General features: G+C 43.0%; 1 protein-coding gene across 1 annotated transcript; it reads left to right on the top strand.

Annotated features, from left to right (window-relative positions):
* Nucleotides 1–26,115: 26,115 nt before the first annotated feature.
* On the top strand, nucleotides 26,116–67,479 carry WDR11 (WD repeat domain 11). The gene is made up of 29 exons (XM_054071106.1): nucleotides 26,116–26,307; nucleotides 28,888–28,999; nucleotides 32,215–32,368; nucleotides 34,580–34,753; nucleotides 35,894–36,080; nucleotides 36,284–36,449; nucleotides 37,103–37,217; nucleotides 38,170–38,365; nucleotides 40,202–40,305; nucleotides 40,914–41,090; nucleotides 42,263–42,347; nucleotides 43,249–43,355; nucleotides 49,382–49,457; nucleotides 50,924–51,032; nucleotides 51,332–51,456; nucleotides 51,878–52,025; nucleotides 53,193–53,299; nucleotides 53,776–53,890; nucleotides 54,489–54,660; nucleotides 57,612–57,720; nucleotides 58,455–58,517; nucleotides 59,756–59,821; nucleotides 60,263–60,434; nucleotides 60,693–60,788; nucleotides 61,220–61,385; nucleotides 62,281–62,378; nucleotides 63,718–63,863; nucleotides 64,873–64,955; nucleotides 65,538–67,479. Exons 1-29 carry the CDS (start codon nucleotides 26,222–26,224, stop codon nucleotides 65,690–65,692), a joined length of 3,669 nt encoding a protein of 1,222 aa, XP_053927081.1. The 5' UTR covers nucleotides 26,116–26,221; the 3' UTR covers nucleotides 65,693–67,479.
* Nucleotides 67,480–71,525: the final 4,046 nt, after the last annotated feature.

The raw sequence follows: 71,525 nt of genomic DNA, 5'->3' as shown, positions 1-71,525 counted from the left end.
GAAAATTAAAAAGTCCCAGAGGCAGACAGTCAGAGGAAAATTGAATCAGATAGCAGTGGCTGAGAGGAGATATTTGTTGAATACAAAAGCCTTTCTGAGATGCTGTGGCTGTGCCCGGGAGGAGCACTCATGCTCGTGTAAAGCACACGGGTTGTGCGTGTGACAACAGGCCTGGGAGGTTTTTTATGGAGATGAAAGTTTTACCGTGTTCAGCACAAGGTCCTCTAGACAGTTCATTTCAAAATCAGTTTCACTTAATCCCAGACTCAGTTCTTTGGAGACGAATTGGTGCATCGCGGCCCATATTTCTATCAGTGAGCGCCTGCCGCCTCGGGGTGTCATTAAATAAAGAGCCACAAAGACGGCTGTGAGAGCACTGCCCTTTTACACCACCCTTGACAGCTGATAGTAACTAAACCAAATCCAGGTTGTTGGGTTGGGTTGAGTTGTTGTGTTTGTGGGGATTTGGGGGTGGATACTTTGGATTTTGGTTTTGTGGGGTTTTTTTTTCTCCTGAGCTTTCTGCAGTTTCTTTGCCATTGCATTCTTTACTGTGTTGGGATAGGGAGAAATAGTCATAGCTGATTCATTCATCCACCTTCACCCCTCCCCGGGCCTTCTGTAGCTTAAAAACTGTAAAGAAAACCCACTACAAGAATCATGATGGACACGCACGGAGCGGGCACGGCATGAGCAGAGCTTCATTGCTTCTTCTTACACTGAGGCAGAGGGAGGACTCTGCTGTCCCTTGTGGGGTCCCTCGAGGGGGACCAGTGTCTGGGAGGATGGCTGAGGATCCAAGCTGCTCATGGCAGAGGCCACTCGGCCACAGTGGGGCAAATAAGTACCTGGTCTTCCAGGTGTCGCGCTCAGTGTTACGTACCCCAAAATGCATGTGTTTCTTTTGGATGTGCCAGTTGGTGTAATAAAACTTATTGTTTTCCTACAAACTGCACTTTGCTACACATTCGAAGGACATCTGAAGAGGGAAATAATATAAAAGGTTGGCTCCTTATGTCTTTAATTAATGTGTATCTTCAGGCACTGCAGCAAGAAATCCAGCCGCCTCTTGCTTTATTCTTGATATGCCTATTTGAATAGAAATTATTGTAATTACCTCCAGATTTCAAAATATCAACGTGTGGAAGTGTTTGTTTACCCTCTAAATGAGTGTTGCTGGAAGAACGCAGGCATTACAGGATGCTGAGATAATTCCCATTCAGTAGGCAAAGGGAAATATTAAGGAACTGAAAATAGATGGAAAACTAGATCTGTAAAATTACCTTAGATGGGGGAAATCTTAAAGTAAAATGAAAACATTAAGCTGAACTGTTTGTGTTTCAGTATAATGGGGAGAGCCTTATTTAATTAAACAAGAAGGCAAGCCCTGTTGTTCACTATTGCCCATGCTGTTATGGTGGCACTGGGGGTACCAACCTTGACTACAGGCTAAATCCCTCCAGGGATGGGGCAGCCACCACTGCTCGGGGCACCCTGGGCCAGGGCCTCCCCACCCTCACAGCAAAACATTTCTTCCCAAGATCCCATCTCAATCTCCCCTCTTTTGGCTTAAACCCATTCCCCCTCGTCCTATCCCTGCACTCCCTGATCAAGAGCCCCTCCCCAACTTTCCTGGCACTGCATTGCATGGAGAAGTACATGTGAGAAAGGGTATTGGTTTTCAGCTGAAAGAGGAGAGATTGAGATGAGAATGTAGGAAGAAATGTTCTCCTATGTAGTGGTTAAGGCCCTGGCCCAGGGTGCCCAGAGCAGTGGGGGCTGCCCCATCCCTGGAGGGGTTCCAGGCCAGGTTGGATGGGGCTTGGAGCCCCTGAGCCAGTGGGAAGTGTCAGTTGGAAGTGGATGGGCTTTGAGGTCTCTTCCAACCCAAACCATTCTATGTTTGTTTAATTGAAAGTATTAAGCACACAAGAGAATAAATACACTTACTGCATGATCAATTTTATACCTTTACAAGAAATAGAGAAGAGTTTTACTGTTCCATCTTCCATTTGCAGCAGCTCTTCCCTGTCAATAGAGCAGCTTTCAGCAGGACTGGCTGCGAGTCATTAGATTCCCGTAAATCCTCCAGGTAACCCTGGTATGGAGCGAGTGATGGCATCTCTGCAAATCTTGCTCCCAAGCTGAGAACCAAGAAGATGAGACATGGTTCCATGAAAATGTTTATATGATTTGCCTGGCTTAACCTGGGAACTCTGCAGCAGAGGCACTTGGTGGAACATGAAAATGGAACAAGTTGGGGGGAAAAAGCCCTAATTCTTCATGACTTGTTTAAACCTTTCCCGTAGTGTTCATCATGGAAAGTTACTCTAAATGCAGAGGGGAAAATGCTGTTTTTCTATCCATCTTAAACAGATTAAGGTTTAGGGGATGAAAATGCAGACCAAACACTTCTAGCCTCATAAATGAAGCTGTGCTAACATGATTTTTCAGAGGCGAGGGGTTTGTATACCGTCTGCCCAGCCACTGTCAACAGTGTTCTACGTGTATCAGGAAAGAACAGAGTGTTAAAGCGTGAGGTTTACTCTGGGTAATCCTGTTTGAACTCCTTTTGAAGTTTTATTGTTCAATTCAAATGCATAGGTTGGGGAAAACTTCAGCGTTTTAACATCCACCCAAACTGAAAGGATCCTTAGAAAGAAAGACGCAGAAGCGTTTTGTTTACAGCTCCACGTCTAAGCTTAATAATTATCAGACAGCTCAGAAAAGTCGATTTCTTCGGTGGTTTTCTGCACTGCTGTAGGTGTTGCAGATGCTCAACAGACCATCTACAAGTCATGGTCTAAGTTGGCCAACTGCTTTTGGGAATGTTGGCCCGAGCGGACGGCTCAAGGGCACATAAAACGCTGATGGCAGAGGAGCAAAATGAGCACAGATTTCTAAGCACTTTGCCTCCTGCTTTCAGGATAGAGAATCCTCCTCATCCAATAAAAAATGAGTGGTTTGTACCCAAACTATTCATATCCTTTCTAGTTGCAGCCAAGCTTTGGTCAGTGTTTTTTCACCAGCTGTTTTTATCTAAGCCGTTTTACCCTACCTTATTCTTCGTTTTAATGTCAAATTTTTCTTCTATCCTTTTCCACTGTGCCAAAACCTCTCCTTTAGGTTTCAGCCAAGCACTTTGTCTGCCGTTGTCTCATACTCATCTCTCCAGTTAAAACTCTGGACTCTCCTATTATCCATGTTCTCCAATGGCTGTTCCAATCTTTTATTCTTCCATGCCAGCTCCTCTCTAAATTCAGTATTAATTTTCTAAATCTCTGGTATTTATCACTAGAGCTCGAAGCGGACAAGCTTTAATTCCGCCTGCTGCTGCTCGCCTCAATTAAATTTCATTTTCAGTGATGAAGAGGAAAGATGCCAAGTTTTATGGTAATTCATGTCAGCGATTAATTTAAACCTGTCGGTATGGCACCACATGTTGACATAGCTGTACCCCTGGGAAAACCTTTGTCTGCTTATGTACTGAGGACAAGAGATGACAAACAATAAACGAAATGTATATTGTTGGCAAGAGCAGTCATGGAAGATAATCTGTTCATTGTTCCCTTCTAGTACCTTCTGGAAAGCAGTTTATTTTTTTGCCAGAAAAAACATCTACTTCTAATTGTCTGCTGGATGGAAACAGAAAGTACAGAAACATCCGTACAGAAAGACCGATTGGGAACTTCGATAGTCATATATACGTATATTAAGGACAAACAAGTGAATAGAAAGTGCAAAGAACTATAAAGGAAAAAAAGGCCAAGACAGTGGGGAGGCCGTGGCCCAGGGTGCCCAGAGCAGTGGTGGCTGCCCCATCCCTGGAGGGGTTCCAGGCCAGGTTGGATGGGGCTTGGAGCCCCTGAGCCAGTGGGAGGTGTCCCTGCTCGTTGCAGGGGGTGGGACTGGATGGGCTTTGAGATCCCTTCTGACCCAAACCATTCTATGGTTCTGTTCCGGTTTTGGACCTCTTCAACTGGCCAAAAGGTTTCTTCTGTTGCCTTTTCCAATGACTTTGCCGAAGTTATCTCCTGCCACAGCTTACGGCTATAGGCAGGCAAGGCAAAAGCAGGGAATGCCCACCAGCTTTCCTTCTCCCGCAGTACAATGGCAATCGGGAGTAAGTGTTCAGCAACTACAAATGTTCAGAGCAGCTATAGAGAAAAAGCTATAAAATACCCGACTGTAGAGAGCTGCAACAAAGGTTTCCCTTTCAATCAGAATAATTAGTAGCAAAACAAAAGCCCCAAACCCTCGGAGCACAATGTTTTTCATCTGCCTTAATTACTTTCCATAGGGAAGACATTAAAAATCCAAACGGTCCTTGTCAGGGGGTTACAAAATGATGGCACAAGAGCCCGAGGCAGCGATATGTGAATGGTTATTCAAATACAGACTGATACAGTGAGATGGAGCTTTTCGGTTTGAGCAGCTTCCCTTTTTTGTCACTGTAGGTAGGTGCGTGCTGTTGGATCTCATCCATGTGCAGCCTCAGCATTTGCTTTGTGTAAGAGGAACACATGGCATCGATACCTAAGAACTGAAACTCTCGCTTTGTTTAAGGTGAAAGCCCAGCATCATTAACAGAAACTGGAGAGAAAATGAGCCACACGAATACATATTCTGATGAGGAGCAATCAAACAACGTGCAGCCCATTTCCAGGGTGGTTATGAACATTGTGTATGAAATGGAATTTGGCTTGCTCGGTGCTGTTCAAAAAAGGAAAAGCTCTTTGTCAGGAATTCCCAGCGATCCAGGCAAACACGCCTTTTTCTGAGGAGCGCATTTTGCAAATGCCATTGGGATGGTTTCACTGCCACAGTCAGAGTACACTGGAGGGGAAACCTTCCAAATGTCAATTCAAATATCAAAGTTACTCAGAGTGAGTTTATAGCTTTCCAGATCCGAGCATCTGGGGGACAGCAGGGATGGGGTAGGATGAAACTTTGCTGTGTTACATGTAAAGTGCAGGACTGTGGCTGTGGGATGCGGAGGAGGGCGATGAAGAGGGTGGGCTCGTAAGGCACGAGCAGCTCTATCACAAAAAGGAGTTTTACGTGGACCTTGAAAGACGTCTGTGATGGTGCCCATCGCATGGGGCTACCTGAGAGTGAAGCAAAGGTGAGACATCACCCTTGTGCTCCCACCCTGGATATTTCCATGGTGCACTGATGCACTTCAGCATTTTTGGTAGTTACTCTTCTGTGTCAGCGTTGGAGGATTACCTTTCATATTACCTTGGCACTCTTCTTTAATATTCATACCCCTATGATATCTGCTCGTCAAGACTTCTGGCAGAAAGCTAAGCTTGTAGTTAGATGAACATGAGCCAGCAGTGTGCCCAGGTGGCCAAGAAAGCCAACAGCATCTTGGCCTGTTTCAGAAATGGTGTGGCCAGCAGGACCAGAGGGGTGGTTCTGTCCCCGGACTCAGCACTGGGGAGGCTACACCTTGAATCCTGGGTTCAGGTTTGGGCCCCTCATGACAAGTCGGACATTGAGGTCCTGGAGCACATCCAGAGAAGAGCAACAGAGCTGGCAAGGGGGCTGAGAACAAGTCTTACCAGGAGCAGCTGAGGGCCCTGGCGTTGTTTAGCCTGGAGAAGAGGAGGCTGAGGGGAGACCTTATTGCTCTCTACAACTGCCTGAAAGGAGGTTGGAGCGAGCTGGGTGTTGGTCTCATCTCCCAGGTGACAGGGGACAGGACAAGAGTGAATGGCCTCAGGCTACGTCTGGAGAAGTTTAGATTGGATATTAGGAAAAATTTCTTCACAGAAAGGGCTCTCGGGCACTGGCAGAGGCTGCCCAGGGAGGCATTTAAAAGGTGGGCAGATGAAGTGCTTGGGGATATGATTTAGTCGTGAAGAGGTACGGTTTGAGTTGATGATCTCAAAGGTCTTTTCCAACCTAATGATTCTATGATTATTCTCACTTTCTTAAAGGGAAAGAAAATAAAGATTTGATCAGTGCTGATTTCTCCAAGGTCAGGGAGAAGGGGAGTTTAGGGGGGTGAGGAAACACTTATGAGATTTAACACCAAAAAAAAAAGATCCCTACAGCTGTGTTGGATTGTCCTGTTAAAATTACAGCCCTGCAGCATCACTCATGCCATTCAGCCACGAGGAAAAAGGCCACTCATGGTATCACTCACTGCGAGCTGACAGTTACCCTTTGAGGCTGACCTTTTGTTAAACCAATCCTCCCTGACTCAAATTGCAATGCATCAAATTTCCCATTTCAGAGAGGCTGATGTAGAGTAAATAGTCCAGAAAATTGGTAACAGTGGAAGCATTTCAGCCAGCAAAAGGCAAACTTCCTCTAGTTGCTGCTCATTTTTTCTATAGGCAGATCAACATTAGGATTTTAGTTCAGGTGAGGGGTGAGCTTTTGGAGTGACTCAAACTTATCCCTCCTTGTCTCTTTTAAGTTTGTGTTGTGGAGTGGTCTTGGAATTCACAGTTGAATCCTTTTGGAAGAAACTAAATCGGAAGATGCAGTTCTACCACTAACGGGTGCCCAGTCCATTGGACCAGACCAGTCCAAAACGTGTAGTGATGTACATAGAGTGAGTACATCAGCTCTTCGGACCAAATGTTGTGCTCTGGTGATTGCCTTCCACTTTGTGATGCTACTTGCTAATGCAAACACAGACTGTGCAAAAAGAAAGCACCCAACCTGAATCAGATCCTGAGACACTCATAGCTTGGGCTTGGTGTCTCCATACTGTATCAAGAAGTCATCTTAGGACATCTATTAGGCACAAAGCTTCATACCTGTTCTTCATTTGGCCTGTCCAGGGGGCATTAAAGAGTGTGGAGCTGCCCCAAGAGACAGTAAGTAGTGTTTGGCTTAGGAAAGGGCTCAAACTTCCATTTAAATGACTGCAGATGTTCTCTTCCTAAAGACTCACGGGTGAAGCCATTGACTGAAGTTGCAATGCGATAAATATTTTAATGCAAAGAAGACTGAAAAAGAAAACCCTGCAGGTATGATTTTGACGCTTCTATCATAGAATCATTGAGGTTGGAAAGGACCTGCAAGATCATCCAGTCCAACCATCAGCCCAACTCCACTGTGCCTACTAAACCATGTCATAAAGTGCCACGGTTTTTTAACACCTTGAGGAATGGAAGTGCATAATTTAGTATTATTTGTCCTTTGGGCTGTATCTTTGGAAAACTGGTCTGATGTGTCTCCAGGAGTTAGGTGAGGAAGGACCAGCGGCGGCATCTGCTTGCCCTTCCACAGCAAACTACAACAGTCTTCCCCACGGGGCCTCTTGCATCTTTGAGCTCTGCTGCTCAAATTGGTCAGAATTGGGAATTGGTCAGAGCTTTGTGGCCCTGACCACAGTGCCACCACACACGGGGCTCTGATGGAGTGAATAGGTTGGTACCTTTAAGTTCTCACCACAGTTGTTCTGGAGTTTTAGGAGTTATTACCTGAAAAAGCCATTCTGCCTGGAAACTGCTTTACAGCTACATAATCCCCCGTGAATCTGTAATTCAAGGGATCATTATGAAATCTAGTATTTTTATGATGAAATAAGAAGCTTAAGTAATAAATTCCTGTGGGTAACCTGTTTTACATTCCGTACGGCAAAGCACAGAATATTGACAAATGCCTTGTGTGCTGTTGGGAATTGCATAAATAATAACAATAATGGGGATTAAGGGAAACTATAGTCATAAAGGTCACGTGTGTCTGAAATTACAAGGTAATCCATAAGCCTGCGGAGCAAGACGATGTTTTAAGGTTGAAACAATACATTGTTTTAAGCAAATTGCCCTGGAGGAAATGACAAAAATATATCATTTATGAATAACAGTTGATATTTGTAATAAATCTTGTATGTAAGAGCGTTGTAGCATGTTAAAATATTACAACAATCACAAAGTTTGGATCTGGCTTGAGACTGATGGAGTAAGGATGTTTGTAGCCACAATTCTATTGTGTGGATCCTGATGTCTGGATGCAGGTGTCTATTTCTGGGGTTTTTTTCCTGTTTACTAAATAAAGGCTTTGCAGCTCTTTATGTATAGTTACCAGCTGATCTGAAGCACTCCAGAGTCAATAGAAGTGTTCAGCAGACATCAGATGAGACTCATCAGCTGAGCAACCATCTCAAGTATCTTTTAAGAGTGAAAGTCTAATACTTTGGGGTGCTTGATTCTTGGTGGTGCTTACTTTGCAAGCCAGGTTCACGAAATCAGCCTTATGTCACCCTCAACTGAGACTTGAATGTCCAACGCTGTATGTTTGCCTGGTGTGAGGAGGGTAGCCACAAGATGAGTTTTGCTGCCCGTACAGGCGCCAAGGCTGACTCCCGGCGTGGTGGATCGCTGTTCGCGCATTCTGTACGGGCTCCCAAGTGCTCACACGTCAGCATCCGAATAGGCTTTTAGTTCTTGGGCACTGCTGGTGAAGGGGCTGGAGGACAACTCTTATGAGGAGCGGCTGAGGGAACTGGGGTTGTTTAGCCTGGAGAAAAGGAGGCTGAGGGGAGACCTCATCACTCTCTATGACGCCCTGAAAGGAGGTTGTAGTGAGATGGGTGTTGGTATCTCCCAAGTAACAAGTGATAGGAGGAGGTAAAATGTCCTCAAGTTGCAGAGTTTTACCCCAAAGCTGCCACAGACCTTCTGACCTGCACCAAGGTCAGTGTAGCAAAATTAATGATACCATCGCTACACAGATAAAGCAAAGTTGACCTTGTAGGGGCTTGAGCTGTGCCAGCTAACCAAGGCCTAATTTCTGACCCTTCGTTATTACACATGGACACAGACAAAAGAAACCTGGAGCGATCACCAGAGAGAGCCCAGGGCTGGAAGCAGAATTCCTTGCCCATCTTATGTCATCCCTTTACGTGACAGCTGAGGTGTATCGGAGGATAAAAGGGATGGGTTGCACTGTTAGTGGCTGTTGGTAGTTGCCTTATGGCTGGCAAATTCAAAGCCACAGCCCTTCATTAGTGACACCTCTGTGTAGTTACTCATTAATACAAGAGATCTTCTGGAGAACTGAGATCAGTACTAATCTCAGAGTAATTTCCTGCATGAATGACTGTGTAGTTTATTATAGTCACATGGATATTGCTAAGAACTGTTTAGGATCTTCAGAAGTTTTACTTCTCTGTATTAAATGCTTTCATACCGAGGAGTGAGCATTGATTTTTGGCATAACATCTCATTTGGGAATGTTCATCAGATTACAAAATGTAATAGCATGCTTATCAGAACTCCTTACCCTATAATTTTCGCTGTCCTGGTCTATTTTATCATTCCTTTTAATGTTTTTATATTACTGTTTCACAGTCTATGCGTACTCAGAAAAATACACGTCTGAAGTTATATTTTTCAATCTGTCAAGCATAGAAAGTTGATTAAAAAAATTGTATTTATCACAGTCCAAAAAAGTCATATCAATGATTTAATCTTTCCATATTCATGTATTTTACCATGAAATCAAGAGTTCAAGCTATAAAAGCATAACTCTATTAAATTGGAGGCTACAATTCTTGTGGAAAAAGTTATGAAAAAAATTTATTATGGAATCTAAAAAGGTACCAATTTCTGTGTGTAGCTAGAAATGCAGATTTTCAGATTGCATAAAAAGGTAATCAGTTTGGAAACATTAAAAAAGCTGCAGCGAAGGGCACACACCAGAGGTGCCCAGGAGGCCCTGTAGGCACCATGGTCAGCTTTGCTGCGCTGCTCTGCGGTGGGTTTGTCTCTGGGTATGACATTCCTCCTGCTCAGGGGAGGGAGAAGAGACATCCGCTGGGGGTTCCATAAATTGGGAGAGGACAGAGTGACAAAGCATGTGGATATGCACATGGATTTTCCACTAAAGTAGTGAAAGAGGTCACCAGCTTTCTCTTTTCCCAAAGCTGTCTCATTTTCTTCACGCAATTCACTCTCCTTTTCAGATTGGCCAGGAAAGCTTCCACCTTCTCCTGATACCTCAAATACCTTCCTGTGCTCCCCAATATCCTGGGTTCCCTCCCTTCTCTGAGACCGGCTTGCTTGGCTGGTTTAGAATTGGACCTTTGCCCAGCTACCTCCGTGCCTCCTGGGACAGATGAAGGCTGATCTTCACCTTCCTTATCTCTGCGGGTCTCCAATAAGGTCTCTGCTCTCCCAGGTTGCTGGATTTCCTGCCACTTCTCCTGGCATCCATGCAGACTGGAATTCCCTCTTCCCTGGTTGCAAGCAACAGGAAGGACAACTGACCAAGATGCATCAGCTGGCTTGGGGGGGGTGTCTTGGCTTTTTCTGGACAGAGAGGCCTAAAGATGAGAAAATTCACCCTCTGAAACTCAGGGTTTTTTAACTAACATAAGGCTGGACGATCGGAAATGTCGTTAGTGATTTGGAGAGGTTGGCTGTGGTTCCTCTCCTGAGTCCTTGCAGTCGTCAATGAACACCACTATGTTCTGGCTTTTTCTGGGCTGGGAAAGTAAAAGTGATGCTGCCTCTGTGCCTCACAGATGTGCAAGTCTTCTGCGCATTACCAGCTCTCCAACCCTTCTTCTGTGGCTACTGTTGCTCCAAGAGGTTCTCCTGCTTCTCCAAGTCTTTCTCAACTCTTCTGTACGTCTTTTCCTCGTGGCACTTCATTTCCTCCACAATTCTTCTCTTGACTTTGTTCTTTGTCATCTGTAGAAACAAGAAGCAAAAGACCATTGATGGAACATAGTTGTGAGAGGTTTAAGGACCCGGCTTCCTGCCATAGCTGGATAGCATTGAAGAAGGGCTATTTAGAACAAACATCCATGCAGCACGGGCTCATAGTTAGTGTTGCTCACAGCAAAGAAAAGCTAGTGTTTAATGTAATGTGTGATTTCGGCTACTTAGGTTATTTTCTGTCATCCTGTCCTGCAGTGCATTTTTGTTTGGTTGAGATATTTATTCTGTACTCCAGCATGGTCACACCTAACAATGCACATCTTTTATTCCACTCTGCTCTTTGCAGTTTCAGTTTTAATTCTGAGAATTTGGCTTATAAGCTTCAAGACATACGAAGAAGAGTCGCTGAGATCAAAGAGGTGGTAGCAGATGAAAGAAAACTGGAGAATCCCTTTAGGGATTAACAAGAAGTCTTGAGGAAAAGGCACCAAAGATCCAGTCAGTCACAACCAAACTGTGGAGAAAATCCTTCTCTGTGAAAAAAACCAGAATTTTAAGGAAGGATGATTGCTGTTATTTAGCCAAAAGCTGGATTTCTGATGGTAATGTGTGAGAGAGAATGCATAGGAAGAAAAATGGTTTTGCCATCATCCTCGAGTGGAAAACAGAAATAGCAGTGGCCCTGTGCTAGAGGATTCATTATTTATAACTCTCGTGAGACCACATATGAAATAGTTTATGCTCTTTCTTTACCCCTGTGACTGGAAGCACAGGGAATAAGCTTCCTTTTCTAATATGTTCAGGCTGTGCTAAAAGCTGATGTTTCTGTAAGAAATCAGTAGAGTTGAAGGATCATATGTTTCGCTTAAGTATGGAAGTGACAAACCATGCTGTAAATACAAAACAAGAAGCAAATGCTGACCTGCAATAAATCATCTTTCCAAACAGTACATTTAGATAATGAGCATATGAAAATCCTAATGTGGAGCCTATTACTTAATGGCAATTCTTCCTGGTGAGTTTAGTTAGCTTCTGTACAGGCTAGGGAAGAGGAATAAATATCTGCTATAAAATTCTAGGTCATGTTTACATCTTTCTCTGACATATAATTAGAGAAACTACCCACAGGAGTCAACGGCAATATCCTGTTCTGCTTTGTTGGGAACGTGGAGCCCAACAGCTCTGCCGTGTGGCAGCCGAGAGCATCCTATGGCTCCCTGAACAGACTGAGTCAATAAAAGCTGAGCATGAGCTAAAATTGGCCTATATTGCGTGAATTACTTTGTCTTAAACCATTTATGTTTATGTTCGTTCTCTTCTTGAACAATCCCAGCATTTTCACGTCTGGATTACTTGGTTATTTTTAAAATATAAGGTAGTTCATGCAACTAAGGACTCTTCAGATACTCATCCCACCTAAAAATGCAGCTGCTGTTTTTAGCTGTTCTTAATCATCTGCACCATTCAGTATCCTGTGACCCTTGTGAAAGGTGTATGAGTAATTTATTGTGGCATATGCCCTGAATCATGGAACATATTTCACTGGTTTTGTTCTGTCCAGCTCTAATAACTGTGGTCTGCAGCTCACAGCCAGGACATCCCAGGCTGGGAGCTCTACCACCCTGTCTTCCTAACACTTTGTCTAGTTTGATAAGGAAGGGATGGCAGAGAACTCTTGGATTTGGAAGATCAGGCAGATACTATAAAGAGGTTGGCAGCTGGTGGACTTGCAGACACTGAAGAAGAGGTTGGCTACTCCTTTTCCAGCTGTAAGTTTGGAGGAGATTTGGGGAAATGGCCCTCGGTCCTTGTGGCTAAGGTTGCTTCTCTTCTTGGCTCTCAACTTCAGAATGAATCACAGAATGGTTTGGGCTGGAAGGGACCTTAAAGCCCATCCAGTCCCACCTTGTGCCATGGGCAGGGACACCTCCCACTGGCTCAGGGGCTCCAAGTCCCATCCAACCTGGCCTGGAACCCCTCCAGGGATGGGGCAGCCCCCACTGCTCTGGGCACCCTGGGCCAGGGCCTCCCCACCCTCACAGCAAAACATTTCTCCCTAAGATCTCATCTCAATCTCCCCTCTTTCAGCAAAAAAATACTTCCTCTCATCCCATCCCTGCACTCCCTGATCCAGAGCCCCTCCCCAGCTTTCCTGGAGCCCCTTTCAGCGCTGGAAGCTGCTCTAAGGTCTCTCAGAGCCTTCTCCTCTCCAGGCTGAACAGCCCCAATGAAACAGGAAAGACTTCAGCTGAGCGTCAGTGGGGCACACACAGGTTCTGGAAAGGCTGAGGGAAGCTAAGGGCTATGGTAGGGTGAATTTCTCATGTTTCTGGAGTGCACTAGGACTTCTCCATACCTACCCACGCTCCTGGGGTGCTGTAAAAGCTTTCTGGTGCGTTTCTTTAAACCCTGCAGAAACTGCTGACACCCAGCGACTCACAGGGTCCAGTTTGCCTGTAGCTTCTAAAGTCCACACGTAACTGGTGTGCGAAGGTCCCTGTAAGCCTCAAGTTCTTGAGAAATGGACGTGGTTTACCACCATAAATGTCATTGCAAGCAGCTATTCATCAAAGCACAGTGCACTGCACACTGCAAAGTCAACATGTCACGGTATTTGCTTTCCCTGGACATTCTGGGAGAAGAAAACAGCCCAGCAAAACTCAAAACAGGTTTAGAAATTATTTAAAGGAAATAAGGGTATATTTTGGATCACTTTGCTCTTCGGTTATTAAATTACAGTAAGAACATTAGTTCTGCACAGATCATTATTTTACCATTAGCTTAATGCCATCAGTTAATGAAGGCTTTCAAGGAACGCTCATGCAGCTATCAAAGATGGTTTGTTGGGTTACATCCACCTGTGGACGATGGACGCAATTAAAATGCTGCCAAAGTAATCATCTTTGAAGTAAAGCTTTCCCGGTCTGTCAGCAGTGGGTGCTTGTTTTAGTGGTAGGAAATAGCTTTAATGTTACCCATACAGATGTTGGTTTGCTAGTAAACTAATTTGCCTGTAAGATCAAGATAAGTCTTCGTGGTAAATTGATTTACTGTTCTTGCAATCCCACCGCCTCCTCCTTCCTCATCTCAGGAAGGTGTACGCTCAGCATATGTCACTGATATGGGCAAAAGGAAATGCTAAGAAAAGGAATAAGCGTCTAAATCATAGAATCATGGAATGGTTTGGGTTGGAAGGGACCTCAAAGCCCATCCAGTTCCACCCCCTGCCATGGGCAGGGACACCTCCCACTGGCTCAGGGGCTCCAAGCCCCATCCAACCTGGCCTGGAACCCCTCCAGGGATGGAGCAGCCACCACTGCTCTGGGCACCCTGGGCCAGGGCCTTAACCCCTCAGCACGAAGAATTTCTTCCTAATGTCTGATCTAAATCTCCTCTCTTCCAATTTAAAGCCACTCCCCTCATCCCATCACTCCAGGCCCTTGGAAAAAGCCCCTCTCCAGCGTTCCTGGAGCCCCTTTCAGCACTGGAAGCTGCTCTGAGGTCTCCCCGCAGCCTTCTCTTCTCCAGGCTGAACCCCCCCAGCTCTCTCAGCCCATCCTCACAGCAGAGGGGCCGCAGCCCTCTGAAGTAGGAGAGCATCATTTTACACTATTTAAGCATCAGTTCACCAAACTCCCACTGACTGAGGAGATTTATTACACATTATTATTCTAACAGTAATATAAATAAAGAAATTGCAGGGTAGTGTTACAGCGAGTTGCAAGTTTTTTCCTCTGCCTGATCATTTTAGGGGAAAGACGAGTCTTTTTTTCCTACAATTTCATTTCTTCCCCCTTTAGGCTCTGTAGAATTAAGGCATTTTCTTTTACTGGCAGTAAGAATAAGCATGTTCTCTATTTTTTTCCATAACAGTCCTATGATAAGTCATATGTTTTCCTCACTCTCCACAAAACGCAATGTGTTTTATTAGTGACAGAACGAAGCTAGCTGGAAAAACTCTGGAATTTGCCATACTATACCATAGATCTTCTCTATGACTTGAAAGATTGATCGCCCTTTGGTTGCTTAACCCTATCAATTACAGCTTTCTGTTGTTGTTCAGTTTAGATGCGTGTGCCATCCCCACGGTATCCTCCATGAATTCTGTCTCAGGAATTCATGAGCTGCTGGTGGGAATCCTACCCAGTCTATGAATGGGCCAAGAAATGAAGGCATGTTTGCTGCACTGTGGATCAGGACCCTAAGCTCCTCTGTCCCTGACATCCATACGGGTGCTTGAGATCCACCTTAGATCATTGATGATGTTCCATTAGAAATGAGGAAGTCACATTTTGGTTATTACTTTTCATGCAAACGGATACATGAATATATAATATTGATAATAAATATATAAATCATATAAAAATATATGATATATTTATATATCAGCCTGATCTAGCGGTAAGTGTCCCTGCCCATGGCGGGGGGGGTTGGAATTAGATGATCTTTAAGTTCCCTTCCAATTCAAATTATTCTATGATATATAAATATATTTGTATATAAATCATATGAAATCATGCTAAGGCAAAAGAACATAAAGTTATGCCTCATGTCAATTGCATCTTCAGCTTGACCTGAATTTTTTGTTGAACCTAGTGCTTTTGCACATATCTCAGCTAAAATATTAATTGTCAAACTTAGAATTTACTGGCATAACTTCTGATTTTTGCAAAACGTGGTAATGAGCTGTTAATTGAAAATTATGGTTTTTTTTCGGTGAGAATGAAATGGTGAAATTGGTTCAAATTAATCAAAGATGCACTTTAATCCAGAGGGGAGACTTTAGCTAGTGCTCTGGGTGACGGTAGGATGAGACTTTCTAAAACAGTTTGTACCCTGAAGGCTCTCCCGGCTGCTCTTCCATCAGTTTAAAGAAAGCTCTGCTGAGGTGCTGAGAAGAGAGATGTTTAGTCTGCATTCAAAGTCTGGAGCCTCCTCCAGTCTGACTTGTGATTACCCAGCCTTTAGCTTGAGGGCTAAGAAGTCCGGTGGCTTGAAAGTGGGACTAAGCGGATCCTCTTTCTCTCATGGACCTCAAACATTCACCAGGCAGAGGAGGAATTTGGAGATTCCGCCACTTGCCCTTTTAAAAAGCAACTATTTCAAAGACCAACAAAGTTACGTATGGAACACGGGACATGAAATAAAAATCATAAATATAAAATTAACATTTTGCAGCAGGTATTGCAAAATACATAGACAGAATATATATTTAAACTCAATAAAAAGAAAAGACTTCTAACTTAGAGTTAAAAAATTTTATATGCTATGATTTTATAGCAATCACTGCTGTTAAAAAATTTAACTCTAAGTTAGAAGTCTTTTCTTTTTATTGATTTTCTTTTAAATTTTTTAACTCTAAGGTACTTGGGAACCGTAACAGATGGCCAGTCCACAGCCCAGGACTTGGACCCAAATGATTTACGCTGATTACGCAGAAATATAGTCACCCATTTGCTGACTTTATGGGTAAAATACAGCAGGGGAAAACAACCAACATATTGGACTTTGCTTTATAGAAACCTTTGATTTATCACTCCTCGATGTGACTGAAATCTCATTCTCTAGTCCTTTCTCTATTCTTTTTCTTTCTGCTTTTACTTCTACTTTGCTTCAAATTTTCTGGTATTTCTTTGCCTTTTGGAAAAGCTCTTCTGTATAAAAACATGAGAGCGACAAAGCAGAACAAAACCCAAGCCAAGCTAATTTTGAAATCTGTTTTTTTCTCAGCCACGAACTTGTGGGGATACATTTTTAATATACTCCAAGCCATTTGTTAATTAGAAGTTGTCGTTGCCTTTGAGGACTCCAGGTGGTACAATCAAAATTCCAAAAGCCTTTGCACACAGCTTTGAAAACTTATCCCTACAGCGATGCAGTCAATCAAAATATGTACAAATGGAAAACCTACAAGGGGGTTCAATTGTTTAATCAAAGAGATGGGTAGGAATTGCAGATGTATGAGGAACTGCCTTTGGGAGAGGCTGCAGTAACTATGGCAGAGGAGACAAAATCAGCTCTCCTGTAGGCGAGTCGAAGACCCAGGTCATCTCACTGGTGTAATCCGTTATCTTTATAACAGCTGTACGTTGATTTTTTCCTTATATTGTTCTTTGCCAAAATTAAATCTACATTTTTAAGTTGTAATGCATGCCTTCCTAAATAATAAATTCCAGCATCAATCTCTGCCAGTCACCGCTGCCATAATTTTTGTTAATTTAAACCAGTCACAGCAAGGGAAAATTAAAAATGTAAATATCTTAAGTTTTATAGCAATCGCTGCTGTGGAAATTTGGAAGCTTTGAAAATGCAAGGTTTTTGACTGAAACAATAAATCTGCTGCAGTTGTACTCTTTCAGCAGAATACCATGGCTGAGGTTATTTAATATAATTATTAGCGTGGAGGCTGCATTTGGGTAAGCCATGAGCAAGTGAATCAAATGCTGTTTCCAAGCAGCATCCATTTTCCTAAGAGAGTGATTGGCCAAACGTGTGTGACAAGGGGGTCCACACCCCGCTCTGTGTGCAGCACCGCCGCCGCTTACATGGTCTGTGAGAAAAAACAAAGTCATAGAACCTTAGAATGGTTTGGGTTGGAAGGGACCTCAAAGCCGATGCGGTTCCAACCCCTGCCATGGGCAGGAACACCTCCCACTGGATCAGGGTGATCAAAGCCCCATCCAACCTCCAGGGATGGGGCAGCCACCACTTCTCTGGGCAACCTGGGCCAGGGCTTCCCCAGCCTCAGAGGAAAACATTTCTTCCTAAGATCTCATCTGAATCTCCCCTGAAAGCAGGTTGAAAGAGGTGGGTGTTGGTCTCTTCTCCCAAGTAGCAAGTGATAGGATGAGAAGAAATGGCCTCAAGTTGCACCAGGGGAGGTTTAGATTGGATATTAAGAAAAATTACTTCACTGACAGTGTGGTGAATCGCCAGCAGAGGCTGCCCAGGGCAGTGGTGGAGCCTCCATCCCTGGAGGGGTTCAAAAAGTGTGTGGATGTGGCACTTCAGGACATGGCTTAGTAGGGATTGTGTTGTTGGGCTAATGGTTGGCCTTGACAATCTTAGACGTCTTTTCCAATATCTTGATTCTATTTCCACTCTTGATTCTATTCTTATTTCAATTATAAGAAAATAACCCTTTTCTTTTTAAAGCAGATGCCCATTGTCAATCCCTTCCTAGGAATGCCTTTGCCAGACCGCTAACACCAATGGATAACAGCAAACACCTAACAGGGCTCATTGCCTCTGCAGTTACCGCTTCATATCACACGTGGAACCACAATTAACCAAAGGCAGACTTTTTGATGCCGAGGGTACTGCTGGGCTTTGACCAGTACAAACAAATCCATTGTGTTCCCACCACACGTTTGCTGGTATTTCGTGACCTGTCTGCAATCTGACAGTGTCGCCTATTACTAAACCTTGTAGTACGCTGAGGTGTCTCAGTGACTCACTCAACTGAACGGAACAGATATTGAAAAACTGCAAATCAGGTTGTTTTCAACCTAATCAGCGATGCAAGAACTCCTTTTGCCCAGGAGCCCTTCTGAGGACCGAGGAGATCTACATGAAAATTGGAAAATAAAAGGTTGCTGACTGCTAAGAAGAATGCAGGTGTTCTTTGCATTGAGTGTTGTAATGAAATGAGGAATGTGCTTAATTACACGGTCCCAATGGTAATATCTGAAATAATCAAGTTTCCATTTGGTTCCTTTATTATTCCTACCTGCTCTCATCCTTGTGCAATTTCTAATCTTGCCATAATAATTGTTAAATTATTGTCTGACATTTAATGCATAAATAAGGATATGACGAGGGTTAGAACAATGTAAATATTCACAGCACCAGCGTAATTAGTCTCGTCTGTTGCAAAAATACTTTATTGAATCACATAACAAATCCTTCCATGTTTTCAAACCTTGAAAATAAAACAAAAATTGAATAAATGTGGTATTGTTTAGAGGGGAAAAAATGTCTAAGGTGGCTTTGTGGTTTTTTTCCTCTGTAAACAAGCAATTATCCCTTAGCAAATTGTAGCACAATGGATTAGACATGCTTGACAATACCATGTAAAAATCAAGCCGTTGAGATGATTTGTGACTTTGAAATTGCTTTTCAAAGGACTACAACATACAAGGTTATGTTTCAAAGCTGGTTTTCTTCCTTAAAATTGTGCAAGAAATCATGACTGTTGGCCATGTGAATCACCTTCACCTATCTAGTTTGTTGATTTTCACATCCCAATTGGCATTTCTACACCCTGAAATTCAGAGGACTTAGAATCTGCAATTTAAGACTTCATACTTAAAACACTTTTGCCAGACACAAACCCTTAGGGATGTGTCTCTGCCTAAATTCTGTAGAACGGTTAAGTGCTCAACAATATTGCAGGTAGCGTGCATGGAAGGTCAAATAAGAGGAGGATTAATTTGTGGCTCTAAGACACTTTCTGGAAGGTTTCTCCTCCTTCCCTGGAGATGGAAGGCAACCTGCCTTGGCTGCCTTTCCTTTTGTGGAGAGAAAGCAACTCTTGCTTTCCTAAAGAGATGATGGACCAAATGATCTTTGCACCTGAGCTCTTTGAAGCAGAAACCTCAGCACCCACTGGTTGGTAAGTAATTCTTGGGAGGTTGGTTGCTGCGGACAGGAGGACTGCGGCAACCATGAGACTGGAAATGACTCTCTAAGGACTATCACTATTTGACACAATAAAACAGGTTTGTTATTAGAAAGTCTTAAAAAGTCAGAATACTCATATTTATGAAGAAAGATAAATGTAAATGTAAAATATGCTTTTAACCTGTCCAAATGTAAGTCAGAGGTTTTGAGCAGTACAAATTCAAAGTTCAGAGATGCATTCTATAAGAAGTCAGAAAGTGCGATATAGGAACTTGTGGTTTTACTTGAGAAATTATTTGGTAACACATTAGACATTTTTTGGTATCAAAATCAAGGATGCTTTGTAAATATTGCCAGTCTGACTTCAAATCTCCTTTGATTTCAATATTGTATAACCAGTGCTAAATATTTAAATTTCTTCTTACATTTTCTGCTCCAAAGCCTGCATGCCTGGGCTGTGATCCAGATTGATCGTTCTGTCTTCAAACCAGGGATATTTTATTTAAAATACTGCAGAGAATAGGGAGTGAGGGAACTTTTATCACAGAAAACTCAGTTATGCCGTATATGAATAATGTCTCTATTCCCCAGTATGTGCAAAATATAGCAAAGAAGAAGGAACATGAAAACAACAAGGATGAAGATGGAACAGAATTGATAAGCAGGGAAAAGGTTCTTTGGGTTCACAGTTTGAGATCTGTTGATCTTGAAAGTGAAAAGGTGGCTGTTTAATTTGTGTTAAAACTGAATATAAGACCTCATAGCAGAAATTCCAGAATTGCTGGAAGACACAGTTTGCAGAGGAATAGGAAATAAAATGAAGAAAGCTGCTCAAGACCAGCTTGGGACTTAGCCGGTGAGAATTGTGCTCACCACAGACTCTTGTTCTGCCTGTTTTTGTAGCAGCTGAAATCTTAGTCACGTTGCTTCATTGTCTCCTTGTAGCCCTTAATCTTTTGGATTTCCCTACTGTTGCTTGTCTGACACTTCAGTAACTTAAAACCCTAGAATGGTTTGGGTCAGAAAGGACCTTAAAGCCCATCCAGTCCCACCCCCTGCCATGGGCAGGGACACCTCCCACTGGATCAGGGATTCCAAGCCCCATCCAGCCTGGCCTGGAACCCCTCCAGGGATGGGGCAGCCACCACTGCTCTGGGCACCCTGGGCCAGGGAACCACCACCCTCACAGCAAAACACTTCTTCCTAAGATGTAATACAAATCTCCCCTCCCCATCTTAAAACCATTCCCCCCTCGTCGTATCCCTGCATTCCACTTCTTGGGAGCTCAGGTTTTGGAGCTTGGGTTGTTGAAATCCAAGTGCAAAGTTCTGACCACAGCCCATGACATCAGTCTGTTTTAGTAATGGAATGATGTTTGTAGGGAAATGTGAGGCCACGGGGAACTAGCTCTGTCCTGAAATGGGAACGGTAACTTCCTTGGCAGCGAGAGAGCATGAGCGTTTCTCCAGACTAGGGAATCATATCCTTATGTCGATACTGCAATAATCTGCTTTTTACTTTGCCAAAAAAGATCATACGACTATCTTTGCTTCAATCAGGGTTGATGCCATTTGTGCGGCTGAGAGTACATTCAGAGAGAGATGCAAGCTGCCGACTTTGAACAGCGAAGGCCCTCCGTGAATGCCAAACGACACCACCCGAGGACTGAAATGAACTACTCGTCTTCCCAAAGTATGTAGGAAGCACCAGCATTCTAATATGCCTGTCATTTATTTCAAAGTATCAAATATTGCTTAGGTCACTGATAAGAAAGAAGAGGCTGTGGGATAAAATATGAGCAGATCTTTTTTTATTTGAATGCTCTGCAGACTGATGCTTCTCAAATCCACTGAGCTTCCTTTCTGTCATGTTTTGCACACACTGTCAAAGGGAAGGGATTGATGTAGTCTCTGCTTCTTAAAAGGATGTGAGAAACGCTCCATGTGTTAAGCCTTGATTCCTGGGCAGTGTGCGGGATCATAACTCTCCATTGCTCCTACAACAAGACAGCAGTTCTTCACGTCTGAAAGTTCTGAAGATGGGAACTCCGGTGCCATCAGATACTGTGCTGTTAGCATAGATGTGTAAGCCTGGAAATTCACTGTTTGTTCCCCAAATGAGCTCAATAAGTACTCTTCCAACAACCATCAAGAGCACTAGCAGTCTTAGAAAAGTCATTTTACCTGTACCAAAACCCTCCAGTACCCTGATGACCTGTGGTGATCGATATGTATACTTACCAAACGATATCCATTTTAGCATAATGAGGCATAGAAACATTTTATCTAAACTTGCCAGATCTGGTAAAGTTTGCAGACAAATGAATCACAAAGTGAGATCATAGAATTATTAAGGCTGGAAAAGACCTCTAAGCTCATCCAGTCCAACCATCAGCACTGACAGTTTTGATGATGGAAAAGATTTGAAGATGAAAACTGAAATTAAGTGAACTTATTTGTTGAATTAGGAAAAATATCCCCTTACTCCATTGAGGAAGATAAATCATTTTGTTTTCTCTTCAGCTTAGAGTCAGCACTTTCATAATTTAGGAAAAGCAATTGGGAGGTGGATGAGCAGGCTCCAAGGAGGGACCTCCAGAGCGGGATGCTCCTTTGGGCCAGCCCAAGAGTGCAGCACAAAGAGGATGTGTATATATCTGTATATACACAGAGAAATCCTCTAGGATGTATATACAGAAATCACCAATACAGAAGCAAAACTTCAGCTTTAATTCTAAAGGGAAGAAGTAATTTCATTACGACTCAGGACTGTCAGAATCGAAGATTTGGCTTAGAGTGAAATTGGTTTTATTGTTTTGTATTTAAAGAAGAGAAATGGTTACACATAACAATATTTGGAAAGAAAGGTTTCTTACCCTCACAATTTATGTCCCATCAAGAATGACAGTCATCAAGTACTTTGTTATTAATACAGCCCGGAAGAACTGTCTTCAAACTGCATATTTTCCTTCCTGATTTTATGGGAGCTGTAATTTGGAGAGGAGAAAACAGAAAACTGAAATCCTCTCCAGTATTACAGTACAGGAACACAGTGACTCCTTTATGCTGGACTTTCCAGGTAACAACCTGAAAATGCTTTGCAAGAGAGAGATACAGGTACATTTTCACAACTAGCAAAATCCCCCTTAATGCCAGAGATTTTAAATTCCCCAGTCTGGAAAAATCTGACTTTTTAAATTACCTTCTGCAGTGCTGCTTTTGAAGGTTATTTCCATGTGAGTTTGTCTTGAAAAAGAAATTGTCAGATGCTTCCAAATATTACCGGTGTAAAAAAAAATATCACTGTACATTTGTGCATTCCTGTATAAATTGCTCTGTAAATTTAAATTCCCGCATCATTTCTTATAGCTCTGCTCCACGACCTACAATGAGGGATGTTAGAATATGTAAATTCTTAAGTAGTTTATCTTTTCTGAACTTTTTCCACACTGCTTGGGTCATTTCAGGCAAGCTTAATGAGGCGTGCAAGAACATCCTTCTAGAAGTCCAAGTTTTCAGAGGTCTCTTAGTCCTGCCTTCCATCATAATCCCTCTTGAACAGCGATCATGTTCTAAGGCATGAGATGTCCTTAACTGATAAAACTTCTAAAGAGATTTTCATGCCAGCCCTTGAAGGTCTGGAGGGTTTTTTGTTTGGATTTTGTGTGTGTGAGTGTGTGGGTTTGTTGTTGGGTTTTTTTTAAATCTACCTTTGTTTTCCTTCTGTGCTGAGGAGACAAAAGTCATAAAGGGAAAGGTGACTAAAATCAATGATGGGAATATTGCCACAGTGTGGAGGGCTTTAAAATCACTTATTACATGGCCGAAGGGTATCAGATTGCATCTTGCATAGATGAGAATGAACTAAACCAACAACTATTAGCATTTCTCTGACAACCACTGCATGTTGAAAGAACAATTCTCCATTTTAAAGAATCTTCTGTAAAGTAAAGGATGTGAACAGTTTTGAAAATCACCAATAAAGACAACTTTCTCTGCTGCTTTCAATGAAAAACAGATGAACACTGATGCCACAGAATATAAACCAACATTTGCAGCTCAAATGGGACTATGAGAGATACATTTTATTCCCGGCTGGTGAAGCGGGGCTCTGATCTCAGTATTTTTTTTTAAGTGGACTCTTCAGAGGATGATTTTCATCTACATGGATACACGGCATTTCTGTTAATAGAGACGATATTTCAGCCAAGTAATTTCCTACCCTGCAGACATTTATAAGAACAGGACACTTTATATGTTAAATGTGATGGGTCTTGTGAGGATTTTTACCTCTACATTCCCTTTATCAGTGATCATAAAACTTGCTTCTTCAGCACTATTTCAAAGGCAGATCAAATAATGACTGTACTTATGGGAAACATTTACATAAGCTCTTTAAAACCTGAAACCTGCAGTAACACATCACTACAGAATAAGTACTAAGAATTACTTGATTTTGTTCAGTAACTTAATGCCACGTGAAAAAAAAGCAGTGAAACCCAGTGTGAAACGCAGCCTTGGTAGGAGTCAGCCTTAGTGAAGAAAAAGCCCTCGTGAGCTGCCTTCACTCCACTGACCGCATGGTTCTCACTTTTCCTTGTAGTTCTGCGACTCCAATCTAAACTAATCACCACTGACTTCTACTTTATTCCAGTTTTCACACGTGTGATGGTTCTGCCGTGCTGCCTGCTGTGTCCAGTCTGTCTCACAGACATACACCTTCCCTTCTGAGGAATCTCACAGAGTCATGGAATGTCCGGAGTTGGAAGGACCTACAAGGATCAAGTCCAGCTCCTGTCCCCGCACAGGACAACCCCAACATTCACACCATGGGGATGAGGGCATTGGCCACACGCTGCGTGGCTTGATGCTGGAATTGCTTCCCTGGGGAGTTGCTCCAGCACTCCACCACTCTCTGGGTGAAGAACGTTTTCGTAATGTCCAACCTAATTCTTCCCTGGGACATCTTCCTGCCATTCTGGGCCCCTCACCACAAGAAGGATGTTGAGGCTCTGGAGTGTGTCCAGAGAAGAGCAACAAAGCTGGTGAGGGGCTGGAGAACAAGGGTTACGAGGAGCGGCTGAGAGAGCTGGGGGTGTTTAGCCTGGAGAAGAGGAGGCTGAGGGGAGACCTTATTGCTCTCTACAACTACCTGAAAGGAGGTTGTGGAGAGGAGGGAGCTGGGCTCTTCTCCCAAGGGACAGGGGACAGGACAAGAGGGAATGGCCTCAAGCTCCGCCAGGGGACAGTCAGGCTGGACATCAGAAATATATTTTTGACAGGAAGGGTCATTGGGCCCTGGCAGAGGCTGCCCAGGGAGGGGGGAGTCACCATCCCTGGAGGTATTTAAAAGATGGGTAGATGAGGTGCTCAGGGACGTGGTGTAGTGGTTGATAGGAATGGTTGGACTTGATGATCCTGGTAGTCTTTTCCAACCTGGTGATTCTATGATTCTATGATTCCCTCCGGTGCTGTCACTGGTCACCAGAGAGAAAAGCTCAGTGCCTGCTCCTCCTCCTCCCCCTGTGAGGAAGCTCTAGGCTGAGGTGGAGGCCATCCAAACTGCACAGCTTCCCCTAGCCAGTGACCTGTGGCGTTGTCCACCACGCTGGTTTGCTGTCAGAGCCTTTGCCAGAGTCATCTTTAAGCAAACCTCAAAGGCCGTTTGCTGTTCCTTCCTCCAGGACGCTCCGGTCTCCTTCCCCTGCACACCAACCTGAGACGGAGCCTGCAAAGCACCATCAGTGAACTCACTTCAGAAGCTGATTTTTAAAGGTTTTATATAGTATTTAAATTCCAGCAGCTGTGTAGAATTACTGTCTCTGTCACAAAGCCGGATATTTTGTTCTGCTGCCAATATTTAGATTGCATAGTTTCTAATTCTGTTCTGCTGAGCTGCTGCAAGAGTTTCTGATTCTTACCAACTGCTTCCTAGGTGATTATCTTTCGCTTGATTTAAACTGGAAAGGAGACAAATCCCAAATCTAGTTGATGGGGAACATGGGTGCACTTACACCTTGTGTTCCAAAACTCATCTTTTCTTCCTGCCTGTGATCAATTTATAATTACTCCAGAGGAAAAACCAATCATGGCACAGCTAGAGAGACGTTACAGGTCCTCACTGCTGAGAAACAAGGAAAGCAAGTTTGCTTATTTTTCCCCATATTTCCAGATTTTTCCCAGAACTTCTTATTTTTGCTTCCGTTTACCTGCAAGGCTTTGGTCCTCCACCTACAGCTATCAACATATCAAAGACATCAGAGCATTTTCCAGCACACTTTTAAAAACAGAGCAGTGAGGTTCACCAAAGAGCCCTGATCCAAAGCAAAGCACTGTGTTACACCCCTAAACGTGATTTTTGTTTCTGAAAAATGAGCAATTACAAAGCTGCAACTGAGATGGGTCGTGGATGCTGCTGCTCTCAGCAATCGCGTGTGCTCCCGCACAACTATCAGCAGTGTCTGAGTCCTACAGGGGTATACTTATGTTTTCTCATTCCCCTTAACAAACCCTGTGTCCAGTTCTGGAATGCCCAACATACCGCCTCAGAGCAGCTTCCAGCACCGAAAGGGGCTCCAGGAAAGCTGGGGAGGGGCTCTGGATCAGGGAGTGCAGGGATGGGACGAGGGGAAATGGTTTTCAGCTGAAAGAGGGGAGATTGAGATGAGATCTCAGGAAGAAATGTTTTGCTGTGAGGGTGGTGGTTCCCTGACCCAGGTTGCCCAGAGCAGTGGTGGCTGCCCCATCCCTGGAGGGGTTCCAGGCCAGGTTGGATGGGACTTGGAGCCCCTGAGCCAGTGGGAGGTGTCCCTGCCCAGGGCAGGGGCGGGGCTTTAAGGTCCCTCCCCCGTGCGGGGCCCGCGCAGACCCGGAACCGCGGAGCGCGGCCGCGGGGGGATCCGGTCGGAGGCAGCGGGGGGACGCGGTCGGTGCTTCCGGCGCTGTGGTGGGTCCCGGCCGGTCCGGGCCATGCAGCGCTTCACGGTGAACATCAAGCTGCCGGCGCGCACCCTGAGCGGCGCCCTGAGCGCGGCCAACCGCGGCGCGGCCGAGTGGTGAGAAGGGACGGGGGGGGGGACAGCGGGGTCACCTGGCGCCACCGACCCCAGACCGTCCGGGTCACTGGATCACAGCGCGGGCTGGACTGCCAGGGATCCTACAGCCCATCCAGCCCCACCCGCTGCCACGGGCAGGGACACCTCCCGCTGGATCAGGGGCTCCAAGCTCCATCCAACCTGGCCTGGAACCCCTCCAGGGATGGGGCAGCCACCACTGCTCTGGGCAACCTGGGTCAGGGCCTCCCCACCCTCACAGCAAAACATTTCTTCCCAAGATCTCATCTCAGTCTCCCCTCCTTTAGCTGAAAACCATTCCCTTTGTCCTATCCCTGCAATCCTTGATAAGGAGCCCCTCCTCAGCTTTCCTGCAGCCCCTTTCAATAGAATCACCAGGTTGGAATAGACCTCTGAGATCATTGAGTCCAACCATACCTGTCTGCTACTAAACCATATCCTTAAGTTCCTCATCTACCCATCTTTTAAATACCTGTAGGATCTGTGACTCAACCACCTCCCTGGGCCTGTGGTTGATGACCTCCTTCCAGTGGTTGATGACCCTTTTGGTGAAAAATTATTTCCTAGTGTCCAGTTTGAACCTCCCCTGGTGCAGCTTGTGGCTGGAAGGCAGCTTTTGATGTATTGTTGCATTATAGTTTGGAATGGATTTTATTCCTTGTTGGTTCTACACACAGTTCTTTCCAAAGTGTGACTAAAATGGCTATGTACAGAATAGGCTTGGTACAGTTTTTATAAATATTGGACGCTAACTCGGGAAAACTGGGTATTGTGGTTTGATTTTCAGCATTTTGGAATGTCTGAAATGGAAACTGGAGTTGATGCCTCTGTGGTACCAAGTGGATGTCTCGTTGTGGCTGTGCTTAGAGGTGGTTTTGAGAAGATAATTCAGTTATTCCATGTCTCAAGCTGTGAAAGAAATGATCATGACTAACAGTTGTCAGTTTTCAGTGGCTTGTATGTCGAGCTGTAAAGCCCACGGGTTTCAATAACTGAGGACTCTTTTTTTTTCCCTTTTTTCCTCTGTCTCCCCATCACTATTTTGTGTTTATGTTAAGGGAGCTGAGGATGTTTTTAAAACTATATCTTTGCAAATTAGAGTGAGAGATTTCTAAGATCTTCTCAATCTCCCCTCTTTCAGCTGAAAACCATTCCCCTCATCCTATCCCCACTCTCCTGCATCAAGATCCCCTCCCCAGTTTTTCTGGAGCCCCTTTCAGTCCTAGAAGCTGCTCGAAGGTCTTCCTGGAGCCTTCTCTTCTCCGGGCTGAACAACCCCAACTCTTTCAGCCTGTCCTCTTAGCAGAGGTGCTCCAGCCTTTGCATTGTCTTCAGGACATCTGCTGGACCTGTTCCAACATTTCCATCTCTTTCTTATGTTGGGATTCTAGAATTGGACACAGGGCTCCAGGTGGGGTCTCATGACATCAGAGCAGAGGGGCAGAATCTCCTCCCTTGCTCTATTGGCCACACTAATTATTAGAAAGAAAATTTTCATGCTGAAGTGGGGTAAAACACTGGCCCAGGTTGCCCAGGGAGGTGGGAAATGTCTCATGCCTGGAAACATTCAAAGTCCAGTTAGATGGGGCTCTGCGCATCCTGATCGGGTGGAAGGTGTCCCTGCTCACTGCAGGGGAGTTGGACTGGATGACCTTTATGGTGTCTTCCAATCCAAACCATTGTATGGTTCTGTGACTCAAAGCTCCTGAGCCAAACCAAAACCAGTGCCGTGGCCGTGGATAAGTGCAGGCCAGTCCCTCCTTGCAATGACACTTGGGTGTCTGGGCAGCCGTGCAGCAAGCTGCAGAGATCAGAGCAGCTTCGTCTGGTCTCACTTTGTGTTCTTTTTGAGACTTGATGTACAAAGCCAGTTCATAGATTGTTTTTTGTACTCATTGTACTGAAAAATGAGTCCCCCCTGCTGCTGAAACATAGGGAGAGCAAGTGAATGAGCTGAACCAAGGCACGTTTTAAAACTGTGGCCTTTAAGTTTGTCAGCTTGCAAAGCAATGAATGTTGAAGTTCTCTGACTTCTTGATTTGAAACTTTGGGTTTTTTTCTCTGGCTGTTCCCACTTGCTTGGTGTTCACCATCACTTCATAACTGTCATTGGTGGCTGCATTGGCTCTCCTGAAGTTGGACAGGCCGGCAGAGATGCAATTAATTCTATATTTGCAAATATATTGCTTATCTGTGTGCTTATACATTTTCTATATTCATAGAATCATTAAGGTTGGAAAAGCCTCTAAGATCATCAGGTTCAACCATCAGCCCAACACCTCCATGCCTACCAAACCACGTCCCTATGGGATGTCTGATGGTTGCAGAGGCGGTTGGTGTAGATGGACACAAAGAGGTGGCAAATGGTTCAGCAGGCTGTGCAGCAACAGCATTTTGTAATGCTTCTGAGTTTTGTGGTATTAAATCTTTTTTGATGTTTGATGTTTGTGTCTGGAAGCATGCAGTCAACTCAGGAAAATAAAAAAAAAGCCTCATTCTTGATGTGCAGTGCTTTTTGTTCTTTTTTTTTCACCTGTTTGATAATGATTTACGCTTTTCCAGGGGCTGGCAGGGTTTGATTGCCTATGGATGTCACTCTCTGGTGCTGATAGTGGATGCCAATACTGCTCAGACCTTACAGGTTTTGGAAAGACACAAAGCTAGTGTTGTTAAGGTGAGATGAACATGTTTTAAGGTATACTACTTGATTCTGATGTATATATTATTTTTGTAAATCTCTGTAAATACTTAACATTATATTGCACTTGATTTTTACATAAAATCTGTTGTAAAATACCTGTATTTTGCAATATCTCTTTTCCAGCTCAGCCAAACCATACGTTCTGAAAAGTGAGCTGAGGTTGATGATGTAGCTTTATGGAAGGTATATAATATATAGAAATATTTGGCAGTGTTACAGGACGTGGAAATGTTTCTAAGAAAGCTTGGAACAGGATGGAATTTCAAATGCACATTACAAAACATCACACGAGTCTCTTTGTTGATGCCCTCGCTGATCTTTCCTGTAGAGGGAGGTAACCAGTGCCCCAGTTGACTAGAAAGGTACTTTGAAGTTTCTGCTTCTGTTTGTACCTATAGAAAAGGAACAATAGCAGACAAAACTGAACATTTGTTTTAGTGATAAAAAATGCCTAAAATTTAAGCTTAAGCGTAGGGGACCTGTGCTTCCCTTTGTAGGTCCTCGAGGTGAAATTGCAGAGAGTTTGGCCTTGGGTCAAGAGTGGAACAGATGTATTGCTTTGATACATCGTTTCCTTGGCTGTGGAGAAGGACAGGTTGAGTCAGGGTTTAGAGGCCTGATTGGCTGTAGATAGAGTGGTTGATAGTCCTTAGCCCAAATGCTACATTAGAAGGCAGTCAGTAATTTATGAAGAAAACAAGGTTTTATATGGGGAGATGATGGTGGCTTTTGTATTAAAAGAAAAGGTTTTGATGTGCCTTCTGGAAATTGCATGCAGTGTTATATTGTAGAAAACAGGTTTTTAAATGATTTATAGCTGTTCAAACCCACTGTGGTGCTTTATTAACAGAAATAGACTGTAAAAAAATGACTAACTGAGGAGGAGAAAGAATGATGAGAAGTTCTATTTTGCTTTGTAGATGCTGAATGAGAAGTTATTATGGGGCTGTGATTATGGCAGATACCTTTGTGTGCTTCTGTAATAAATTATCTTCATTTTTGAACTGACTTATTGAAAATGCTAAGAGCGTAAATGAGCTTGAGGGGATCTGTAAGAAGCTGTGTCCGTCCAACTTAAACTCTTTGCAGTAGGAGTTCACACCAGTGAACTCAGTCTGCAGGGGATCTTCTCCCCGCAAACCCCAGCCTTTAGATCTGAAACATTTCAAAACACACCACAATGTGCCATAAAAAAGCAAAGAAAAAAGTTATTGTTTCACAGTATTTCTGCAGTCTGTTGAACTCTGTCTCTTTAAATACTTCCTGGTCTTAGGCTGTCCTGTCTCTTGAATAGGTAATGGTTTCACTGGAAGCTGGTCCATACAAGCATTCCATGTGTTCACAGGGTGTTCGTAGGAGACTGACGAGTGTGTGGAGTGGATTGTATCAGATTCTTTTTTTTTGGTACCTCTACAAAGAGATAACTCTTGAAACAAAGATTCACAAGTACAAATAGTACTTGAAAGAAAAGGTAATTACAGGAACAAGATTTTGATCCATCAAAAAAAGAAAGAGCGTTGAAATTTCATTTGTATCTGTTTGATATGTTAATAAACAGTGATAATAAGGTTCTTTAGGTCAGGTGAGATACCTCTTTTTCCCGGTTCTGACCAATGCTGCTGTGCTTTGAAGTCAGGGTAGAGAGAGTGACCAGTACGGTGAGGATCAGGGCATGTGCAGGCGCTTTGTTGGAGTGACGTGACTACAGTGAGTAAAGAGGGCTTGCAGTGTTAAAGAGCTTCCTGAGCTCTGGCTGAGACTGATCACATAAAGGTCTCCTTTTTGATTTTTGTAACTTGGTGACAGCTCCTCCCTTGCAAAATGATGCTTTTCGGACTTGGAATTTGCTTCAAAGAAATACATATTTAGCTAAGGAAGAAACAGCTTTGCAGGTTTCTGTAATTACCTTTTTAATAGCTGCATGGCTACACGCTGGTGTCCTTGTGGATAATTTGTTTTAACAGCAAGGAAGCAGAAATTGCAGCCTTGAAATGGGCAGGTAGAGGAAAGTCTCCCAAGAATTCTTTGTTATTCAGGTAGAAACACACTTTGGGTTTCTAGCTGGAGCTTGTTGAAGATTCCTTGCTGTGCATGTGTAGTTTTTGTTGAATTTATTCAGCGAGGCTTTTGAGATGGTCACACCTCTGAGAGGGGTAGTGCAAAGGTGACTGCAGTGCCCTGAATGCTGTTATAAACGTAATTTTTGTTGCAAAGTCAGTGGTGCGTAGCAGTGGTTCTGTTTTTTTAATGTCATGCTTTAATATCTGCAAAAGGGCTGCGTTTGGCCTCACTCTTTCTCTGTCAGGTGCTGTGACAGCACACAGCTCGCTAGCTGCGGCGTCTCCTTGTGGTAGGTGAACTCCTATGACCTTAATATTAAGGTTTCTTTATTCTGTTAGCGTCTTCAGTCTCTCTTGGGGGGCAGAAGTTCACCATTAAAGCAGATAGCAAAACAAGACCTTATTGAATAGATAAAGGAGGAGTCAGTGTTGCTTCCTTATACTCTCAGAGATTTGCAGAGTGTTTCACAGTTCAAGACATTTTCCTAAGTATTGTCAACTTGTAAGCCCGTGCAGCTTGAAATCCCACACCAGAAAGTGGTGCGTAGAGATTGGGTGTGGTGACATGCTGAAAATGACCCAAAAGATAGCGATTGTCAGCCATAGCTTGACATGAGACAATGTGTAGATGAAAGACAAACTTTCCATCCTCCCCAGTACCCTAATAAACTTGTGTTTGACTGATTAGGAAAATGATGCATTTTAGGATATATATAAATTTTGCATGGTAGGGTTTCAACTTTAAGTTGTTTGGAAATCATTTGGTGTAGGTTTGTAGATGCCACAGAACCTTAAACATTGCCAGGTGTTTCTTTTAAGTATTTGAGTAAGCTTTTTATCTCCATAGCATACATTAGTGAATTGTTGTGCTTACCTTCAGGAGCAAGGATCCCCGATTTGTCATTGAAAAATATCACCCCTGCAGTCATGCAGCCCAGTTGCAACATACCTTAAATTCACACAGCTGATGGTAGCTTGAAGGGGTGCTTACATGGATGCTATGAACCAGTAACTCTTACTGTGCTGTTCTATTGTTGTTTATTATTTTTTCTTCCGTTTGAAAAATATGAATTACAGTGGTTTTATGTATGTTTGCCTCCTCTGACCAAGTCTCATCTGTATCTTCAGGTTAAGTGGGCTAAAGAAAATTACCATCACAACATTGGCTCTCCGTATTCGTTACGTTTAGCTTCTGCGGACGTGTCGGGAAAAATAATTGTCTGGGATGTGGCAACGGGAACAGCTCGTTGTGAAATACAAGAACATGCAAAACCAATTCAAGGTAATGGTAATGTGTGATGATTGTATGGAGTTATTTTATGGAGCATTGTGTACAAATCCATCACCTAGGTTTGACAGACGATGCTCTGTTCTGCGATGGAGTTTTACTGTTGGGATTCCTGGCCTCTATATTTGTCCACTCGTTTTCTGTGTAAATGTCAGACTTACTGTTTCCCTGAGGGACGCTGTGAAGTTTAATTCATTATCTTCTGTGAAAAGTTCTTCTGAAAAAAAAGTGACAATCTGGATCTGTATTTAATAACATTATTGGTTGAAATAATATTGACAGTGTCAAGTAGAATCATAGAATGATGGAATGGTTTGGGTGGGAAGGGACCTCAGTAACCATCCAGTTTCAACCCCCTGCCATGGTCAGGGACACCTCCCACTGGATCAGGGACTCCAAGCCCCATCCAACCTGGCCTGGAACCCCTCCAGGGATGGGGCAGCCACCGCAGCGCTGGGCAACCTGGGCCAGGGCCTCCCCACCCTCACAGAAAAAGATTTCTTCCTAGGATCTCCTCTCAACCTCCCCTCTTTCAGATTAAAACTGTTCCCCCTCATCCTATCTGTGCACTCCCTGATCCAGAGCCCCTCCCCAGCTTTCCTGGAGCCCCTTTCAGTACTGGAGGCTGTACTAAGGTCTTTGCAGAAGCCTCTGTTTTCCAGAACATCTCCCTGCTTTTGTATCGGCGATGCAGTGCAGTTTGCATCGCACCTGAACATTAAGGTCGTGCACAGTGGCGTAGTACTTTAACAGCATTAAGTTGCTGTAAGAGTTTAGATTGTGCACCTATGCATTGTGAAATACAGGTTTTCATTCTATAGCTACTCCTGATCAAAAATGCTGGCAGGATAACAGACATCTGCAGTGTAACTAGAGAGGGAAGGTTTCTCAGAGCATCTTTGCACCTGTCTGATTCATAGGAGCAATGAAGCTTTTAGGTGCACAGATAGCAGTATTAAGATATAAGAAATGAAATGTAGAAAGGACAAGATGTTGTGTAACTTTTACCATAGAAGGCAGCTGTAAATAAGGTGGCGTTTGCCTATGGTTGGGGTCAGCAGTAGGAAGTCTTTCCCTCTGTTTCTGAGGCCTCTGGCTGTTCTTCACAAGCCTAACGGTGCACATGCAGACATCCAGCACCACGGTGCTCTGCCGATTCTCTGTGTGTTACCTGCCAGAGCTTTGTAGGGTCACAGCTGGAGCTTTGCTGTGTCCCTGAGGATGAAAGCCATGCTTTGTTGAAAGGCATTCTCTGTTATTTGATCCAAACTCTGCATCTGCCCGAGGAGGAATTAACCACTACTGTACTTGCAGTGTAGCAAAATAGAAATGAATGTGTTGGTAGTTGTTTCTGTCCATTTATTTTGAATGTTTAATGATGCCCAGATGTGATGATTGGCAGCCGTAGCCCTCCAGACCGACCCGAGCATTTAAGCACTGTGTTTGTGTTCTTGATTGGGTTACAATCTGTTTCATTTTACTCTTGAACTTAAGACTCTCTGTTTATAAAGTACTTCAAGTGGAGAAGATGCATGTTTCCCGGTCCAGTACTGGTATTATCTTAAAAGTTAATTTTAAGCTGAAAGAGAGAGGAAGATTTAGGTGAGATCTTAGGAAGAAATGTTTTGCTGTGAGGGTGTTGACGCCCTGGCCCAGGGTGCCCAGAGCAGTGGTGGCTGCCCCATCCCTGGAGGGGTTCAAGGCCAGGTTGGATGGGGCTTGGAGCCCCTGATCCAGTTGGAGGTGCCCCTGCTCGTGGCAGGGGGTGGAACTGGATGGGCTTTGAGGTCCATTCCAACCCAAACCATTCCATGATTCTCTGGTTCATGATGTCATCCCAGATATTGATTAAGGTGCTGTATAGTTCTTTCCACTTTGACTCTCCTGTGGTTCTGTACCATACAGTGTATTGTTCTGGGATGGGCTTCACTGGCTGAGGAGATCTGATGTCTTCAGGTGGGGTATAGGTTGCGTGCATTCGTGTGGACATGTGCAACCCAGTGCATTGCTGCTTGTTAAAAACATCATTTCTTGCCATTAATAGAAACACGTTTCTCAGAATTGTGAGATAGAAACATCTTGTTACTGAGTCGCTACTCAGTTTTTTAAAGACAAGGTATTACAGAAGAAGAATGGTTTTAAAATACATCAAACTTCTATTGAAAGTTGACTTTGCTGTTCGTTGCTCCTTCTTTCTTTTGTCAGACATGCAGTGGCTGTGGAATCAAGATGCTTCTCGAGATTTACTGCTTGCAGTTCATCCACCAAACTATATTGTCCTGTGGAACGCAGACACAGGCACCAAACTCTGGAAGAAGAGTTATGCTGAAAACATTTTGTCTTTTTCATTTGACCCCTTTGATCCATCACGCTTAGCTTGTAAGTTTGCGCGTATTAAATAGCGTGATGTGAATATTTGTGACAAGGAAAAATGTTAAACTGAAATGTTTCTATGGAGATTGAAGTAACGGGTCGGAGAGAATAGTGTCATTAATGCCAAGAAATCTCAAAACAAAGGCAGGGAAGTCTTTGGCCAATGTGAAATAGTCTAAAATGAGATGCATGGTGAAGGAAGAGGAGAAGTAGGCATGAGTAGAGAAGTTAGAGATCTGAAAATAAAGATTTGAGGCTTTACAAAGGTGGAAAGCGTGTAGATAGGAAGCTGAGGAAGTCGACTATCGATAGCTCTGTTAAACTGACATAAAAAACTGTTAAAGGACGGATGCTGATGGAGATTCCAGAGAAAGAAGTAGACCAAGAATAAATGGTATTTTCAACAGTAAGGATATTTTTTTTAAAGACAGAGTGTGAGCAGCAGTATGAGAAGCAGTTCAAATGTAAAGGAGGATGTGGTACCGATTTATTGACAGTTTAGCAGAAGGAAACTAAGGATAACAATAGAGTCACCATTTTATTCTTTAATTTAGTGTGATCACTCCTCATCTATAATGAGAGAGTGCAGTTCCAGGCTTTGTAGTTGTCTTGGTGTTTTTATCTGCCATACCATTCAACCTAGAAAAAGAACTCTTTTTCCTACAAACACATAGTAAAATCTTAGCTACATCTTTACAGCTTGGCTGAATCTTTATGCTGCACCATAAATAATGTGAGTTAGTGAGACTTTGAGCCATGCTCTGCATGAGAACGAAAAGTGACGGTAGAGCCAGTGTGGGCAATGCTTTCTGTTTGCATTGTGAAGCTTAAAGGAGAATAGTTGATGAGAGAGAATAACTGTACTGAAGAAGCAAGAGATTTCTGCCCTTAATCCCCACGGTGTTTTTTTTTAGTGGAGACGTGATTTTGAAATGTTGAGTTTTGTGGCTATAGTTAATTGCACTGGACCATCTGCAGCTCTTTCAGTACGAGGTGCCTGTTGTCTAGGATTATGAGTTTTCTTTCTAATGGAGTGTTACTAGAGGTATTAGCATTTCTCACCACGAAAATTCCATTAAAATAGAACACCACAATCAAATCGTAGGTTGAATTTTGCTATAATAAAAGCTGTTCTTCTTGGTACAGTGCTCACCAGCGAAGGAATAGTGTTCATCTCTGACTTCTCTCCTTCCAAACCTCCTGCCAGCTCAGGGAAGAAAGTTTACATCTCTAGTCCACATTCCAGCCCTTCTCACAACAAGCTGGCTGCTGCTACTGGAGCCAAAAAGGCCCTTGATAAAGTGAAAATCTTAATCAGTAATGAAAAACCAAGGTAAGTGGCAAATATTTCTTCTCAGGTGAAGTTTTATATATGTGTATATTGTATGGATATAATTAGATTAAAGTTTGTAAGAGAATTGGTTTTAAAGAAGCGAATTCATCAGGGTAGGCAAATTTGTACTGTTAATTTTAATTTGAAATTGAGGTATTTGTTGGTACTGAACTTGGTTAAAGTGTGTATCTGATGTCTTACAGTGCTGAGTCTGTAACACTCAACGACTGCCTTCAGTTGTCCTATTTGCCTTCCAAACGAAACTACATGCTGTTACTGTACCCCAGGGAGATTCTGATTCTTGACTTGGAGGTGAACCAGACAGTGGGAGTGATTGCAATTGAAAGAACAGGGGTGCCTTTCCTGCAGGTAACGAAAATTAGATTGGTTTTTATCATCGCAGTAGTCTATTAAGATCATACCTAAGTTCCTCACCCACAGAGAGCATTGTTTTGATTTCTTCTAGAGGGTGAAAAGGGAGTTACCTCACCAGGGAGATGTCCGCTGAACCAAGAGTTACTTGACTTAATTTTCTGAAGTTGCAGCAAACTCACTTAATTTTGCAGAGTTAGAAAAGTTAGCGTGGAAATAGCACTGTGGGAAAAGGACCTTTCCTTCCCTGGTGGTAAAGGTGCTTATGCAGAGTTTAATACTCATTCTGTGAGCATCTTTGCTTCATTTGACAGCAAAGTCCGGTCCGAGGTATCATTGTAGCATCTTTATTATCTTGGTATTGTGGATCTTATACCAAAATAGGTAGTTGTGCTTTAAAAGTGACAGCTAAAAAGAATGCACGTGAGGACGTTCATGTTTAGAAAAACACAGACCCAAACCAGCAAACAATTTAATCAAAAACTGCCCGTGCATTTCTCAAATTAATTGCCTGCCTTTGTCACAGGTACTGCAGGTAAAGAGATTCACTGCAGTGTTACATTACTGGTAGCATTTTTAGTGGCTCACTTTTACATTCTCAAAGAATGAAGTCCTAATCCCCCAGTGTAATGTGGGATCTCTTTACCCAGGTAATCCCGTGTTTTCAGCGTGATGGCTTGTTTTGCCTACATGAAAATGGTTGTATAACATTAAGAGTTCGCAGATCCAACTGCAGTATAACTGGAACTCCAAACGAAGAGCCAGGTAAGATTTACATCAAAAGTGTCCAGAAATGAACTTGGAGTTGTTTTATTTAATAATTTAGCAACAATATTAACTGTCATGCCTCCTACAGGGCGGTGAATCACAGCCCTTCTAGTGATTTTTTTTTTTTTTCTTATACATTGAATTTAAATTTCAATTTATGCTGCATTCTCCCAAAATTGGTTTTGACTCTCCTGAAATGGCATTTATACCCTGAAGGTATAAAAAGGTATTTATATCCTGAAAATCCTTTTATCACTAAACATTACTTTAATTATGAAGTGGCTTAGCAGTCACTTCTGAAGTTTTCATAAAAGGTGATCAGTTTTTTCTTTTTAATCTTTCAGAAAAAACATATTTTTCAGGCAAACACAAGATTTTGGAGGTCATTTGATCAGTTGGAAGAATTGATTTAGAACTAAGACACAGGCTTAAATTTAGATTAAAATCTAAATTATTTAACTATTTTCTCTTTTATGAAACGTTACTGGGAATAACCTTTTAAATTTAATGGCGGAGATGCGGGAAAAAGAAGGGAAAACATAGTTCTGTAAATGTAAAAAGGTTATTTTTTTTATTAGTTTGTTTGCTTTGGTTTTGACAGTTTGGTAGTTTCTAGTGAGCTACATTATTTCTTCCAGTTTTAAGAATAAACCAAATAAGTTTTGGATTGTGGAGAGCAGATGCACTTTCTGCCCAGATATGAAACGGTAACAGTGTAGATTTTGCAAGATTCACATGAAATGAAGTATTTGAAAAACAAAGTTAGATGTTGGGGAACTTCCCAAGCTGTGGTGTTGGGTTCAGTGAGATCAGCCGTGTGGAGTTTGTTGATTTGTTTATCTGAATTGTTGTGGATTTCTCCCAAAGCGCTCAGTCACCTGTGTTCAATGATCACCTCCTGTGTTTTCTTTTCTCACTGTTTGTCCGTTGTGGGACGTTGCTGCTGCAGATCCAGACCCAGTTCAGGAGCTGGTTTATGATTTAAGAAGTCAGTGCGATGCCATCAGGGTGACAAAAACCGTTCGACCCTTCAGCATGGTTTGTTGCCCAGTGAACGAGAATTCGGCAGCTCTCATAGTCAGCGACGGCAGGGTCATGATCTGGGAATTAAAATCCAGTGTTTTGGGCAGAAATGTGCGGAACAGGTAATGGGATTTACTCCACCTGTTACATTTATAAGTGGCATGTGATTATCTTCTAGAAGCAGCAGTGATGTCCTTGTGTGTGTGGCAGTGTAATGTGTATGAATGAAAGGAAGAGGAAACAAACCCATCATCTGACCAGATTCATTCCGTTGCTGTGCGGAAGTGAAAGAACTGTATTTACTTTTCTTTCCTTAAAAAAATCGTAGCATGCTAAGTGGTTGAAATAAGAAACAACGGACAGGAGTGAATGTTCACATTGTTTTAAGTGAAATGTTTTCTTCTCATTTAACTTTCTTTCACTACAGAATTTTCTTCAGTAGTGAATCCCTGACTATATCATATAAAAGGACTGCAAAATGCATCTGGAAAGGATTAGGGGGAAGGTTTTCTGCAAGGTTTGTGTGAATTTGACCCAGAGCAGTTTAAGGCTGCACAGCAGGTGGCCTTGAATGTGATGATATAAACCGTATTTTTATATACACAGTCTTTGGAGTTTTAGATTTTGAGCAGTCTGTAAAAATACAATTGGAAGGAGTAGAGTTCTTTAAACATTCAGTGCATTAAGGTCATTCTGCAGCAATAAACATTTAGAGTACTATTGAATAAAACATAAATGTAGTACTGTAAAAGAAATACAGGATTCTTAGTGCATTTTTAGTGTCAGAAGTGCCAGATTTTCTACATAGATACTTTTGTTGTCAGTGATTTAATTTTTTTGTTCTTGGTGTTATCGAAAATGCTGTTAAATGGATTCTTTGTGATGCATATCCAGGAGAGCTGTTTAGGATCCATATATTTCCAGGTTTTGCTTCTTGGATTCTTGGATTTATTTCTAAAAGGCTGATTTTTATCATGATTATATAGATAACCAAGAAAAATGTGATAATAAGAACCGCTGAGCCAAAGAATTCTGGATATAGTTGAATTATACTGAGAGGTAAAGCGTATTTCTAGTTGGCATAGAGTCTGTAATGGATTTGAAGGAGTCTACCTCCATTAGCTCTTGATCTTCTTGGATTTGGTGGTCTTAATTAAAACTTGAACTCGAAGTCTGTTAAAGTGAGGTTGAAAGAAAAAGTAAAGGCTTTTTACATGCCTTAAACTGCATTTCTTGCGTACGGCTGGGTACAGTCAGCAGGCTTTGGTCTTTGCTTATGGGATAGACCTGTCCTCAGCCCAGCCAGACCCAACTGCTGAGGCTGCAGGGGCTGTTTGAGTCCCTTTTAGATGGGAATTGTGCTGGAAGCTGGTCACAGTCACTGGGGGTAAGATAACACAGAAACCTCATGCATCCGTATCTCACCAGGCTGTAGGCGTGGGTAACGCAGTGAGGTTCTGTTGTAGCTTCTGTCTGCAGTGGCAGTCGTGTTTTGTATGTTTAGATGAAAGGCATTGCTTCAGCTGTGGGTTTCACCGTCTGAACCTGTTAAAGAAGTTTATACAGGTTAACAAAAAATGTTCCTCATGTTTGGGAATCTGTTCATAAATGTTGGAATGTTGATGATTGGTCCTTAGCTCTATTCATAAAAATACACAGTGTATTGAAAGCTTCCATTCCGTGCTTAGGTGAGCTACAGGACATACATCCTTCTGGTTTGCTGATATGTACACATCTCCATAAGGAAGATTAAAGCTATTTAGAAGTATACGTCTCTGCATTGTCTCCTGGTAGAGTTGTTCATGGAAGCTGATGTTGAGAATAACCTTGTCGAAGTATTCCACAAGTCACAGGAGTTAGGAATACTGAAAGAACACCTGGAGAGGATATAAAAGCAGGAATGTAGGCCAGCTGGTGATCCAATCTCCATTAGGAACTTGTTTTCACTCCTTTTCCAGCAGTTCCAGTGCATCGCCTTTGTATTCCCCAGTCTCATTCTGTGGAATCCCTGTGGGAGCATTCCCGAACAAACTTCCAGACCTCTCTTTGGACAACATGATTGGTAAGAATTCCTTTCACTAATACTGCTGCTACTCACATCTAGAATCTTGGAATCGTTGTACGTCTTTGCTTACTCAAGAACTATTAGAGTTATTTTCTATTCAACTTAAATAGTAATTCTGAAAGAAAAGAATTCCTGTTTGCTTAATGAATTGTCACATTAATCTTTTTGAGGATTTCATGTTGAGGACCAATGTTCAAAGCTCAGGGTCTGTGAGAGGAGGAAAAAGAACGTAATTTAAAATGGCTGTTGGCCAAAAGTCTTCTGTTTTGTAAAAATAATCCTAAATGGATGAAGACAATTTAAACTGCTCAGTTCGGGAAGGAGGCTGAAATGGTTGCACTTACTTTCCCCACCCCTTTTCCTTCCTTTTTGTCCTTTTTTGCTTCTTAGTGTCAGGAAAGAAGGCTTGTATTGGAGAAATGACCTGAAATGCAATCTTCAAACATGTTTTACCCTACAGAGTTCAACAGGAAGGAACGCCTCTGTAAATAAAGATTGCTAATAGATATGTTAGTTTATTGGGGATTTTTATTCCATGCCTGATAACTTTCCATGACATCACGGGTTAAAAATGAATACTAACAAGAGCTTTAATTTTTAAGCAGGGCAAGGCACAATTGCTGGAGAAGAACAATTAAAAGGTTCTTCTATGCAAGAAGTGCACCTCAAGTTTCTGCTGACTGGGCTTCTTTCAGGACTTCCTTTGCCGCCCTTTGTTATCCGCATGTGCCCACCTCTCACAACCAAAAATATTAAACAGTATGAGCCCATCCTTGCAGTTGGTAAGCATCTTGGTTTGTTCGTTGCTTGCTCTGATAATAATAAAATCACAGAATCGGACTGGTTTGGCTTGGAAAGGACATAAAGCCAATCCAGTTCCATCCCCCTGCCATGGGCACGGACACGCCCCACTGGATTACGTTGCTCAAAGCTCCATCCAACTGGGCCTTGAAAACTTCCAGGAATGGGGCAACTTCTCTGGGCATCTGTGCAACCTGCTAGACTTGGGTCTGTTAGAGCAAGTCAGGAGGAGGCCACAGAGATGATCCAAGGGTGGGAGCACCTCCGTATGAGGCTGATAGAGTTGGGCTTGTTCAGCCTGGAGAAGACTGTGGGCAGACCTGAGATCTTCCAGTACTGAAGGGGGCTCCAGGAAAGCTGGGGAGGAGCTCTTGATCAGGGAGGACAAGGGGGAATGGTTTTCAGCTGAAAGAGGGGAGGTTGAAATGAGATCTTGGGAAGAAATCTTTCACTATGAGGGTGGGGAGGCCCTGGCCCAGGTTGCCCAGAGCAGTGGTGGCTGCCCCATGCCTGGAGAGGTTCAAGGCCAGGTTGGATGGGGCTTTTAAGTTGATATATGTATGAAGAAAAAAGAGAACAAGTGTGTCTTCCTAATAGAAAATTGTAACTTCTGGTGTTTCAGAAGGGTTTTGATCTAATTAAAGCCAATAGCTATGAAGTTATTGATTTGTAGTTGTAAAGAGTTGTTTCAGGGATGAGAAAGCAGAATTGCTTTAATGATTTGGTAAAACCTACTCATGATTCCCCACTGGGATTGCTGGTGCATAAGTGTTACTGCTCTTCCTTGAGGCATTTACTCATCTTGAGCAACCAAACCAAAAACAAACATTCCTTTCTTCTGCACCTGTGTGTGCTGTGGAAATGCAAGAAGAGTGAACAGATTTTTTTGACAGCTGTACCAATAGAGGTTCAGGATAATGGCTTGATCCGACTGATTTCCCTGGCTGCAGAGAACATTGGAGGGTTTAATATTTGGGATTAAAGTGCTAAAAATAAAATATCTTTGCTAAAACTGTAAAATATAAGTTACAGGTGTCAAAAAAAAAAGGGAAAAAGAGAAAATGGTTGTAAATACTGTATTTTCACTAAAGTGTGGAAGAGAAGAATTAGAGAGATGTCTCTCATATATATATTTTTAAATCCCTTTTTATAGGTACAAGTAATGGCTCTGTTCTGGTGTTTCATCTTACAAGTGGAATCTTACACAAGGAGTTAAGCATCCATTCCTGTGAAGTCAAGTAAGGTTTTAATTCCTAATATAATCCTTGTGGGAGACAAATACTAAAGCATCTGACTAATGCTGTACCAGCAATGTGGGGATCTTGTTTCTTTGTTTATGGTGCTCAGGAAAATTACCTCTTTATAATCTACACTCACAGTATCTTTCACATGCATAAGTGGTAAGAAACTGTCAACATTAGAGTGAAAATTTCATTGAACTAAAGATTTGAATTGTCAAACAATGCGTATCAACCCCTTCCAGTTTCTTCGGTGCATCGTAGTACAAAGGAATCTTTTTAAGAGAAGAAACTTTATTACAGTGTCTTCTCTAACTGTCGTAACTTACAGATTGTGTCCGTTGCAATCTGTTTCATATGCCAAAGTTCATTTACTTTGCTCCATTGAGGCCAGAATTGCTATTGCAACAGTTCTAGTCATAACTGATGTAAGAATAACTTTATCATTAAAAGATGTTAAAGACGGAATACAGGGCTCAGTGTTTGTCCATCCTCAGAAGGAACAGAGTAAGTTTTAAGGCTCCTGTATTGTATATTTGTGTGCACACGATCTTTGGGTAACTTATGGCAAAGAGATTAAAGGTGGTGCTTGCTGGATACATATTTCCAGACGGATATAAGTGGGGGAAAAGTATTTATTTTTTATAGTAATAGTAGTAAAAATTTCTGTCAGAGTTGTGGCATGAAGCCTGCTTCAGTTTAGGCTCTTCATTTTACTGTTTCTTCTACAAAAAGACAAGGAAAGTGCAGATGACTGAGAACAGAGAGCTCTAAGAGTTCATGATGGAAACCTGCTTTGAATGTACCCCAAAAAAAACCTGAATGCCCTTCTGTCCAGGGTATTTTGTAGCTATTTGAATATCTTGGCTAATATTCTCCATGTGCTCTCTTCTGATGACAGAGGAATTGAGTGGATTAGCTTGACTGGGTTCATTTCCTTTGCCACGTCCACACCAAACAACCTGGGGCTGGTGAGGAACGAGCTTCAGCTGGTGGATCTACCAACAGGTGGGTGTTCTCTGAGAAATCGGTGCGCGAGAGGCTGGCAGATCTGCTGGGGAGTGGCAAACAACCTCTCACTACTGGTTTTTTCCTTTCTGTTGTCACAAAAATCAAGTATCAAATAGGAGTTGTAGTGGGTTCTGCTCTTCTGTCCTCTTGAAGCCACGCAATGTGTTCCATCTGGTGCTGTACAGAGGGGCCTGAAACAACTCCTTTGCTGAGATCCTGTGGCTTAGTTGGAACTCATTAAAAGAAGGAATATGTGTCAGCAGGAGGGTTAGGAGCATTCACACAGCCTGGGGTTTGGTGGTGTATCTTGTGCACAAAAATGCATATCCTTCCAAATGTGTTTTGTCAGAGTCTATTCCCAGTGTTCTGTGTGCACCTGAAATTGGGTTCAAGCATCTGTTGCCGTTTGCATCAGGAGCAGAGAGTTTTTCAGGGTAGGCCCTGAAACGTGGGTACATCCTGTGCGTGAGCATGAGTGTGAAATGGGTGTTTTAATAATAAAAGTGGCAGCTTTTATAGAGAGTTGGAAGAGTTAAAACATAAAACCCCTTTTAAAACAAAATAGTCGATAGCAAAACTAACAGTCAAATTATGTGTGTTTTTTAACAACTCTGGCCTTGTAACAGATGACAACATTTGTGACTGAGTCTAGTGTTTGCGCAGTGCTAGGAGGTGTAATTTGAGAGATCAGAGGGCCCGAAATAGGAAGCGCTTCAATCACGTTAAATTATGTTTGAATGAGAAAACCTGGAGCCATTTAATTTAATTGAAGAGCCTGAGTCTCATAACACATGGCTAATTCTGAATTGCTTTATGTAGCATAAAGTAGTTTTTTAAGCTTATGGAAAAGACTCCATCTCTGTGTTGCCGGGGTGCTGCACAAAGAGTCTGTTCTTCTAACATGACAGTAGTGTAATATTTTTTCCAGATAATTTCTTTTGTTAAATTGTTAACCTGAAAAGACGTGAACTTTGTAAAATTCATTTAATGTAAAATGGGATTTTTGGTATTTCATTCAGTTTGTAAATCAGTGTGGAAACATTTATAAATATAAGTGATGAAGAGCTCAGTATTGCCACAGGCAACCAAGTTCCAACTAAGTCTGAATACCTGAGACATTAGCATATGGTTTGCTTAAAAAATGTTATCTTTCCTCTTCTAGAGCTTACAAGAAAGGGATAACTGCTCAACTGTTTGATTGTTGGTTCTTCCAGCACTGATTAGTCCAACTTTTGATTTTAGGGCTGGGAACGTGGTACTGATTTGTAACCATAGCATAAACACTTTGACAAAGTTCTCATTTATGTTTCTGAACAACAGTAAGGAAGACAATTCCCAAGGTGTTTGATCACTAATGAAGAAAATAAGAGCTGGAAGGCCTCCTATAGGTTGGCCTCTGACATGAGAACTCTAACTAGCACTGTTGATAACAAGATTTATTCACCTAATTGGCATAAGATAAGTAATTTAGCCATGAGTAGCCACAGCTAAAGTTGGGAAACTTGAATCTTCTTTGAAACCTAAGGAGAATTAAACTTCCAGAGCTGATGTTGTGGTAGCCTGGCTTTTGTAGATCATCATTTCTTTTAGGAGTGTGTATACCTTTAATTCCACAACACTTGGTACAAGTAGATCAAAATTTTGTTGGGAATAGAATTTAAAATTCTTAGGACTTATAACAGGAAAGAAAGAGAGAATGGTGCTGCTAAGCATGGAATGAGTTGGTACTTCACCACAGAAATACTTTCTGACTTGTAGCATTAGTTTGTGGCAGAGTTGATTCCTTGTACAAAATTTGAAATATACTCATTAATTTCTTCTTTGGGGAACTGAGAGGGTTTGTCTCTGTTGTCTCAGAGGGTTGGTTTTGAGTGGAAAATAATAACTTTGAACTCTCTGTATTTATGTAATGCTGGTTACATAAATAACCCCCCCCCCCCCCCTCTTAGTATTTCAAATAGGTAATGATGACTTGCAGCGCAGAAAGCTGAAAGCCATCAAAAGAGACTTCAGGGATTTAGGGAAGATGATTGAGGGCTCTGGAGCGCAAGTGGTGTTTAGCTCCATCCCAATACTAAGGAATATGGAGCAGGAAGTCAGGAACGTACAGATGATTAATGCCTGGCTCCGAGCCTGGTGTGAGGAGAGAGGCTTTGGCTTCTTTGATCATGGGGTGACCCACCCACCCCCAGGTTTTCTTACTAGGGATGGGTCATACTTGTCTCGAAGGGGAACTAAAGTTATCTCTAAAAATCTGGTTAGGCTCTTAAATAGAGCTTTAAACTAGATGTGAAGGGGGAAGGGGAGGAGACCAGGCTAGTTGGGAATGAGCCTGGAAAGTGGGAAACCAGCGGCTGAGAAATGGTGTGCTGGAGAGGACCACCAGTACACCACAATAGGGCGAGTGAGGGCGAGTATAAGTGGGGACAGTAAGGATAAAACTGGGTCTGTGGAATTAGTTATTCCAAGGACCAGTCAATCGAGAATAAACTCTCTTCCCTTTATGAGGGCTGAAGGTTCATCAGCCCAGCTGAAGTGCATTTACACCAATGCACGCAGCATGGGCAATAAGAAGGATGAGCTGGAAGCTGTTGTAGGGCAAGGTGACTATGATGTCATTGCCATCACAGAAACGTGGTGGGATGACTCACATAACTGGACTACAGCTATGTTGGGATATAAACTCTTCAGGCGGGACAGGAAGGGTAGGAAAGGAGGCGGGGTAGCCCTCTATGTCAAAGAGTGCTTTGAAACTCTCGAACTGGATTACGGTGAGGACGGGATCGAGTGCCTATGGGTTAAAATCAGAGGAGCCCACAAGAAAGGGGACTTTGTGATAGGAGTCTGTTACAGACCACCCAGCCAAGAAGAAGCTGCTGATGAACTCTTCTATAAACAGCTGGGGACAGTCTCTAAATCTCTGCCTCTTGTCCTTGTGGGAGACTTTAACTTTCCGGATGTCTGCTGGGAGTACAATACAGCAGAAAGGAAACAGTCTAGGAGGTTCCTGGAGTGCATCGAAGACAACTTCCTTGCACAACTGGTTAGCGAACCAACAAGGGAGGGTGCCTTCCTAGACCTGCTGTTTGTGAATAGGGAAGGTCTTGTTGGGGATTTGACGGTTGGAGGACGCCTGGGATTAAGTGATCATGAGATGATAGGGTTTTCAGTTCTAGGTGGGATTAAGAAGGGGGTTAGCAAAGCAGTCACATTAAACTTCCAGAGGGCAGACTTTGGCCTGTTCAGAAGGTTGATTAGCAAAGTCCCGTGGGAAACAGTCCTTCAGGGCAAGGGAGCCCATGAGGGTTGGGCGCTCTTGAAAAATGAAATCCTATCAGCTCAAGAGCAGGCCATCCCTGTGTTCCGGAAAAGGAGCCGGCGGGGGGAAAAGCCAGCTTGGTGGAGCAGGGTGATCTCAAGATGCGTCAATAAGAAAAAGAAGCTCTATGTGCTCTGGAGGAAAGGACAGGCATCTTGGGTGGACTACAGGGACGAAGTGAGATCGTGCAGGGAAAAAATCAGGAGGGCCAAGGTCCAACTAGAATTAAAACTCGCTAAGTCTGTGAAAGACAACAAAAAGTCTTTCTACAAGTACATTAACAGGAAAAGGAGGACGAGGGAGAATATCCAGTCTCTAGTGGATGCAGAAGGAATAACAGTGACAGGGGATAAGGACAAGGCTGAGGTACTTAATGCCTTCTTCGCCTCAGTCTTTAATAGCAAAGAAAGTTGTTCCTTCTGTTTACAAATCCAAGAGTTAGAGGGGCAGATTGAGGCTCCCGTGATCCAAGAGGAGGCGGTTAGAGACTTGCTTGCCCAGCTAGACGTCCACAAGTCTATGGGGCCGGATGGGATCCACCCAAGAGTATTGAAGGAACTGGCGGATGTCCTTTCCAAACCCCTATCCATCATCTTCCAGAGGTCCTGGCTGACTGGGGAAGTTCCACTAGACTGGAGGCTGGCTGATGTTGTGCCCATATACAAGAAGGGTTGCAGAGAGGATCCGGGGAACTACAGGCCTGTCAGTCTCACCTCAGTGCCAGGGAAAGTCATGGAACAGGTAATCTTGAGTGCTATCATGAAGCACATGCAAGAGAACCGGGTGATCAGGCCCAGTCAACATGGGTTTACAAAAGGCAGATCTTGCCAAACTAACCTGATCACCTTCTATGACAAAATCACTCAACTACTGGATGGGGGAAAGGCTGTGGATGTAGTCTTCTTGGACTTCAGTAAAGCCTTTGACACAGTTTCTCACAGCATTCTGCTTCAGAAACTGTCAGCCTCTGGCCTGGACAGGCGCACACTCTCCTGGGTTGAAAACTGGTTGGATGGCCGGGCCCAGAGAGTGGTGGTCAATGGAGTTAACTCCAGCTGGAGGCCAGTCACAAGTGGAGTTCCTCAGGGCTCAGTACTGGGTCCAGCTCTGTTCAATGTCTTTATCAATGACCTGGATGAAGGCATTGAGTGCACCCTCAGCAAGTTTGCAGATGACACTAAGCTGGGAGGAAGTGTCGACCTGCTGGAGGGTAGGGAGGCTCTGCAAAGGGATCTGAACAGGCTGGACTGCTGGGCCGAGACCAATGGGATGAGGTTTAATAAGACCAAATGCCGGGTCCTGCACTTGGGGCACAACAACCCTATGCAGCGCTACAGACTGGGGGAAGAATGGCTGGAGAGCTGCACAGAAGAGAAGGACCTGGGGGTGCTGGTTGACAGCCGACTGAACATGAGCCAGCAGTGTGCCCAGGTGGCCAAGAAGGCCAATGGCATCTTGGCTTGTATCAGAAATGGGGTCACCAGCAGGTCCAGGGAGGTTATTCTCCCTCTGTACTCGGCACTGGTGAGACCGCACCTCGAATACTGTGTTCAGTTCTGGGCCCCTCACCACAAGAAGGATGTTGAGGCTCTGGAGCGTGTCCAGAGAAGAGCAACAAAGCTGGTGAGGGGGCTGGAGAACAAGTCTTATGAGGAGCGGCTGAGAGAGCTGGGGTTGTTTAGCCTTGAGAAGAGGAGGCTGAGGGGAGACCTTATTACTCTCTACAACTACCTGAAAGGAGGTTGTGGAGAGGAGGGAGCTGGCCTCTTCTCCCAAGTGACAGGGGACAGGACTAGAGGGAATGGCCTGAAGCTCCGTCAGGGGAGGTTCAGGTTGGATATCAGAAAAAAATTCTTCACAGTAAGAGTCATTGGGTACTGGAACAGGCTGCCCAGGGAGGTGGTCGAGTCGCCTTCCCTGGAGGTGTTTAAGGAACGGGTGGATGAAGTACTTAGGGACATGGTTTAGGGAGTGTTAGGAACGGTTGGACTCGATGATCCAATGGGTCCTTTCCAACCTTGTGTGATTCTGTGATTCTGTGGTTGTGCATCAATTCTAGCAGTTGTGCTCTGGCAGTAGTCAGGTATTATATTCACAGAATCACAAGGTTGGAAAGGACCCATTGGATCATCGAGTCCAACCATTCCTAACACTCCCTAAACCATGTCCCTCAGCACTTCATCCACCCGTTCCTTAAACACCTCCAGGGAAGGTGACTCGACCCCCTCCCTGGGCAGCTGTTCCAGTGCCGATGACTCTTACTGTGAAGAATTTTTTTCTGATATCCAACCTGACCCTCCCCTGGCGCAGCTTCAGGCCATTCCCTCTTGTCCTGTCCCCTGTCCCTTGGGAGCAGAGCCCAGCTCCCTCCTCTCCACAACCTCCTTTCAGGTAGTTGTAGAGAGTAATAAGGTCTCCCCTCAGCCTCCTCTTCTCCAGGCTAAACACCCCCAGCTCTCTCAGCCGCTCCTTGTAAGACTTGTTTACGTACATTTAGTCCTTTGAAAAGCAGTAAAAATTGGACAGTGACGAGAGTGATGCGAAGTAAGACAGGTCACTTGGAGATGTTCTGGTGTCCTTTGTAAACCATTTCTGTTTACAAATGGGATACTTTATAAACAGTATAGTTTATAAACTATTTCTATATTTATGTTTAGTTTAATAACTGTTTCTGTTTCCCCTCCTGTCATTTCTTGTGTTCTAGGCAGGAGTGTCGCGTTTCGTGGCGAGCGAGGCAATGATGAACCAGCCATTGAAATGATCAAGGTGTCTCATTTAAAGTAAGCGAATCACCCTTGTGAGGGTCATAAAATTTATAGTACGGCTTTAAGAACCTTGTGACTTAGCAGAAATAATAGAAATACTAGGAAAAAAAACCACTTGAGAGTGTACAGAAAAAAGTGCAACAACATCAAGAGGAAACATCTATATTGAAATATTAGTTCCAAGTGGAAAAGCTGTGAATGATTCTGTGGTCGAGTTCATCACACGCTTCAGGATCCAGTCACGTTGCAAGATCAGTCATTGATATTTAAGTTCTTTAAGTATTGTGTTCACTGAGCTGACACTTGAATAATATTGTGAAGAATAAAAACGCTGAAGAATTTTTGTAAACTACTATTACGTTATGAATTAATTTCCTTTAATGCAACATGAGGCTCACTTGAAGTGAGAAGATTGGCATTAAAGTTGGGATAATTTTTCACATATTTATTAAATCCCCTAAGCGTGTATCACACACCTCTGTAATGTCTACTGAAAAAAACAAATGTGAGGTGTAATGTTTGAGAAGTCATCTGATAAATGGCCATTAAATCCTGCTTATTTGGAGACCAGGCCTGTGACAGGAGGCCCCTTGCTCTTTACAGTATCAAAAATAACAACAGTAGTGCTCTGTGAGATTATGTTACTTTCCTGTATAATTGTAATTAAAATGGTGCTGAATTTAAGAAGGCATTGTTGCTAAATTTTAAAGTTTCTTTTACTTTACAGTGGAGCAAAAGAATGAATGTTCTCTACTTGCATAGGAATATTTTCAGAAATATGTATGTGTTCCAGAGGAAGAGTTCAATCGTAAAATGGTGCTATTAATAAATGAAAAATTAAGAATAGCCGTGGGCTTAGATGAAGAGGCTGGAGAGTCTTGAGGACAAGAGAAGATAGTTTATTTGGATAGAAGTTGAGAGGAGTACATAGAACTGCAGAGCCTCTCTGTATGTTCAAGTTATATGTGAAGGTATTAGATTGAAAGTGTTTTATTCATCCAGCTCCACAGATGAAAGGTCTGAAAACCTGACTGACAGGGGTTTAGTATAGGAGGGTTTTATGTTCATTTATCTCTAGATTAGGGAAGTAGGATGTGCCTGGAATAGAGGAAAATTCTATCCAACCTTAGTATGTCTTTCTGATATCTCATGCAGTCATCAGTCTGGGCTGAATATGGATAAGTTAGAGGTGCTGCTGCTTTCTCTGCATGCCTTCCCTCATCTCCTTTACCGTAACTGAGCAGTGCCACCTGACAGAAATTCCTCATTCTTTTAGAACTCTCTTTCAGACTCTTTTGTACCTGAGTAACATAAGGAAATCACAACATTCAGAGTGGGATTTGAGCTAAATTGATGTACTCTACTTTATCTTAGTTTTTGAGGGTTTCCAGAGTGCTGATATGAACAACGCATGAGAAGCAAAATGCTGAAATGAAAATGGAAGGATAACTTTTGATGTAGTAAACTCTTCTTTGTTCTAGGCAGTATCTAGCTGTAGTATTTAAAGACAAGCCGCTGGAGATCTGGGATGTCAGAACGTGCACTCTGCTCAGAGAAATGTCGAAAAACTTCCCTATAGCGACTGCTTTGGTAAGGAATAAAATCTTTATTGTTTATTTAATGTAATATGTTTAGTATAAAAATCACAGTTGGGCAGCAAATTACTGTGTCTCTAGTGTACAGGCAAGCGTACATTTTCATCTGTCATCGAATGGAGGCAAGAAAGAAAGGATGCGGTGGTGGAGAAATCTGGTCTGCTCCTTGGGTGATGGAGGGATGTTTATAGAAAGCAATCTGCATTGAGATCATTATAATTAACAGAAACATCACTTGTAAATTCAGGGAATAAATATTTGTCTTTCCTATTTATCCTGAACAATATTTCCCAGGAGTGGTCGCCTTCTCATAACTTAAAAAGCCTGAGGAAGAAGCAGTTAGCGGCCCGGGAGGCCATGGCCCGACAGACGGTTGCATCCGATACTGAAGTTAGCAGTGTGGAATCTTCAGTTATTAGGTATTTCTCCTTATTTAATGCTCTTTTACATCAGCTGTTGTTTTCTTACCATGTGCCATTATTCTATAGAAAAGGATATTTTGGAACTGATTCTTGAGTACATACACCCCAGGCAAAGGAACGTCATGGCCCTCCCTTTAGCTTTTGAATGTGGAAATTTGATTTACCGCTGAGTGAGAGAAATGGTGCTCCTGTACTTCAAATCAGGGGTGTCTGGAGCAGTCCTTTAGTTACCTGGTTCCTGACATAAAGCTCTTACTGGCCCCCAAATATATAAATGATTTAACTGTTGGGTTTGATAAATTGTTTTGAAGGAAATAAACACTTTTGTGCTGCCTCTATGCATTAGTTAAGGAGAATTTGCCTTGCAATTCTAATTTCAAGAAAGAAATGCTTGTGTCTCATTGTGTTCTCTTTAAAGCTTGTTACAAGAAGCCGAAAGCAAGTCGGAGCTGAGCCAGAACATCTCTGCCAGAGAGCACTTTGTGTTTACAGGTGCTGACGGTCAGGTTTATCATCTCACGGTGGAGGGGAACTCGGTAAAAGACAGTGCAAGAATTCCTCCTGATGTGAGTTCCAGTTTTCTGTATCATTGATACTTTGGGGTTTTTTTCTTAGCTATGATTGCCAGAAAAAAAATTAGTGATACTCATTGTACTGGCAAGTGGTGATTATTGCAGTGATTTGAAATATGAAATAAAAGTTCCAACTTAAAAATAGTAGCAATTCTCTTTTCAGATTTTTACTGTTTTTCTATTGAAAATGCTCTTAAATGGATAATTTTTAGAATCTTCCTAGGCCCTGACTTGCTCTCCAAATAAATTTCATTATATATTTTTAAGAATTTTAGTAAAGCATAAGCAAAAAGTTTGAAAAATGAAGATGGTGTTATGGGAACATGTTCAGGCCCTGTTAATGGATTTTGCCTTATATCGTAAGGACTTGTGTGGGCCAGAGCGCCCTTCTGTGAATTTTAATGTAGGGTTTTTTTTTCCCTACTTGCTCAGAGGAACAAATTTTCTTTTTTTAAGTTGTTCTTGCAGGATTTAGACCTAATATCAGCCTTCCAGAACCCGAAGGGGGCCTACAAGAAAGCTGGGAAGGGATTTTTTACAAGGGCGTGGAGTGATAGGACGAGGGGGGATGGCTTTAAATTGGAGAGAGGAAGATTTAGATTAGACATTAGGAAGAAATACACACTGAGGGTGGGGAGGCCCTGGCCCAGGTTGCCCAGAGCAGTGGGGGCTGCCCCATCCCTGGAGGGGTTCCAGGCCAGGTTGGATGGGGCTTGGAGTCCCTGATCCAGTGGGAGGTGTCCCTGCCCACGGCAGGGGGTGGGACAGGAGGGGCTTTGAGGTCCCTTCCAACTCAAACCATTCTGTCATTCTATGATTACATGAATTGAACTTACAAACAGCAATTCCTTCATTTTTTTTTCCTGCTTTGGTATATGCTGGTATGGTGTTCAATGAGCTCTGCCATGTTGGTGTTTCTCTGCAACAAGAGACAGAAAAGTGGTTTCCATTCCTTTAAACCCAAATGTTGTTACACAGAAATGTCTTTTAAAGCATATTGGAGCAAATATGTCTGGCTTTGAATTGTTTCTGGTTTAACACAGCAGAATTGGGTCTATTGCATCATATGATATTTAAAAACAATACTAACATTGAGATAATTGTTCTTTTGTTTGGCTCTATTGTTCACAAGAGTTTGTTCTGCTTCTTAAATCTTCCTAGGGCAGTATGGGCAGCATTACGTGTATTGCCTGGAAAGGGGATATCTTGGTCCTTGGAGACGTTGATGGAAACTTAAACTTCTGGGATTTGAAAGCGAGAGTATCCAGGTATGAATGCACTCTTAAGTCTCATAAACATGAGATAATGAGTATTAGAAAGATTTTCTTTTTCACCCTTTTGGTTTTGTTGTTCAATGCAGGAGATCATCTGCGGGGTTTGAGGGGGAAAATGCAAGTATTTTGAAGTAAAATTTCAGGAAATGCACTGGTTACAGTTCTGTGCATTTCATCTTTTGTGTTTAGAGATGGAGAAGCATTTTATCAGAGGTTGTCAAACAGCCAGATACACTCCTTGTGTTAAATCTGCAGTGGCTGCTGATAAAACATTTAGTACTGTATTTATTTCAAGCATTTAATCTTTTCCATCATAATTTGTGTAGCCATTTCTGCATGTAAATACACAGACTTTTCTCCTTGTCAGTCTGTACAACATCAGGAACTGCAGCGCTAAGGGAAAGGATTTAATTACCTGTAATATTTGATATAGAATGGTTGATACTAATCTTGTGCTTTGCCTTTCTCAGGGGCATTCCCACACACCGAAGCTGGGTGAAGAAGATACGATTTGCCCCGGGGAAAGGAAATCAAAAACTGCTTGCAATGTACAATGACGGAGTGGAAATTTGGGATTCAAAAGAGGTGAGTGAGTGTCTGCTGGTTTGACATGCGCTACTTTGCAAAATGCACATATTACTTAAGGTCTCTTCCAACCAAAACCATTCCCTGATGCTATGATTCTGCTTCTGAAAATCAGGATGGCAGGGATGAAGTTTTATTTAGTCATATGATTTCTTGCTGAAATCTCCCACTGGCTCAGGGGCTCCAAGCCCCACCCAGCCTGGCCTGGAACTCCTCCAGGGATGGGGCAGCCACCACTGCTCTGGGCAACCTGGGCCAGGGCCTCCCCGCCCTTGTCAAGAATTTCTTCCTAATCTAAATCTTCCCCATTCCAGTTTAAAGCCTTTTCCCCTTGTCCTGTCACTCCATGCCCTTGTAAAAAGTCCCTCCGTTCTCCTTTCTGTTGGGAAAAAGTCTTGTTTCAGTGTGAAAGTGTGCCCTGCACCAAGGTTTCTGAAATCCTTACTCTCTGGAACAGAGACCACCATTACAATGATTTATGACAAACTTCACCTTTTTATTGTGAATTTTGTGGTACGCCTCGTGGGCGTGTGACAGAGTGTGACACTGGGTGATGGAGAGCCTGCTGAGAATGAAAAATAACTCCCAATTTTTCAAGGTCCAAATGGTGAGCAGCTTAAGAAGCGGAAGGAACGTTAATTTCCGACTCCTGGACGTGGACTGGTGCACCTCGGACAAAGTGGTCCTGGCGTCAGACGATGGGTGCATCAGAGTGCTGGACTTGTCCATGAAACCATCGTGCTTTAGAATGGATGAGCAGGACTTAATAGGTACACTTATCTCTTTTTTTTTTTGCTGTGAACTGCCAGATATTTCATTTTGCAGGTGGACCATGAAAATGGTCAGCACTTCTCTAGAGCAAAGAATTGTCGTGTGTAGAGAATTGAGTGTTTCTGTAGTGGTTCTCATAGCTGCAGATAAATTTTGCAGGCTTAGGGAATATGAGTGTATTCTCGGTACGAATTTAATCTCCTAAACAAATGATACTTTTTAATACCTTAATTGGAATATAAATTAATTAATAATAAATTGGAACATAATTAATTTTCGTAGAGATGCCGAGCATGTTGACCTAAAAAGCATCAGCACACCAATTGGGTATTGGTACATTCATCACTGATGTTAATTACATGATTTTGAGACATTTGTTACTGTGTAAAAATATCCTTTCTGGTATTTCCAGATATCAGCGTTTAGCCCCTGTCTGACCAATTTCGGTAGCTAAAACCGAGCAGTTGGGCCCCCAATTCCCTTCCCTCTCAACCCCCCAGGGAAAAGGATATGAGAAGAAAAGATTTGTGGGTTGGAAACTAAAACTACAGCTTTAATGAAATAGTAATAGTAATAAAGAAGATATTAAGAAAGTAATAAAAGATATACAGATATGAGATCGTGCCCCCACCTCAATGACTGTGTGACCACAGACACTGCAGAGCAGACACGAGGGAAAGGGTCCGAGGCTGGGAGGGAGCTGGGCTCAGGGAATGGGTTCAGGAACACACGGATCTGGGATCAGGGATAAACAGACAAAGTCCTCGCTGGACATCGGCCACCAAAGAGGAGAGCAAGACCCTGGTGATCCCTCAGTTTTATCCTGAGTTATAACATGTATGGGATGGACTCCTCTGTGGTCAGGTTGGGGTCACCCCTCCTGTCCGCCCCTCCCTGCAGGTATGACGTTTTCCGCCTCTTTCCCTTACGGCTCCACCAGCTCGAGGATGGCCTGGGTTTCTGTAGGAATAAGTGTGAGCAGTGGCCTTTCTGCGTCCCAGTGCCCCGTGTGATCCCTGCTGGAGGGAAACCCTGCCCGAAACACATGCAGTTCACTGCCAGAAAATGAAATTATTTAGACAAGACTGAGCTGAAGTCAGAAATTGATCCTGCTTTAACTCAAACCACTATACAAAGACAGTTTGTTGATCAATACACTGCTTTTCAAAGTAGATTTTCCCACTGAACTGCTAGCAGCAATGCTAGTGCTGCAAGGTTTTTATTGCCATATGTTTAAGGGAATTTAAATATTTGACTATTAAAATAGTTAACTAAGCTACATTTTTCTATGTTTTATTACTGATGTTCCAAATCACTGCTTTTATTATGGTCTTTTTGGTCAATACTGTTTTTACTCATACATTTTCCTTAAAACATGCCAGTTCTGACCTATGTACTAAACAAAATTGTGGCGTGGGGAGCTGTGGCGTGGGATGTTTGCGGGAACACAAAATTTATTGCAGCTATTTTTACTACCAAAGGACTGTTCTGTAATATTAAGCTATAAAAATTCATGTTCTAAACCCAGGCACACTGCAATGAGGATATCCCCGGGTGAAGGCTGCCTGTGATTGAGCTGTCCTTCTGCCTCTGCGCTGGGATAAGCTTGTAATTACAAAATCACATTTACAAGGTTCCTACATCATTCGGTGCATAAGAAGTGCAGGGAATTGCTGAATGTTTAATAAGGTTGCAGGTTGGAGCTGGTTTAACTCCTAAGTCACAGTCACTGGGTAGCGTTTACTGCATGTGATCCAAACCTTGTACTGAAGGCAGAATTTGGAATTTCTGTGATAACAGATTTCATCTTATTTCTTTGCTAACATACACATGTGAAACTTCACAGCATTGTTTTGGGATGATGGGTGTTAATCCTTGTGTTATAATGTAGCAACTACAGTTGGTTGGGAATGATAAAACAGAATCGTAGAATGGTTTGGGTTGGGAGAGACCTTAGAGCCCATCCAGTTCCACCTCCTGCCATGGGCAGAGACACCTCCCACTGGATCAGGGGATCAAAGCCCCATCCTTTGTGGGCTTGAACCCCTCCAGAGATGGGGCAGCCACCACTGCTCTGGGCAACCTGGGCCAGGGCCTCCCCACCCTCATTATGAAGAATTTCATCCTAATATCCAATCTAAATCTTCCCCCTCTCCAAATTTAAAGCCATTCCTCCTTGTCCTATCACTCCAGACCCTTGTAAAAAGTCCCTCCCCAGCTTTTCTGGAGCCCTTCTGTATTGGAAGCTGCTCTAAGGTCTCCCCGCAGCCTTCTCTTCTCCAGGCTGAACAACCCAAACTCTCTCAGCCTGGCCTCAGAGCAGACGGGCTCCAGCCCTTGGATCATCTCCATGGCCGCCTCTGGACCCATTCCAACACTATGTGTCCTTCTGATGTTGGGGATTCCAGAACTGGACACAGGGCTCCAGGTGGGGTGTCAGCAGAGCAGAGGGGCAGAATCCCCTCTCTCCCTGCTGGCCACGCTGCTGTGGATGCAGCCCAGTTGGTTTCTGGGCTGCGAGCGCACATTGCTGGCTCATGTCGAGCTTCTTGCCCTGCAGCACCCCAAGTCCTTCTCCTCAGGGCTGCTCTCCGGTTGGTGCAGCTGTTCCTATTTTCCACCATGTCCTTGGAGCAGCAGTAATGATGGTACACAGCCCCACTCAACGCTGCTGCAATGTATTCCAGGAGTCTCTGCCTGAATTCAATATGAAATGCCCTGCAGTTCTCATTTGAGCACGGTTGATAACCTTCTACCTCCTAGGAAATGTTTTTTGCCTGAGTGTAAAGATAAGCTTTTATGTCTCGTAACCCATGCTGTGTGTATGAAAAGGCTGTGATTTATGTTTTTTCTCTGGTGCTTGCAAACAAGGTGGTACATCTTGTGGTTGCCGAACACTGTGTTATTGCACACTGACCACTCCACAATGAATCTTCTCCTTTTGTTTCAGAACCTGCATGGTGTCCCTATCTGCTTGTGCCCAGGGCTTCGTTAGCTTTGAAAGCATTCCTGTTACATCAGCCATGGAGTGAGAAATATTCTCTAGATATTATAAACATGTAAGAAATTATATATATATATATATATATATATACACACACATAATATATCTCTTTTTAAATCCTAGATCTTTTATTAGTCTTTCTGTGCAAATAACTGTTAGATGTATGTTTCCTCACTTTTTGGAACAGTCAAAAATCTAATAGCTTCAGGATTTATTACTAAACTAAGAAACAGAAAAGGCTTCAAGGCCAAGTATTTTATTTCTCTTGACTTTCAGTAGCCCTTGGCTATTGAAAACTGCTCTCTGCTTTAAGGTCCTAGCCATATTTTATGTTGTTTATGGGTTATAGTACTTCAGGGAACAGCTGTGTTCTGTGTTGAAGAACAGGTCTGGATTTGCTTTGAGTGAGCCATGCTTCACATCATAGTAGGAGCGCTTTTCTGCCTCCTTTCTTGTGTCTGTGCTGTTGGCTGTCACATAGTAATAGCCCACGCGGGCTCATTTTCATTAAGGTTTAGGTTAAGGAATAAGAATAAATGGGAAAAGGAATTTTGGTGGCACTGACTGTGAGGCTGAGACAAAGCAAACCCAGTCTTTCATTGCTGCTTTGGAACTATGAACTAAACAGGCAATCTTGCATGAATAGCTCATCATGAGAACATGAAAGATGTTTGTATGTGTTCTTGTGTTTTAATGCTACCACCAGTGCTCGGCCCTCTCACATAGTTCTCTCATTTTGGTAAACAGAAAACCTTTGACTTTCTTCTTTTTTGATTTTTCTTTATCCAGTGATTATCCAGAGAATGAAAATATTAAAAACCTTCTTCAAGAGCAGTTGAATTCATTGTCCAAGTAAGAACTTTGCTATTAATATTTGAGTAAGCTGGGAAATTCAGAGAGGGAAGAATCCTTGATATTTGTGGCAATTTATAATGAAGAAATATGCTTTTTGCCTCTCCAGAGATAAGCTTGAGTGATGACAGATGTTATTTTAAACAGAGTTAATTTCTATTTTTATGTAGTGCCTGGGGGTGGTGCTTTATTAATTTTAATTTAGATTTTTTGATTTTTATTTCTGTTTTTACTAAGTAAATTCATTTTCTGTTTTTTCTAATTAAAAATAAACATCAATGCAATCTCGTTTTTTTTTTTTCTTACATAAGAAAACTTATTTCAAAGTGGTTTAAGCAACTCGACAGCCAAAATGTACTATTCTGAGTATAGAGAGAGTGGTGATAGAGGTTGGTATTGATTTGTTAACATTGACTGATCGTGGTAGTGGCTGACAACTGGAGATCTAAAGATACTGATTGGGCTTAGTGTTCCATTTGTAATAGACCAGTGAGCATTTGTAGGGTTTTTTTAGCAATGCTTCAGTGCTGTACAGTTCATTGATGTTGATCCAGGCTGTGTTGGACACCGCCACTAAATACTCCAAGGTTTGTTTGGGTATTTGAGCTCTGAGGAAGGCAAGAAAACAGAAATCTTGGCTTGAAGATACACTTCCAGAGTAGCGTTCACAGACATTACTCTGCTTACACAGAAAACAGGTTTGGGCATCTCATTTAGGCTCTGAAAATTATATTTGAAGATGGTATTTCCGTTTTCCTCTGTCCTTTCATTCAGTAGAACGGAAAAGATAACTTAGTGTAGTTTTATCTGGTTTGAAACATGCAGAAAACCTGACTCCTTGCCTGTGGGTCCCTTACGCCTGGCCTTACGTAGTCGCAAAATTATTTGTAATTGAATTAGTCCTGTAATTTGTCGAATCACAGCAGACTAATTTATAGCTTTGTCTACACCCTTGTGGTTGTTCCCTTTATTACAAGAGCAACGGGTTCCTGGCAGACTTGCTGTTTGTATTTAAACTGGCAGACCGACTTGTGCCTTCAGATCAATTCTATTTCAAATTCCTTGTCCTTCCTATGGTAATTGGTTTGGATGCACTTTTTTTCAGTTCAGAACAGAAATTGCGTGGGTTTTATTTTGATTATTTTCAGCTTGTAGGTGATTTATTGTATTTGTGTTCAAAACCAACCAGACTTGCGCTGCATTTGACAGCTTATTAAATGGCTTTCTCTTTTTTACAGTGACATAAAGAAACTTTTGCTTGATCCAGACTTTACGCTCTTGCAACGATGCCTCTTAGTTGCCAGGTAGTAGAGATACCGATAACTGTATCACGTGTTTCTGAATAAAATTGTCATCTTATGAGTGCGAATGAATGCGCTGACATTGTTCTTCTGCCTAACCTGGAGCTAATATTAGCCTGTCTTTATTCAGGGATTTATTTTCAAACTTAGTAACATTGTAGTTGAAAGGGGATATCAGTGACTAAGTGTAAAATAACAATAAAAAATCAACTTCGACTTAGTTTAATTGCCATTTTAACACTCTTCTGGCCAACCTCTTTCTTACCTAGCTTGCTGTCATTCCTTCATCTTTTCTTGTTGTTTGTCCCATTCATAATGCATAGTACTTGCGGTGCCCACAAGAATGCGTACTCTTTGTACAAAGATGTTTAAAATATAGTATATTTCCATGTAGCATATGAAAAAATACAGCTATCTTTCACATTCTGGCTTTTGTCTTCCCAGACTGTACGGGGATGAGTCGGAACTGCACTTCTGGACTATTGCTGCCCACTATTTACACAGCTTGTCACAGGAGAAGCCTGCAAAACTAACGGATACAGCTGTCATTCCAGAGCAGCTGGTTAATCCCTTGGATATCTGTTATGACATACTGTGTGAAAATCATTACTTCCAGGTATTTTAAGGAGTTCAAAAATATATTTAATATGAATGTCATCAGCACAATAAACTCTCAGCATTGTAACCTTCTTATTACCTTACAGCTCTTCACTATCCTTTATTCACAGTGTTCCACACTGGATTCAGTCACTCCCTATTATTTAAAATTAGAGGGTGTTCCAAAACCTGTCAAAACACTTTTGTATCTTTTAAAAGCTTGGGTTTATTTCCTGTGGTGTTCTTACACTTAAAATATTTTTCCTTCTTTGTGCAGAAATTCCAGCTTGAAAGGGTAAATCTCCAGGAAGTGAAGAGATCAACATACGATCATACCAGGAAATGTGCTGATCAGCTGCTTCTCTTGGGCCAGGTTTGTGGGTAATATTTGAGTTTTTTATTCTTCTTTGTCCGTTTTATCATAGAATCATAGAATGGTTTTGGTTGGAAGGGACCTCAGAGCCCATCCAGTCCCACCCCCTGCCATGGGCAGGGACACCTCCCACTGGATGAGGGGCTCCAAGCCCCATCCAACCTGGCCTGGAACCCCTCCAGGGATGGGGCAGCCACCACTGCTCTGGGCAGTCTGTCCCAGGGCCTCCCCACCCTCAGCGTGAAAAAATTCCTCCTAAATTTAGTCTAAATTAAATTTAGATTTAGTTGTCTAAATTAAATTGTCTAAATGTCTAATCTAAAATCTATCCTTACTACAGATGTTTTATTGAAGTAGAACCGTAGTTATTACTCTGCTGGTAGATATTTTTGTCATCTGTTTTAGGATAACTATCTCTTTTTTCTTGCCAGACTGACAGAGCGGTGCAACTGTTGTTGGAAACAAGTTCAGAGAATGCCCATTATTACTGTGATTCGCTGAAAGCTTGCCTGGTCACAACTGTAACCTCATCGGGCCCATCTCAAAGTACCATCAAGCTGGTAGCAACCAACATGATAGCCAATGGAAAGCTCGCAGGTAAACCGTGATCCGGATTGCCCGTTTGCTTATAAAGCGGTGATTCTGGCTGTTATTAAGGCTGCTAACGGAGATGGGAGAGGAGAAAGTCCTGTTGTGATAGATCTTATGTTGCTTATGTTACAGCCACTATGCAGAATAGTTAACTCAAATGATCAGTAACTCAGTGGTAAAGTTCATCTTGCTTTGGAAAAACATGTTTCTGGAACAATTCACCTAGCAGTAGTTAGCACAAGATGCTGAGCCCATAAAGCTATGTATTTTCCACTTTCCATATTAAGGAATTAACTAAAAATCAGTGGTGTGTTACTGAGGCTGAAATATGGACTGAACTTCCTTGCCAGTTCAGAACTTGTTTCAAAAAGTGTGTTTCCTTACATATTTGGGTAACCTTTGCTTAACGGGAGAGTTGTTCACCACGTGATGATTGACGGAAACATTCAAAGGCATGCAGAGAAAGTACAGCTGTCTGTAAGTGCCTGGAGAAAAGTACTTTTCACTCTGTGAACATCTAACACTTTGCTGTGAATTATTACACTCTGGACAATGTTAAGTTAAAATAAAGGATTACTGATGAAATCCTTTTATTTGAATTATGAAGATCGTTATCTGTATATGGTGAGAAGTTCAGGGACCTCCTCGTCGCTTATACTTAGGAGGAAGATAAAAGAGACCTTTGTGAGGGCTTTCTAAGCTCTGTAGTCCAGGAAAGAGATGTGGTAGCTGACACCCAGGTTGTATGGAGAGTAAAGTGATAGGAAGTGGGGTTTTTCACCATCCTCATATGCTGAGAACGATATAGACATCCTTTCTCTAGTGTCAACAATCTGCTCATAGTTATATAGCTACTCTTTTTTCCTTTAACATCTTCTGTGGTGTGCCTTTTGTTTTCCAGAGGGGGTACAATTGCTGTGTCTGATCGATAAGGCTGCCGATGCCTGCCGCTACTTGCAAACTTATGGCGAGTGGAATCGTGCGGCGTGGCTTGCAAAGGTAAGAATTCCTCAGTTTTCAGTTTGCTAACATAAGTGATCATTTTAGTATATGTGGCTGCGCAAGGTGATGAGGGTGTTGAAGTTCTCCAAAGTTAAAAACCTCAAACATAAGTTTGAAATAGGTTGACAGGAGTCAGCAGCAAGGTGGGCACTCATCTCTTCTCCATGGTAGCTGGTGACAGGACAAGGGGAAATGGCCCCAGGCTGTGCCAGGAGAGATTTAGGTTAGATCTTAGGAGAAATTTCTTTGCTGAAAGGGTTGCCAAGCACTGGCAAAGCCTGCCCAGGGAGGTGCTGGAGTTTCCATCTCTGGAGGGACTTAAAAGACGAGAAGATGTTGCACTTGGGGATGTGGTCTGATGATGGTCTGATGGTGGGCTTAGCAGGACTGGATCGATGGTTAGACTCCATGATCTTAAAGGTCTCTTCCAACTGAAACCATCCTGTGATTCTGTGACTCTGTGAAATATCATCATCATTATTTCTCTCTATGTGTTAAGTTGTAATGAGCCAATCCAATCAGTGTTGACAGGTTCTTCTTCCGTCTTTTGGCTACAGAGATCAGCCCTGGTTGTCCAAATGACAGGATCTGGGGCCTAAAAATTATTGGAATACTCAATTTTCCAGTTCTTTAGCAGTGGTTTGTGAAGATGCATATAGCTGCAGCAGCACAGAGTTCATAATAAGCCATATAAAACCACTCCTGGAAGTGGAGGAGTAATTAGTAAGGGACTTTGTGCTGAGCTCCATGCGTGCCGATTTTAAAGTTACCACAAATGACATAAATTTGCATCAACTTCTGCTTCAGTACGCAGATGTAATTACTGCAGGAGGACACAGGCACAGCATTAACTCTCCAAATTATAACTGACAGGAGGCAGTAAGGATGTTCTCTCAGTGTCTCTAAGCAAAGTTGCTGTTACAGTTCCTGCAGAAAGGAAGGATGGAAAAAGTCTTACTCTTTTTTTCCAATGTTTTCTCAATTTAGAAAATGAATTTTCTAAATGATCAAATGTCCATAAGGAAAACAAAGACCTTTTGTCCTGAAGTCTTCAGTAAAGAATAAAGATTTTGAAGGTCTTGATACTCAGGGGATTTAGAAAAGCCTTGTGGCAAAAATACTGTTAATAGTGACCTGAGTGGAGTATTTTTATATTTAAATACTTCTAATTTTCCTTGATATTGCATCAATACAAGTGTGATGTGTACTTTTTATAATAAAAATGGTAATTTTGGGGTGCTTTTACTACTCCTGAAAGTGTTTCACTGAAAAAAGTGAAAGAGAAGAAGAATCTTTTCAGCTGAGAATTCATAACCAGATTTCCCATCTGCCAAAGGTTCGTTTGAACTCGGAGGAGTGTGCCGATGTGTTGAAGCGCTGGGTGGATCACCTCTGCTCGCCACAAGTCAACCAGAAGTCCAAAGCCATTCTTGTCCTCTTGTCACTTGGATGCTTTACAAAAGTTGCAGAGATGTTGCACAGGTAAAAGCAAAACAGCACTATCTGTGTTTTGTCTTCTCCCAAACTCCTTTTTTTATGCTTTTATGACTCGGAAGTCAAGGGGGAGGGAGCCTGCAGTTTGATTTCTGACATTTATTTCTATTTTACCATGCTTTTTTGAATTCGCTTTAACCCCCATGTTTCTTTATGCTGGAACTGATGGTTTTGTTGCAGTTTCAGCAAATACACTGGTATTTCAGGTCCATAGGAGGGTGTGGAGCTGATCTGAGGCCTGGAGCTCCACTGCTGTGAGGACAGGCTGAGAGAGTTGGGGTTGTTCAGCCTGGAGAAGGCTCTGGGGAGACCTTAGAGCAGTTTCCAGTACCTGAAGGGGCTCCAGGAATGCTGCGGAGGGGCTTTTTACAAGGGCCTGGAGTGATAGGATGAGGGTAATGGCTTTAAATTGGAAGAGGGAAGATTTAGATTAGATATTAGGAAGAAATTCTTCACACTGAGGGCGGGGAGGCCCTGGCCCAGGGTGCCCAGAGCAGTGGTGGCTGCTCCATCCCTGGAGGGGTTCCAGGCCAGATTGGATGGGGCTTGGAGCCCCTGAGCCAGCGGGAGGTGTCCCTGCCCATGACAGAGGATGGAACTGGATGGGCTTTGAGGTTCCTTCCAACCCAAACCATCCTGTGACTCTCTGAGTTCCTTTTACTGCAGGCTTTAAGATTTCTGGCCCGCATTGACCGAGCAGTAGCGGTTTACAGTAGCTTTGGTTATTTCTGGTTAAGTTGAGCCTTTCAAAGGTTTTGCATCAAATGTGACTTCCTTGAGCACTCGGAGGAATGGGAGCTGTGAGGAGCTTGGGGAGAGGGCTGGCTGTCACCGTTTAACCCTGGAGAGGGTCAGAAGCCTTGCTCTGCCCGAGGTCATTTGCTGCTCCAGACCTGGCTGCAAGGTTTTAGAAAGCCTGTATGCAAGTATTTTCATGTGATATCCTGGAATACTTTCCTATCCAAACAAATTCTGTTCTTTTTTCCCCATTTCACAGTATGAGGTACTTTGATAGAGCGGCTTTGTTTGTTGAAGCTTGTCTACAGTACGGAGTGTTTGAAGTTAATGATGATACAAATATCCTTTTTCTGGAACCCTGCTTTTCACCTGGGTGCTCATACCCAGTGTGTGTGAGCCAGGAGGAGGTGACTGAGTCTGCAAAGGAGTAGTTGCCCTATCCCTGGAGGTGTTCCAGGCCAGGTTGGATGAGGATTTGATCACCTTGATCCAGTGGGAGGTGTCCCTGCCCATGGTAGGGGTGGGACTGGATGGGCTTTAAGGTCCCTTCCAACCAAACCATTCTATGACTCTAAGTCATGTAGGTAACTCCAGATCTAATTAATGAACAAATCTCATAGTACAGCCTTACAACCTTACAATTTCTTAATTCCTTTTGCAAGTTGTGACACAATGTTATGGCAGGTACTTACGTGTATCTGAAATGTGTCTGGTTGGGGTTATAGCACTGATAAACGCTAAGATGAATTCAATAGTAGAATTTAAAGCAACTTCTTTGTCATTATTTGTGCTGAAAAATATTGGATCAGCGCAGTTGGCAGCAGCGTTCAGCGTTTTCAGCTCGAGAGAGCAAGCAGGTGAGGAAAAAGTAGATTCTGAGTGTTTTCTTTATTAATTAGTTTTCCTTAATGCTTCATTCACATAAATTGATCCACGCCGTGTATGCTGATTACGCCAGAAGCTTGAAGCTCCTGGGCTTTAGGCAGGGAGCTCTTCTCTTTGCCTCGAAAGCAGGAGAAGCTGGTAAAGAGTTACTGATGGAGCTCAAACAGCCTAAAGAGGAGGTGACACAGGAGTGAAAACATGATGTTTGTGAGGAGCTTTGGGGCTTCTGTCTATTTTCTGACTGTTTCCACCTCTTTCAACTGTCGCAGAAATCCCATTTTGAAACATGCTGGAAGAGTTCTGTACCTGTGTTCCATTTTCTTCTAAACAAACCTTTATAGTTCTTCACCACTGTTGTATTTATATGTATAAATAATTCAATCTGTACTATAAAAATATATTTAAAGAATAAATATACATCATAAACCGCACAGTTCTTTCCTGGAACAGTGTGTTTTCTCCATCCATTTTTCTGTTTAAAATCACTGTATTGTCATTTCCATAACTGCTTAGAATGGAATCTTGAGTAGGTTTACATACAAGAGTCTCCTAACATTCCCCAAATCCATCAAATGTCCCTTTTTTTGATGAAGGTATTGTTTTATTCCATTTTATTCTTGTGTGCTCTCCGTGCACACCTTAGGGACTGAATTCTGCCTTGTGTTGACTGGTTTGTGGGACCAAAGGATGGCAGAAGGTCCTACCTCAAAAGCAGCAAGGTAGGCTCCTGGAGAATATCTCGGAGACCCCTAACACTGTCTACACAGTTTTGTTTGTTATTTTAACGTGTGATTAAGAATAGGTAAAAAAAGCATTGTGCAAAGCCAAAGTGTTGGCTTTTTTAGATATTTTTAGTGCTTGTGGCCCAGATTTAAGGATGCCACCACGTCTTTTCTCATTTTTGTGCCACTATTTCAGTATTGAAGTGTTTGTTTTCATTGTTATTCTTTAGTTGAGCTCTTATCTTTTCTATTTATTACTGATTGACTGAGATATTTTACAGCTGAGGAGTGGGTGCTGATGTTAAATGGACCTTCCAAACTGAAAACTGGGGTGTGTGAAAATTAGTCTGGACTAAAAAAATAGAATTATTCCTTTTACCAGGTTGTAGGAGATACTGCAGCTTCGTGGGAATCGGATCAGGTTAAAGGTCTCTTATTTCAATGTAATTCATGGCTTGTCTACGTAGAGGGCATTGCATTCTTCTTATGTTAGAGTATTGCTGGATGTGTGTTCTGCATCCCTTCCTAGCGGGACCACCTTTGGCACTTCTCTTTAACTCTATCAGCCTCTTGATTTGCCTCTAAAATAGCGTTTCTGATACCATTTGAAGGTTCAGGCTTTTCTATAATGATGTTTTCATACAAATGGAAAAAAATGTGATATTCAGTGCTCTAAATGGACATGTTTTAACTGCAATATATCGTGTGTCTTCTCACCACGTCTTACACTCACCGTAGAATACTTTGTCCAATGTATTACAAATAACACTTTAGAGCTTCTTTAGCGTGGGGAAAGTAAGTATACAGTAAAACTTGCCTTAAGCTCTACCTGGTGACCATCAGAGTTGAGCAAAATTAACTGTTAAGCATGGGCTGAATTCTGCCTCACATTTCCTACTGCGACACTCCTCACCTCCTGCTCTTGGTGTTTAATTGCTCATGGACAAGGTTGCTCCAGAGCTGATGCAAGCACATGCAAACTTGTTCTTTGACAGATCACATGGAAATGTTTATCAGTGAATCTCTGAAAAAAAAACCCCGTCTCTAATATACACTTGGATTTAAAAATCTGATGATTTTGCAAACATTGCAAAAATTTAAAAAACATTTTAATACTGAATGTTTCTGTATGATTTCAAGTGTGAAGGCTGCAGAATACTGTGTGGTATTCCCTATTGAAACCTTTGTGCTAAAAATAGGATATAAAAGTGGTTGAAATGTTTATTTAGATAATAGTGCAGTCACACTATGATAATAAAACCAAGCTTTTAGAATCTTTGTGTGTCTTTATTTAATATAAAAATGTCCCCTGTTGCACTGGGGTTGAATGCCGGTTATGCCCAACGTCCTTAGCTCTAGGATAGGTGTGGATTTGATGGATCATCTGCTTGGTGGATAAGGAATTGGCTGGGTGGTCGCAATGAGAGACTTGTGGTCATTGCCTCCGTGTCCAAGTGGAGACCAGTGACAAGTGGCGTTCCTCGGGGTCAGTGTTGGGACCGGTGTTGTTTAATGTCTTAATGGCAGACATGGGCAGTGGTTTTGTTGAGAGAGAGGTTTCTGTCCCTCTACTCTGGTGAGACCTCACCTGGAGTCTGATGTTCAGTTCTGGAGTCCTCAGCACATGAAGGACATGGGGCTGTTGGACCAGGTCCAGAGGAGGCCACGGAGATGATCCGAGGGCTGGAGCACCTCCCATACGAGGACAGACTGGGAGAGTTGGGGTTGTTCAGCCCGGAGAAGAGAAGGATGCAAGGAGACCTTAGAGCAGCTTCCAGTGCCGAAAGGGGCTTCAGGAAAGCTGGGGAGGGGCTCTGGATCCGGGACTGCAGGGAGAGGATAAGAGATCGATCCCGTAGATCTCACCCTGCAGGCAAAATGTGTTTTGTCCACCCTGTTGATTCAAGGGGAGAAGAGGGACCTTCATAATATTTGCAATTAACTTTCTTTGAAGCAGAAGGGTGGAGTTGGACAAACTGAGGTTATTTTCCATGAAACTGTTGTCCAAATGTTCTCTGCCAGTCTGAAGTTTGGCTCCCATGAAAGATGGGCAGATGTTGGCAATGCGCACAGTTAAACTCTGCTGTGTTGGCGGTGTCCTTTGGTCCAAAGGCTGCCTCTACCTTTTTGAATGAAGAGACCCATGAAAGGACACGACGGCGATTTAAACGGAAGGCACTAATTTACTTTGCTGCAAATGATAACAATGACAAACAATGGAGAGAGGCTGAGAATGCCAAGATCCAGCCTGTTCGAAAGAATCGACTACCAGAAGGCTCTCAGCCTTCTGTAACGGAGACCACTGACCTTTTTGGAGCTCTTTGTTCTTGTGCTGCCTGCTCTGTCACCAATTAAGCTGTAATGAGTTAGGAATGGAACCATCGGACTCCTGAGATGTGAAATACTGCAATGGGTAGAGTGTGATCTGCTGGTGCCAATTGTAGGAGCACCCTGCGAGGGATTGCAGCTGGAACCTCCTCCGTCTGATCACATCTGCTTCAGCTGAACAACAACAGAAAACATGTAAGTAGATTGGAACTAGAGCATCTAGTTGTTTTTTTTTAATTCTTTGAATATTTTAAGTTTGTGTTTAAATTGCTATGATTTTTTTTATGTTTTAATTAATTTTGTTTAATTTAATTGATTTTGTTTAATTTAATTGATTTTCTTTGCACGGTTTTAGATGGCTTTCCAGCTTGAGCACAATAGTTCTGAAAGAAAAGAGGAAAAAAAATGTTTACTAAGAGAAGGGAACCAACTAACACATTCAAAAGACAATTCTAGCAGGTAAGTGGTGCCCCCCTACGCCTGCTGGAGGAAAGCGAGTTGGAGTTTGAAAACCTGACAGAATTAGTTACACAATAATCTGTTGATTTCCGTGGTATTCATTGAAACTGTTGGTGCCCTTTCACAGGGTGAACTTCCCCCTTCGCTTGCCCGTTTCCTCCTCCTCCCCACTCACTGCAGCGGCACAGGGGTGAATCGCTCAGGAGGGGCTGTGGGAGTGTCGAACCTTGACTCAGAGTTGCTTGCACACAACCCCTCCTTAGCACACACAACTGAGGGGTTTGCAGGGCTTGTTTGCTCGGGTTTTAATTCCTGACATCTCAAAATTTTATTTCCACAATCTGAGAAGATCATTTTGCAAATTATCAAGATTGTAGGTTTTGGTTTTTTTGAATGTTGCGCAACCAAAGAGGAGCTGCCAAGTTGCCTCCTCTGCTCCACCCTCGTGAGACCCCACCTGGAGCCCTGTGTCCAGTTCTGGAGTCCCCAACATCAGGAGGAGATGGAACTGATGGAACGGGCCCCGAGGAGGGCGTGTAGATGATGCGAGGGCTGGAGGCCCTCTGCTGTGAGGCCAGGCCGAGAGGTGGGGTTGGTCAGCCTGGAGAAGAGAAGGCTGCAGAGAAACCTTGTAGTGGCCTTCCAGTACTGAAAAGGGGCTGCAGGAAAGCTGGAGAGGGGCTTTTTTGCAAGATCATGGAGTGATGGGACAAGGGGAATGGCTTTAAATAGGCAGGAGGAAGATTTAATCTGGACACTAGGAAGAAATTCTTCCTGATGGGGGTGGGGAGGCCCTGGCCCAGGGTGCCCAGAGCAGCGGTGGCTGCCCCATCCCTGGAGGGGTTCCAGGCCAGGTTGGATGGGGCTTGGAGCCCCTGAGCCAGGGGGAGGTGTCCCTGCCATAGATTGGAACTGGATGGGCTCTGAGGTCCCTTCCAACCCAATCCATTCTATGATTCTATGAAAAAACTGTACAAATGGGTTCATTCTTCCTACATTTGGGAAAAGAAGGCAGACGGAACTGTGTTTCCCAACTGCAAGAACATGAAATGTTTTCTTTCTCCCTTCCCTCTAGAAAAACAATTCTTCAGTACCTATCAAGCTAAAGAGACTTTTCTTTCTGACTGTTTCTTCCAGTTCAGTCTGTGGTTTACCTCAGCGTCTGCTTTCTTTTTCCACTCTCCAAAGTTAAACCTGGTTTTGATTAAAAGCAACTTGAAAGGCCGATTAATGCACTGCGAGTAAAAGCAGCTCTGCTGATAGGAAAAGTGAGCGGGAAGGTAGTTTGGTAGTGATCGCCTGGTCCTGGATGGGGTGTTTGCTGGTGGCAGCTTTTGCTCCCGGTAGGACTAAACCAGCATGAAGGGGGTTTTATTGTTGTTTTATGCCACAACCATCCCCTCAAAAACCAAGATGCATGCTTTGCGCGTAGCTGAACTAATCTGTCCTTTCTGACTGCTTGGCAGGCAAATTCCTCAGCCGTTGGGTTCTTTACAAAGTACATTTTTCTTTTTCCTGTCCCACCACCGCATTTTCATTTTGTATGAACTTTGAGAATGTTGGTGTTTCTGTGAAATTCCAGTGCTTTGCGATAGCATCTTATGTGACTTCAGCCTTCAAACCTGAGAGGCAGTGTAAAATCAGTGTTACAAATTCCGATGCCAGGCGGCCCCCAAAGGCAAGATGGTTCTTAGCGTTCCTTGAATCAAAGAAATAGCGTTTAAATCAAAGAAATCATGAAAAGGTTAAATAATAACTGAAAAAGCAGAGAATGGAAAGAAATAGAACCACTCAACACCCAATATGTAGAGAGTGAAAGTGAATGACGAAGCCTTGAGACTACGAGGAGAGGCTGAGAGCGTTGGGCTGCTCAGCCTGGAGAAGAGAAGGCTCAGGGGAGACCTTAGAGCAGCTTCCAGTACCGAAAGGGGCTCCAGGAAAGCTGGGGAGGGGCTCTGGATCAGGGAGGGCAGGGACAGGATGAGGGGGAACAGTTTTCAGCTGAAAGAGGGGAGATTGAGAGGAGATCTCGTGAAGAAATGTTTTGCTGTGAGGGTGGTGGTTCCCTGTCCCAGGTTGCCCAGAGCGGTGGGGGCTGCCCCATCCCTGGAGGGGTTCAAGGCCAGGTTGGATGGGGCTTGGAGCCCCTGATCCAGTGGGAGGTGTCCCTGCCCATGGTGGGGACACGGGTGGGAGCTGGATTCTTTCTTTTGCCCCTTACTGCATTCCATAAGATTTCATGAGCACCTTCCCGTCTCAGCTTGAGCTTTTCCTGCTCCTAAAAACCTGCCCCATCCCTTAGGTTTTAAAGAAGTCCCCCCAACAGCCTTAATAAGATGTTATTGCGTTATTTCATTGGAAATAATAAGAGACGTTATTTCGTTGGAGAGAGTCACGGCTGCTGCAGGAGAGGGCAGCAGAGATCAGCGAATGGAGAAGCTGGGACTATCCCTTCCAAAGGGAACCAAAGGGTTGGAGCTTTTTCTTTCCTTACATCCAGTCCTGACAGTGGCAGCTC

Source organism: Cuculus canorus, chromosome 7, assembly GCF_017976375.1.
Source record: "Cuculus canorus isolate bCucCan1 chromosome 7, bCucCan1.pri, whole genome shotgun sequence".
NCBI lineage: Eukaryota > Metazoa > Chordata > Aves > Cuculiformes > Cuculidae > Cuculus > Cuculus canorus.
The sequence above is the reverse complement of the archived record's forward strand: the minus strand, read 5'-3'. Positions and strand labels throughout refer to the sequence as shown.

Excerpts from the sequence above, each read along its gene's own strand:
- WDR11 (XM_054071106.1), top strand. The coding sequence starts at position 26,222 with ATGCAGCGCTTCACGGTGAACATCAAGCTGCCGGCGCGCACCCTGAGC. Across the intron at positions 52,026-53,192 it reads GTGCAAGAATTCCTCCTGAT|GGCAGTATGGGCAGCATTAC; the intron begins GTGAGTTCCAGT and ends AAATCTTCCTAG. Across the intron at positions 53,300-53,775 it reads TTGAAAGCGAGAGTATCCAG|GGGCATTCCCACACACCGAA; the intron begins GTATGAATGCAC and ends TGCCTTTCTCAG.